At 42.4% G+C, this 64143-nt stretch overlaps 4 protein-coding genes and 1 long non-coding RNA gene across 14 annotated transcripts; 2 read left to right on the top strand and 3 right to left on the bottom strand.

The window, feature by feature from the left end:
* Window positions 1-17719: 17719 nt before the first annotated feature.
* On the bottom strand, window positions 17720-31245 carry tfap2c (transcription factor AP-2 gamma (activating enhancer binding protein 2 gamma)). Of its 5 annotated transcripts, none has more exons than XM_056436406.1 (8): window positions 28765-31245; window positions 24680-25135; window positions 24207-24258; window positions 22904-22975; window positions 22111-22333; window positions 20788-20906; window positions 19519-19660; window positions 17720-19324 (listed from the first exon to the last, which is right to left on the bottom strand). In XM_056436406.1, the coding sequence occupies exons 1-8, from the start codon at window positions 28792-28794 to the stop codon at window positions 19030-19032; spliced, it is 1389 nt and encodes a 462-aa protein (XP_056292381.1). In that variant the 5' UTR covers window positions 28795-31245; the 3' UTR covers window positions 17720-19029. The 5 variants fall into 5 exon arrangements, with proteins under 5 accessions (XP_056292381.1, XP_056292380.1, XP_056292379.1 ...); XM_056436405.1 differs by lacking the exon at window positions 28765-31245 and adding an exon at window positions 25846-26631 and having other exon boundaries at window positions 22904-22969; XM_056436404.1 differs by lacking the exon at window positions 28765-31245 and adding an exon at window positions 25846-26630.
* An 85-nt stretch (window positions 31246-31330) lies between these two features.
* On the bottom strand, window positions 31331-61883 carry rtf2 (replication termination factor 2). The gene is made up of 9 exons (XM_056436415.1): window positions 61748-61883; window positions 61162-61256; window positions 60886-60979; window positions 54169-54308; window positions 53787-53865; window positions 35599-35715; window positions 35273-35327; window positions 33242-33313; window positions 31331-32541 (listed from the first exon to the last, which is right to left on the bottom strand). Exons 1-9 carry the CDS (start codon window positions 61814-61816, stop codon window positions 32354-32356), a joined length of 909 nt encoding a protein of 302 aa, XP_056292390.1. The 5' UTR covers window positions 61817-61883; the 3' UTR covers window positions 31331-32353.
* Window positions 33258-34763, top strand: LOC130207736 (uncharacterized). The gene is made up of 2 exons (XR_008834328.1): window positions 33258-33345; window positions 34055-34763. It is a non-coding gene; the product is annotated as an uncharacterized LOC130207736 (long non-coding RNA).
* On the top strand, window positions 38538-46826 carry gcnt7 (glucosaminyl (N-acetyl) transferase family member 7). 6 transcript variants are annotated; one of them, XM_056436389.1, is made up of 5 exons: window positions 38538-39442; window positions 41567-41822; window positions 41927-42668; window positions 44540-44635; window positions 44885-46199. In XM_056436389.1, exons 2-5 carry the CDS (start codon window positions 41616-41618, stop codon window positions 45988-45990), a joined length of 2151 nt encoding a protein of 716 aa, XP_056292364.1. In that variant the 5' UTR covers window positions 38538-39442; window positions 41567-41615; the 3' UTR covers window positions 45991-46199. The 6 variants fall into 6 exon arrangements, with proteins under 6 accessions (XP_056292364.1, XP_056292366.1, XP_056292369.1 ...); XM_056436394.1 differs by having other exon boundaries at window positions 38547-39442; window positions 44540-44652; window positions 44885-45003; XM_056436393.1 differs by having other exon boundaries at window positions 38550-39442; window positions 44540-44652; window positions 46113-46363.
* Window positions 47282-49240, bottom strand: LOC130207733 (uncharacterized). Its single transcript, XM_056436417.1, has one exon. It carries the CDS (start codon window positions 48964-48966, stop codon window positions 48274-48276), a length of 693 nt encoding a protein of 230 aa, XP_056292392.1. The 5' UTR covers window positions 48967-49240; the 3' UTR covers window positions 47282-48273.
* Window positions 61884-64143: the final 2260 nt, after the last annotated feature.

Genomic DNA, 64143 nt, shown 5'->3' with positions numbered 1-64143 from the left:
ATTGTTAAAGAGTGATTCACCATAAAAGAACGTGAATGTGTTTATTTTACGGAGCTTTGGAGAGTCGCTGAGTTGGAATAACAATAGAACAAAGAAGACTTTTGTCCACCTCGTTTATTTTACATATATTTATTTTATAGTTTATTCCAATCTGCTTATTATGACTTTCGTTACGGACAAAAACAATTTTTTATGTTCCTATTTTATTAGATTTGGGCCGGCAGTTGCTTTTTTCATTACGAGGACCTCTGTATTTAATAAACAAACAGTTGACTTGTGAGAGTTACAAGATCTTGATTATGATTATTTTGTGAGCTGTACCACCTGGTGGTAATTCTTCTTAAACAACGCCTGCAGTTGATATTTGTGTTTGCTGATCAAACCGAAGAGAAATCATAAACATGCACAGAAAGGGAATGGAGGCCACTGCACACCTGAGCTCAGCTACACACATACACACACTGAGGGAAACCAGTGCTCTTCCCATCAGATTCAGTGAGGACAATTCAACCCACACACACAATCTTTGAATGGCTTACACACAAACACACACAGACACACACACACACACACACAACCAACAACTTCAGAACACAAGGGGATAAAGATACTGTTTCTTGGGGACAACAGTTACTCAAGCAGAGCTCACATTACTGTGCTGCTTCTTGTTTCAGTTGTAAAAATAAAACATAAGAAAACATTAGTTTGAGCTATTTTTAAACCAGTGTACAAGAAGTTGCCTCATCTCAAATTCAACTGTGTGTGTGTGTGTGTGTGTGTGCGTCTGCTTGTGTGAAAAGAGAGTGAGTGACTTGGGGCTCAACATAAAACCACTTAATTACCCATGAAAACGGCAACGTTCAAATGTGAAGTCATCACCTTCATCTTCCTGTTCCATCTCCATCCAGGTTGCAAAAGTGATGCAATAAGCCGCCTGCATGCCTCGGTACGCTCATCACTGATTCCCCAGAGATCAACCATCACTTAACTCCCTTGTGTGAAAGTGTTTTTAATTTCACACTCGGATGTAAAACTATTTACTCGTGGCTTCAGAACATCTTACTTTGGTTGTGCACTTTGTTTATTTTCTCAACTCAAAGTCAGGATAATAGTTGATATGAATATCTCGCTTACTTTACATTGAAGGAAATATTTCTGCATCTATTTAATAGTAGCTGTAGAAGTCTGGGTATTACAAATAATGTATTTCTTTCAGGATAAGATCCCTCTACCTTGTTTGTTTTTTCAATATCATGCTATATTTAATTTGATGTCACCAACTGCATTATGCTGCATCTTCCTTACTGTCCTTTAAACTTGTATGTTGTATGTAAAGCTTTCCTGTATATCGTGCATTGCACATTATGCAGTATTAGTTTCCTTGTGTGACACTTCTGCATCCCTGGGTAATGTTTGTTTTACGGGCTAAAGATATGTGTGAACAATTCATTACCTACGCATTGAAAATGCGGAAGGTAATGTTTTGATCGCCGTGTATTTTTTTTAATATTTTTATTTTATTTTATTTGTATGCGTGTTATTCGCAGAACTCAAAAAGTATTGAACCGAATCGCATGAAATTTGGTGGGATGATTGGTTATTATCCGGGGACCATTTGATTAGATTTTGGGATCAATCGGGTCAAAGGTCAAGGCCAAGGTCATGGAAAGGTCAAAATCTTTTTTTTACCATAGCACGATACATTTTTGTCCAATTGGCATGCAACTAATGCCAAAATGTTCATAATTCAATGCCCAATCTTGTGATATGCGAAGGTATGCGCTCTACCGAGTGCCCATTCTAGTTCATTCTGTTGTACATTAAAATGTAAAGAAGGGTCCCACGTAGCTGAGATCCAAAGAGTTCGTGGCGATGTACCAGAAAACATGGCCCGAGTCAAATCCAGTGCTTGTCTCGGACGAGTTCCCCCTGAGGCAAGGACGAGCGCAGCGCCGAGCAGACTGTATGTGACATGACGGTATCAAACATACCCAAATGGACACACACCGACTGCCCAGACAAATAGTTTGTATGAGTGTAACGTGGTTATGGGGGCAGGTAAAGGATGCACGTACGACACATGCACACGTATGCTGTGTGTAGACGATGAACATAGAAAGACGGGGTGCAGGGAAAGTATATTGTTCCTTCCGTGTGCACTCTGACAGTCCTTCTCCCTCTGGCCCTCTACTAGTTCAGGTCAGGGATGTTAAAGTAAAACACATGTAGGGTAGATAGATACACGTTAATGTAAGCAAACAACAGCCAAATGTCATGGTCCCACTTTGGGAGACGCTGCAGCGTCACTTTTTCCATTGAGTTTTTCCATCGGAAGACACTGGAGCCAACATGTGAAACATCTTGTCAAATGTTCCAGTGTGCATGTTTGTGCGCAAGGATCAGCTCATGTGTGTGTGCACAGGTTGATGTCGGTGTTCCACTTTTGGCATAGTGTGTATGTGTGTGTGTGTGTGTTTGTGTGTGTGTCGTCTTGTCATCTCAGACATCAAGGAATAAGGCGAGGTGTGTCAGAAGTCATTTGGCCCCGATGGAGCCACGCGGCACGCTGCCATTCACTTCGAATCAGCCGCACACTGAGAGACCCAGCTCAGCCTTGGGGGCATGGCCACTGACACAGACACACACACACACACACACACACACACACCTCCTTCACCCCACCTTATTCTGCCTCACAGACACACCAAACACGGGATCCCTACCACGCCTCATCGCCCAGCCCCTGGCCACCCCTCTTGACCTGACTGGACACACACCTGCACAAAAGAAAATGCGCATAAAACACAGACACCTATAATCTCTATGTACACACACGGACGCAGTGGGATGTCAAGGAACACACACATTGAATGCACACGCACATGCACCAGACAAGCCCCGTCTCTCCCACTTATGTTTTTTCCCCTGCCTCCTCTACCTTTGCAGAGATTTCTTTCCTTCCCCACTGACTTCGCTGTCTCCTTCCTTCCTTCCTCTTTCTCTCTCCTCGTCTCTCTACCCCCCCCCCCCCCCCTCCCTCCCGCAACCCTGTCGGAGATTTCAGAGAAAATAGCTGAGGGCCGGATTAGAGGTTGGCTGCCTCTTTGCGTTACCAGCAAAGATAAATATTCCCAGGATGACTCCCATTGCCCGGAGGATGTTTATGTGTGTACATGCTGCTCTACAACCCCCCCACCCCCCCCTTCGACCAACTCCACCAACTCCCCCCACCCCACCACCAACCCCGACATTGACACATGTATATGAGCACATGTGCAAGTTTAAAACGCGCATTTCCTCTGTGCTTAGTGTGACACAGTAGACTGAGCAGAGGGAAATCACCAACATCCACCTCCCGGTTACAGGCTTAACTCACTGTTATACCTGTTGTGTTACTGTGTGTGTGTGTGTGTGTGTGTGTCAGCCAGGTGATAAACGCCACTCTGTGATGTGAGAGTCACAGCGTGGCTGAAGAATGTTGTGAGTTTCTGTGTTTGTGGGAATGTTGATTAGGTTACTAATATTTAAAACACGTAATGTTAATGAGAAAACAATGTGTTTTCAATCTGTAATGTACGAGATTCAACTTTATGCAAGATCAGGTATTCTGAAATCAGGATAAATTGATGTCAGATCATTTATTTGAGATATAAAAAAACTTAAAGCATATAAGCAGAAAACTTAAAGCATATGAGCAGAAGACTTTAAAAAAACATATGATTCATGTTCTGTTTCTCATTTTATTCAAATTCTCCTGCATTTTTTAAAATGTAATAACCAGCTTTCACTCATTGAGATAAAGAGGGGTCATGCAGGTGGCCAACTAACTCAGTAAATCTGCTACTCAGCTATTTCTATCTGAAGCTTCTCATCAGCCAAGATGAGCTCCAGTACATATCGCAGAAAAATGCTTCATTTGTGGAAGTAATATTGTGTTATTCCTCCTGACAAATGTTACACGATTTTCATTAAAAACATGTGTAATCTGACACATACATCTTTTTTTCTCCATATAATTTAATGTCATTTGTCTGTGTTTTGACAAAACCATAATAACCTATTTATGCTTTTGTGTCGTTGTGTGCGTGCACATCAGGATTTATGGTTGACTTTATGACTTTATGTTTCGGAGGCCAGCATTTGTGTCAGAATTTGCATAACAGGAGTAACAATATGCCGTGTTGCTCCTTCATCGACACCACAGTGTGTTCACCAATAAAATGGGAATTCCTGTTTCGCTTGTTGTTGTTATTTTCCCAACGGTTGAGAACAGATAGAAGTTTGGATCTCCTCTGACCATTTAAACATCAGTAAATGTCAAGCTCACTCATGAGATTTTGCATTTTCTTATAATCTAAGAGGGCTAAATGAGAGTGATTTGGTGATAGCAGTAGTTATATGATTTCACAATAGCGGTATGTTGATCTTTTCAAGCGGGTGTTTTCCAGTTCCAGGAAATACTAATGTGCAATATAGTACCTGTCAATAAGGATAGCCAGGTGTTACTGCAATACAATGTGAAATGTACCACATTTCATTTGACAAATATGACATTTTTAGATATATGACTGATCGACGTCTCAATCCAAAGGGTGATTGATCTGCAGTGTGAGCAAAGGAAGAAACAGACAACATCGATATACAGGAAATAGATGACTCTGTAACCGCCATTGTGGATGTGCATCATATGATAAACCTACATTGTGGCTACGTACACAATACAAGACCGCAATAACTCTCCTTGTGCTGCTTTGTGTTTTCTCAGATAGTAAAAACAACTCATAAAAAGTCAAATGATTTCCTTTTCCGGAACTCGAGATGTTTAAATGTTGTGTGATAGACTTTTCCACCGCAAGTGCTTCCCCCTATTATAACTGAATTAAAGAGCGTTTATGATGTATGAGTAATGCACACAACTGATAACACATATCACAGCATTATACCAGTACCAGAACCAATTTATAGACTTAATAACTCAATTCTAGCAGGCCTCTATGGTGCCACCACACCAAAGCACCAGGATGTTGAAGCACAACTCATTCTTCGGGTTCCTTTGTGTATGTCTGTAGGGGATCCCTGTGAAGGAGTCACACTTACTACCCAGGCCGCCATGAGTCTCGCCCAGGGCGAACCGACATCTTTATCGTAGCATCTTCCCAGAACGATAATTACACAGAGGAGGAAGAGCTGGCAGGACTCAACCATGAGTCAGTGGGCGAAGCAAGGAAGTTCCTCACCCGAGTTGACTCTTGAAAGCACTGGTGGGATCCAATCTGATCTGGTCAGAGAGAACACGTGTGTGGCTGTAAGCAACGGAGCCAGAGTAAGGGGAAGTGTCTGAATAAGACTTTGAATTCCTATCGGCTGCTCACAATATTATCATCCGTACAACCATAATAGAACTTCAGATTTGACCTCTCACGTTTAAATCAAGCCTCAGAATAAACAGTTAGAGTATATGCACATGATTTCGTCGGGGGATGCAGATTAAGTTCTTGAAGAAAACTGCTTTAAGGGGACACTTAGAGGAAATTGGAATCAGATGGAGATTAGACAGTTAGGAAATATCTACCCCCCTTTGAGGATAAAGTAAGGAGAAAGGACAGTATATGGGGGGATGTGTTGTGTAGCTCGCGGCACTGGTAACCTGTGAACAGAAGAAATGGTCTTATGTTGTAAGCTCAACTTCTCTGGAGAGCTAATTTACCTATTTCCAAAGGGCATTTACCTTCATCTGCAATAAATCAGTAAATACGCTGGTTTTTCCAACTTTTTTTTCTTAATCTAATGACTTTATTTTGTCTCCAAAGGGACCTTCAAAACAGATAAACCAAAACTGTTAACAGATACTTTACAATACAGAGTCTCTTTCTTTCCCCTACTGCCTGGAGCTGGACGGTGTATGAGTTGTATTATCTGGTAATACTTCCACACATGCAGATACTTTTAGTGTCTTATTCTTTTGTCAGATTTAGAAATATTCAGTTCTTTCATTGCCAAATAAAGTCCCAGTACTATCTAAATGAAAATGATCATATTTATGGGATTAGATATTATGTATGAATTGATATGTGAAGAAAATGTTTTGATGTTTCAGGTTGATGAGCCGGTGCGGTGGGACTTTACTGCTACTGCCAAGCTGTTCAATGGACAGCTGTGCTTTAGATGAGGCGGTTGGTGTAGAGCAGAAAATGATGAGGCATGTCAGAACAAGACTGATATTTTCAAGCTGCATATTTCTTTCTCCCTGACTTCTGTCCGTCTGTTTGCACAAAGCACGAAACACACACCCACACACACATGCACGTATACATTCAGGCCTATACTCTTACTCACATGTGTAATCATACACTCGGGCTCTTATTCATACTCATTCATGCATGCACGGATGAACACACACACACACACACACATACACATACACAACACAGCCGCCATGGTCTTCTAGACCAGGGGTCAGGAACCTTTTTGAAGGGAGAGCCATAAAAGCCAAATATTTCTAAATATATTTCATTGAGAGCCATATAGTGTTTTTAACGTATAATGAATTAAATATGTCTTGCTTTTAATGCGACTTCTGGTGTTGCATGATGCTACGGGGGTGCAGGTGACTTTTTCTTTGCTCCGCCCCGATGCGCGCACACACGCCGGCATCGGCGCTCTGCGGCGCGCGAGTCCGCGAGCAGAGAAATGTTAACGCGAGACGTAGAGACAGAAATGACATGCTGTTGTGTAGAGACGATCAATAACAGACGTTTAGTTTAATAAAAGAACAAAGACGTCTTGAAGAAGAGGACCTTAAACAAGAGTTGGACTGCTGAAGCATTCCAACTAATTACTGCTGCTGTCATCTGGCGCGATAGATAAAATTACAGAGTGGCGGGCGGAGTTTTTTTTTTTTTTACTCAAACTCAAAAGAGCCATATGCCGTCACCGGAAGATCCATATATGGCTCGCGAGCCATAGGTTCCCGACCCCTGGTCTAGACTCATTATCAGAGTTTGTCTGTGTTACGTTACATTTGTACAGATTATTATTCTGTATGTTACTCTGCATATTCTTACACGTTGACGGATGGGAAAAGGCAAATATGTCCGTATTTGAGGCGTCATACCTCTACAGTCAACGCATACAATATACATATGGTATTATACCAAAGATTGTTATCTGTGATGGGAATTGTCAGATTGTTATGATACAATGTACGAAAGGCATGTTACCAGATATCTACTCTCACACACACGCAGAAACACAAATGCACACAAACCCAAAACAGGTGCTTCCACACCAGGACGTGTTTTATGAACTGATTTCCCAACTCTCTGACGGATCCTTGTCTAATATGTAGCCTATGATGAAATGTGTCACCTCACCAGCATCTTATTTTTCTTTCTCCGTGTTGGCAGATCCTTTAAAACAAGTTTTTTTTTTCCTGTATGAAACCGTAGGCTACAATGAATTTCGTCGGTGTTGTGGAAGAAAACCTGGATGACATTGTTGGTCCGAAGGGTGTTGAAAGGAAGCTTCGGTAGGCGTGACACCTTTGTTTCTCACCAAACAATCAGATACAGCGGCAGTTCTCTGAGTGTAAACATGCTGAGATATGAGCTGTATCGCCCTCATATCACAGACATCTGGGATCTCTCTCCTTCTCCCCGGTGCTCGTAAAGTTCCTTTTTTTGTTTTGTTCCTTTGACATGCAAGCTTCTCCAGCAGCGGTTGCATCAGCAGAAACGTTGTCACTGGCAGTCACGCTAATTTGGCCTCTTCTCTTTTTTGTATATCCTGGATAGGCAGGTGCATGCGAGTGTATACACACAACACAATGCTCTCACTCACTCCGGCCCTCAAACACACCCACACACACCTACACACACAAACTGACGCACATAACCGCAAAAATAGGCACAAATAAGCAGAATTTAAACTGAATTGTGGGTTTTTTTCTTCTTTTTTTATGAACTTTTTGCAGTGAATGGATTTCCCAATTTCGAACACTGTTCAAACACATAAAATAAGCACATCTCAGCCAATTCAAAACATTTTAGATTTTTTTTTCACTTTACACAAATAAAGTGACCAATATCAGAACATCATGTGATCTCCATTCCGTCTGACTAACCACAGCAGCAAATAGCTCCGTAGTTTCACTCTCCTCTCTCTCTCTCTGTCCCTCTCTCTGTCCCTCTCTCTGTCACTGTCTCTCTGTCTCTCTGCTGTTTAAAGAGGAGGTACGCCAATCTGACAGTGGACACTGACACCTTTCATCACCACCTTCCCTCTTTATGCAGAAACAGCACTGTGGCCGGATGCCATGGGTAGGTACTGTAAACATCACTCCCTTTCTCTCCCTGCCTCCAACACAATAGCGTCCAACATAATTGAGGCATGCGAGTCATGCGGCTGCAATATGCCAAACATGGGCTGGATGAATTGCTGGGGAAGGAAGGAATAAGCAGAGGGAGGAGGAGAGGAGAAAATGTCTTTATGTCTTTCATTAAATCATTCATGAAAGATTTCTTTAAATCCGGAACAATCGCAGTTGGTTATCAGTTTTAATTTTGGTTGCAAATGAAAATGCAATTTCGAAAAGAGATAAATCCTGGATTGAAAGTTGCTTGTTGACATACAGAAATGTGTAACCGGTAGCCATGAGGCTGTCACACCACTATTCCATAAGTGTTACTACAAGTTGCTTATGGCCATTCCCCCGTCTGCGATGAGCACATCTCCCCCTGTACACCATTCTGCACAACACACTGCAAACAAGTCTGGACAGCTTTGTATCTCATCCCTCTTTGGATAAACATAGGCAGGAAATGAATGTGGTTTTACAATGATTCACTCCATACTGGAAGCATTTGCTTTCAAAAAAATCCATTCAAAGCAGCTTTGGCTTCACATGTTTACTATTTTCTCTTGCTTCGGCAGATATGTATCTTTTCATTTGGCTATTTCCTACCTCTAGAACGCACCTTACCATGATTGGTTTCTGCTCTCCGACTTGGAAAGTTGCGTTTCTGTTTGATGAGTTTTTAGAGTTTTCTATCGTTTTCAGCGGAAAAAAATATGGATCTCTTCTCTTATCTTTGGTGACCGTTTTCTCATGTTCGTTTATAGCCACATTTTTACTTCACATATAAAATCCTCACGTGAACCAACAAAGTTGGTTGCCTTCTGCTCCAGTGACCTAAAACTCTCGAATGCTCTTTCTTAAAACACACTTTTAAAAAAGGAAAAGAATGCTTTTCACAACCCCCGTTGAAGTCTGCAACGGTCTGTTCCTGAAAAAAGTTATGTGCTTGTGCGCCTGATGGTTTGAAATTCATTGAGCACTTTCCAACTACAATTATCACCAATAGCATCTTTCATTCAGTCTATTTCTTGTTTTTAACTTCAGTTTATTTCTTGTTTTTGCTTTATCCTCGACTCCCATTTCTCAGCATAATCCCACATATCTGCATGGTTCTCTTCTGCCCTGCTATCTTTATTAGTGGAGAGTCAAATTGCCTGCGGCCGGAGCTTAAACCATGCAGTACAGCTGGTTAGGGACTGCCAGAGTAATGAGCTTTACCTTCAGCTGAACCATAGCGTCTGGTGCCTGCCTATGGGCATGCCTGCTCTGAAGTGTGGACAACACACAAACACATGAGCGTGTGCACTCGAAGCTCCATCTCTCTGCTTGTTCCCCCCTTTATCCTGTACAGCATAATCCCACATATCTGCATGGTTCTCTTCTGCCCTGCTATCTTTATTAGTGGAGAGTCAAATTGCCTGCGGCGGAGGTAATGAGCTTTACCTTCAGCTGAACCATAGCGTCTGGTGCCTGCCTATGGGCATGCCTGCTCTGAAGTGTGGACAACACACAAACACATGAGCGTGTGCACTCGAAGCTCCATCTCTCTGCTTGTTCCCCCCTTTATCCTGTACAGCTGAAGACTGGAGATACACGTTGCTGTTGGGGGGGGGGGGGGTTTAAATGTTGAGTGACCGTGACTGACTCTTGACTGTGTGCACTGTAAAGCCATTCCCTCTCCAGAGATGTGTAATATTTGAGATGTTATGTCTGTGAGGCCTCATGAGACGGTCCAGCCTGATGACACACCGTGGGAGATGATGCACCACGAGTGCAGGATGAACTTCGATTGGGGAATAGAGGTATGGCGACTTCAGCGGGCCGGGGATGTGTGACTGAAGAGGTGGTCCCTTAGACAGTAGCTTGGCTGATTTTCATATCATTACCAGTCAAGTGTGTGGTTGTTATTGCTCTTTCCCATCAATTGCATGTCATTTCTCTACCAGTGAAATAAAAGAGGCAAAATAGTGAACAATGTATGAACTGCTTGTTTGATTCAGTCGATCTGTTTTGTTATTTGACTCATTCCATGGTTTTGTGCCTTGTTTTTAGAGCAGAAGCGGGCTGCCTCGACGTAAACAAAGTCAACCTCTGCTAATGTCATCAACAGAGAAAAATCAATACATTTATCATCAGCAAAAAAAGCTTCAAGTGGAGGTGCTTTATTTTGAAAAGCAACGCACAGATCTTAACACTAAATCAGGCTGTTCTCACTTCTATACCTACTGAAAGAAATGCACTATAATTCATATACAACCCGCATCATGAAGTCCTATATAATCCATGTAACCACCGCGGGAGGAGGTCAGGGTGAATGGGCGGGTCTTAAATCACCAGACTTTTCACCCAGGAGACCTAGAAAGCAATGTTGACTTATTGTTTTGGAACTTCAAAGTAGTGCCACTTCCATGGTTGTGTTAACCCAAGCGTTTACTTATTTGTTACATACCTTTCGTGCTAAAGTGGAACCACTTTTGTAATTATCTTAACCACAACCACTATATTTTCCGAAACCCGACCAAGTCCTCGTGTTGCCTAAACACCGTAAAATGCAGTTTTGTAGGAAAACGCACACTCAAAATACTCTAGAACTATTCGTGTGATGATCATACAAACCATTGTCTGAGGATATTTACAAAATTAATTGATCAGGAGACAAGATGTGTTAGAATAGGTGATTTAACTCTGCTAAACAATGGATTGTATATAGCGTGTCCTCCACAGCGGAGTGATTGCAGACCAAAAGTTACCATTACAAGCAAGCAGAAGGTCTCGACGCTCACATCCGGCCTTTGGCAATTTGTAAAATCAACATTAAAAACTTGTGAGAACAGAACTGTGACGGCAGCAGGTGGCTTGGGAGAAACTCTCTTGAATGCTTCATCAATGCGACGTGGCATTAACCCCCGCTTTATCCAAACAGTCACAGCCACCGACCCCCGAGCTTGGGAATCGACCATGTGTGGCTCAATGATGAGACGAGGCACTGCCGAGCAGCGAGACACAGACGGATCGATAATCCCTGCTAATCCATAATCCCATTAACAGTAACAACAATGAGCAACAAATGTTACTCTTCAAGACGTATCCGTTTTTAATTGACCCACGAACGACAGTTATGTGTGCTCAACCTCCTGAGGAACGAACACACACCGATGACACCACGTATGTCATCTATTTGTTGTTTTGTCGACTTTATACTCATGATTTCTGATTCTGGTCAAGGAGTGAAAGAGTAGTGTGTGTAAAGCTCAGTACAGTGTTGACCAAACAGCTTGTTCCCATTACTGTGCTCAGACCTAGGTGAACAAGACTTGCTTGTATGTTGCTTAGCAGAGGGAGACGCCAGATGCTCTTCATTAGATCCACGGCGGCAACCATCCTGTGTCATTTATCTGTTTGAGTGTCAGGGCAAATAAGAAAGAGGAAGGGGCTCTACCCAGTGTTGGACTTTGTTTGTGTGCAGTGTGCAAATGTGCTCTTATGTGACAAAGAGTATTTTGGCCTCTTTGGAAGAGACGGGAAGGATTTTTTACATTTTGCGGCAGAGGCTGCAAGAGGCCGGCAAAGAGACGCACGTTCCCTGAGAAACTCGGACATCTGTTGTCTGTGAGAAGATAGCACGGGGAGGAAAACGGGGATTGGGAGGTCCCTGCAGTCCGGTCCACGCCGGCAGTGGCTTCGCTGCTGACTAATTGGTAAGAGGCATATGCGTGAGTGAGTGAAGGAGGGGCGTCTGGGTGGCAAGCCAAAGAGGAAGGAGGACAGGCCACCTCATTCCCACAGGATGAGGGAAAAAAGAAAAGAAAAAAAAGAAACAGCCACCAAAATTCGGGAAAGGACAGAAGTAATGGCTGTTTCCTCTCTTCCAGCCTCTCTCACCCGCCTCCCCTTCCCTCTGTAGCCCTTCCAGACCCAGACTCCAGACTAGCCTCATCCTTGTAATTTAGATTAATTTCTTCCACATTTTCCTCAGGGATTAGGCTGCAACCCACCAAGCCCCAACCCCCCAACCAACACACACACACGCACACACATACACACACTCAGCTCACCCCTACCATAGCTGCTTCATGCTCTCATTATTGGACAACGTTCCCCCACACAGTTACACCCCACCCCCTATACTTCACAACCACACACACGCACACACACACATAAATACTCTCAGTTCTGAGCGTCAATCTTCTAATGTCACCAGATGTAATATTTGACAACACATCCCCTCACCCCCCCACCCCATGCGTAAAAAAAGCTTATTCAGTTCTTCTAAGCTTCAAACTATATGGCGCTTTTCTCAGTTTTGGACTTATCACATAAGGCATGTTGATTTATGCTCAAGTTCCTGCAGGGTAATGTCTTTTCAAAATAAGGTTTCGCAATAATAACACTTAATTTGGTTGAGGAAATAAAAGCATGCTTTACGTTAACTTCACTGACTGTTCACTTATAGAGCAATCGGGAGGGTTTCTCGTGCACTCTTTTTGGTTCAACCTGATTTCCTACATCTTTTAGAAGGTTTTCTATTGAAATAAAGATGCTGGCCATCGCCGATTGGGAACGAGATAATGAAATCTGTGTCAGGATGTTGCAACAAACCACTTCACCGTGAGCTTATCTACGGCTAATCTGACTCGCCATGCTCTCTGACTGCTGTAAAGTGCAGCTCAGCGGGAAAATACCAGCGCAGTTCGCTCACTTTAACTCCAGGTGTGTTTCATGCCACACAGGAGCGAGTCACACGGGGAGGAGACGCGACTCGAGCGTTGCTCACAACAACAACACGTAAACACTGGAACGGATATAAATCCAAGACTTGTAGGAAATGAATATTTGTTTCTTAATTGCATGTTCCTCTTTCCACTAAATTTAAATTGAGTGGCTAATTCTCCTGCCTTGCATTCCTTCTTGTGTAGTGAACGCCAGCTGTTGCTCTTGAGAGGAAGTCTCAGAGAAGCAGATTTTCTGCCTCTTGAAACTCATTTGTTTTCTTTAGCTTTTTTTCTTTATTCGGTGAATTGCCCACCGGTTTCTGCATCTTTTATTTCTCAATTTACTCGAACAGAATAAACACAAGAATAATCTTCATGAACAGAAAGTGTTACAGGAGCATTGCTTGTATTAATTCTACATGAGTCAGGGACTTGAGTACGGCCGACTGGCACTGGAGGTGAGTCGAAAAGAAACAACGTCGAAACGAAGATATGAATCATTGTGAAAAAGAGTAAAATCGAGAGTTGATGGAACAATTTGAAAATACCTAAAGTTACACAGCCTCACAGCAGGCTGCCAACAACAACTCTCCAATAGCCAATCCCTAGTCGATGTGTTCTTGAGCAAGACACTTGACCCTGAATTGCTCCCTGTAGCTTAGTCTACGGGGTATAAATGTAAGTCGCTTTGGATAAAAGCGTCAGGTAAATGACATGTAATAATGTAATAATAATATAATAACATAACCTAATTGGACTGAACATGCACATGCATGATTAGGTAAAACAAACCCACCAATCCTAAAATAGCAGAAAAAGAAAAAAATGTATATATCTAAAGGCCAAGTAAGTATAGACTCTTTCTTTTAGGATGGATGATGGCCCCCCCCCCCCAGCCTTCATGGACCACACTAATGCCTGGAAGAAAAAGGGAAAATCCCAATGAGAAAACAAACCCCACATATACATTTTATTTTATGTAATGTCTTGTTGATCAGTTTAGGGATAAATCCACTAATTGATCCACTAGTATCCTGACTCTGGACATGTGAAAAGGTGAATTATTATTGTTAAATAGGAATGATGCTTTCTTTTTTCCACATGTGAGAGAGGAGCAGGCCACAACAAATAAAGGTGGTGATGAAGAAGAAGGTTTTGATGAGGTTGTGTGGGTTGCTTGCATGAATGGTGAAGATTAAGGCTAAATACTGAACTTTTTTACCGGTGACGTTGCACTTCTGAGGAGTTCATGTCAGTATGAGTAATATTTAGGTTTAGTAGTTGTTATTTTTTATGTACCACTGATGAGTTCACGTAAATCTGCGTATGAGGAGGTCGGGGTCAGCTGCTCACATAAACATAACGAAGTACTCTCGTTGGCTTAACCTTAAGCCGTTGTTTTGTAGCTTTTTTCTCTCTCCTTTTTTCAATTTAAAATGTTAACCACTTTTTTCCAACTGTTTTAAACTGCAACCATGGTTCAGGAGAAATGAATTAAGAGTTGCATGAGAACGTCATTTTGTGGGAGTCAGGGGGCGATCGGATTGATCCCCAAATGAGAGACACATATTTATAATTCAAATGATCATCTACTTCCTGTGCAGCCTGAGCAGCTGGGAATGACCCGTGATTTACACGAGAATCAACTGTTGTTTGTATGACTTGTCGCTTTCAACATAAGATGCTCAGACTAAGGTTTAACTCATAAAGTGGTTTCAGTGGTTGGGAACTGCAACCAAGCGATTAGTCTAACTCCAAATGAGTCCTAATCTAGAACACATTTTAAGGGAAGTTGAAGGGAAGTGGTTGGACTAAATGGAAGGGGTGAGGGTAAAGTTCTCAGTATCTGGGAACATGTTGGATACACTTAAGTCACATTTGTAACAATCAGGGAAGTATTGAAGTCAATATATTTTCTGATTTTATTAAGAAATTGATTAATATGTTTCTGTGTCGCTCCTTCTTGCTTTTTCAGTTTGTATTCTTGAGTCGTCAGGACGCCGTACGTCTGTATGTTCATTTGTCAATCTGGCTCAAATGTCCACCTGATCTCAAGGATGAGCTGATGAGATGTTGGAGGTCAAAGGTCAAGGTCTCTGTGACCTTACGTCAGTCCCATCCACTTAAACACAATATCTCCGGAACGCCTTGAGTGCATTTGGAGAGATTTTGGAGAGACATGGATGTACACAGCAAGGCAATATTTCTAGCTGATTATAGAAAAAGAAATATTTAAAAAATACAGTCACATTGAAATGAGAATTTTTAAAAACATTAATATAACATGCCATTTTTTTGCCGCCTTTTTCCTCTTTCCTGACAGATTTGGCATGTGACTTGAGGTGACCTACATAGAAAGGTCATTCAGTTAGAGCTGCCATGAAATATGACTACAGTTCAGTGAATCTGGAGTTGACGAGTAGCCCTGGGCATTCTAATGAGATCAAAGGAGTATATTAGCATGTCAGATATAATCTCTGGAAAATAAAAGAAGTATACGCATTTCGGTTTTTTTCATTAAAGAAGAAGAGGCGAAGGTAACGGGTAAGCTTAACAAGTCTGTGCTCGCCTCCTTTTCCCAGCTTTATTAGGTGTGTCAGAGCTGTATTACTCACACTGTCTCACAGTTAGAAGGGAAATGTTTGACCAGTTACCTTGTGTTTTGGAAAACATGTGAGATAGGCCATGACACATATAAAACAGGTGTTTGTGGTCTGATTAAAAACAACTGTCTGGTAGCTGTTCAAATGTCACAAGTATTCATGTTTTTTTCCATCTCATAAATAGTTTATTATACATGTATGCACGGTTTGTCTTGACTGATCCTTAATTTGGAAATGCTTGTAAAATGACGGTCAGCTGGTTCCAGCTCTATATTGGCTACTTAAAGGAATACCGTACTACAACCTTACTATGACCATTTGTATATCAGTTACTCACTGCTTGTTACCTTGTATTTTTGTAGAAAAGGTTTTCTCGCGTGTCTCCATGGTGAACAGAGGAGACACAAACTGAGTAAATCCTTGAGGAATGGAGGTCAAGGGTGGCCAGGTTTAATAACAGCCAATCTTTCACCAATAATACTGGATCAATGAGACTTGGATTACACTGTACAAGATGTGAGAGAGTTTTTAAATGAATATTTGATACACTTTTTGCTGTTGTGAAATCTGGCCTCCATTTACCTAAATTCATCAAGTATTTGCTCCCCTCTCAGCTTTTTCGCTCTGAGAAAAGCTTTTCTTGGTGAATTCAAGGTTGCACGCGGCAGACATTTGATACAAATGGTCATTTTGTGGTAGAAGTATTCCTTTGAGATACTCATCTGACAAGCTCTAACTCAGCACACTTGGCCAGAGGGGAACTCCTCAGCTGACGACAAAGGTAAATAAAGTGAGTGGGAGGCATGTGTTCAATAGCTCACGGCTGCCAAAACAAAGGCCCGTCATGTGACTGACAGAGTGACAACATGAAAGACAGTCGTGAGAGAAAAGACAGAGCAAATAACTTCCAATCAAAGCCTCAGACACAGGAAGGTTGATGCCTCAACCGTGTTCAACCGGTCATCAAAGACACCCGAAGTCCACCGCCTCTTTCTCCCACCGCCGCCGCCTCCTCCTCCTCCTTCTATTATACACTTTCTCAGGGCCAAGCGTACGAGCTAAGAGTAACTGAAGGCAGTTAAAGTCAACCGCTGAGAGGGCAGTGAGCCACCAGGTTGACAGGTCTGGTTTTACAGGTTCTGAGGGGAGAGGCTGATACTTGTTTAACTGATAGGTATGGCTCACTGCTGCTGCTGCCTCTTTTACATGCAGTCTGGCCTTTGCAAAACACACACGTTTCACCTACTGACCTCCAGTGCTGGATATATGGCCATCGGCTAATGCAGCACATATGAGGAGAAATGTCAGGGAGTATATAGCATGTATATCGTTGTGGATTATAAGATGCTACTCGTATATTCAGCGTTTCCAATGCTAAAAAGAGCACCAATGTGTTTCATTCAGCCCTGGTTTGGTGTTATTATGGGTAAGACACAAGCTCCTGAAACACATAAACACATGGACCACATGAATCAACAGGAACTGGCTCGGCAAGTGATTATCAAGCAACCTTCAGCCACATGCAAATATCCTCTGCAGTTTTGAAAACACAACACGCCTTTTTTTCTCACAGACATCAAAGGAATCCTCGGCGGCGTGACACTAGCAACAATGAATTTGAATAGAAGAAATATACACCGTGAAACCAGAAGCAGATCGACACAACGCGATGGGGCCCACCTGCTCAGCAAGGAGGAAAAGAAAAAGGTTGACAAAGAAGATGAGCGCTTGGAGAAATTTATTCTGTATATGTTAAAAGTGCTGTATGTTTAAGCATTGAAAGACGTTTGTTTGCACTCAGCTGTGCATCATCACATGGTGTGTGAGTTCTCACTGAGCCACACTGCCTACTTGTGAAGTGAGAGCAGATACTGATGGCCACTGTTCCCTTAAGTTGTTGTTTTTTCTTTGCTGTTTATTAATAGGAGCATCTTCCAACCCATGACTTAACCATCATCTGTGGAACACTGCAACATAAAAATAAAGCACACAAAAAAAGAGTGTGTGTGTTTTTAGTGTGGCCCGGGCAACATCACCGACTCACTGAATCAGCCTTGAGCCTTTCATTTTATTTTTTATTTTTTTCCTGAAACTTTAAAACAGTTTTGTTTTTTTACATATTTTCAAAAAAAAGTATATCATGCCCACTTCCTAACCTCTACTCGATAAAAAACTAACCCATTTATAAAAGTTAAACACATTATCATAAAAAGTGAAACCATACACCAGAATGATACCATTATTTACACAAGCCCATTAAATTACAACATAAATTAGAAAATATTTACATCCAGGACAAGACACTGGATTAAATTCTATGTTTGGAATTTCATGTCTAATTTAAAAAATTTAAAGAAAGAAATATATACATTTACACACATTCTCACAACAAACATACACTCTGGCAAGACTGAAGTGGTTGGTAGCTTGGTGGTAACTTGTTTTTTTTTAAATACTAAGAATGCTGAATGGTCACAACAAGAACGCTGCCAGGTTGAAAAGATAGAGTAACAATGGAAGCATTGCTGTCTGTAATCCACATGAACACTGAAGAGGCTGTGAAGTCTCTGGTTTGTGACCAAACACAGACTGAAAAACCCAAAATCGTCTCTTTCTCATTTCGGGCCTACATAAGATTCAAATCATCTTCCATGAATAAAGCACAATAACACTGTATCCATTTTGAAGTGGTTGTACAAATCAAGCAAAAAAAAGAAAGAAAACGAAGTGGATTTTCTTCTCTCTCTTTCTCATATAAAATTTTTCCTTTTGCAAGTCCATTGAGACACAGGAAATCAGAGGATTTGCCTGCAGACGGAGCAGGAGGGGGGTAAGGGGAAGAAGAGGGGTGGGGGGCGGGGTGAGAGGAATTCACAGCCACAGCGACTCATCTTGAAATGATGTCCTTTAGATGGGGAAAAAACACAGTATGCACTTTGTTCTTTTCCTCCTCTTGTCAACATGGGAGCCGGTCCGATAGTCGTAGCGTCGCGATATTTGGCAAACTATAAGGAGCCGCGTGGTGGTGAGTATGATATGGTGCGTTCAATGCCCGCACAATCTGGGCTCCCATTTGGACCAGTTCACAGAGGCGTTCGTCATCAGGGCTGATTTGTAGCCAACTGGATGAGTTCTTAGAAATCCTCCACTTCTCAAAATACAGGATGGAAATTCAACAGTGCAGGGACACACACACACACACAGACACACATACACGCATGCGCACAGCTCTCAAAATGACAATACTTATCAATCAATATTGATTTTTATATATTTTTTTATCCAAAAAGGGCAGACAGGGCGCCAAGATTAAGGGAATCGGGGGTTCTCAAGTTCATAAGGATTCTCCTCTGAGCTCTCATTTCCTGTGCTTGTCCATTTTGTCTGCAGATTTGCTTCCACTGTCTGAGGATCCCTGGGTGTCGCTGCCAGAGCTCAGGTACATCTTGTCCACTTGTTTGAGCGCCTCGTTCAGGTAGTTCTGAAGCGAGGTCATGGCGGCGCAGATGGCGGGAGAGCCAAAGCCATGAGTGATGAGGCTGAAGTGGGTCAGGCAGCCTTGGATTCCAGGCTCCATGATGGGGGCCGGCCGAGAGTTTCCCAGAGGCGAACGGTCCTGAGTCAGCAGGTCGGTGAACTCCTTGCAGATTTGCCTGTTGGTAGAAAACAAGAATAATTTAGGAAGTGGGAAAATACTTACACAACACGAGTCTGCAGGAAATCAAGTCGGCCCAATTCTCCAACAATCAATAAATGCTCCGGCAGCAACATAAGAATTCAGGTAAATCCTACCCTGCTAGTGTATTTCCATTCAAATTAAATACGAGCGTAAAGACAGGACGCTTACTTGGCAGCGAGGAGCATGTTCTTGCGAGAGTTGACCTCGTTGCGTTCCACGTGCGGCCTGCCGAGGTATTCAGCGATTGCCTTTGCAGGAAACTCCGTCTCACACACGTAACCGAAGTCTCTCGCTAAATGAACCGCTTCACCTATCAGGGAAAAAGAAAGAGAAAAAACTTGTCAGAGAATAAACGAAAGGAGTAAAGTTAACACTTGGCTCTTGGTCTCAAACCAAGACTGTATAATCATGAAAGAATAATGATTATTATTATTATTTACACAGTCGTTATCACTGCGTGTCCTCCGGCACTCTGGGCAAAGATCAAATGGCGAGCTGGCCGGCATCAGCAATTTATCAATTTGTGGAATTATACGAGCGGCTCCATTTTGGACCTGATGCACACAGAGCATCAAGGCGCATGAAGCGAAGCAGTTGAACAACAGAATAATCAGCTGTGCTCAGTCCTCTAGCCAGAGGGGAAGACGAGCCAGTGAGATGAATATATTTCCGTCTCGAGGGTAGTTAGACATGGTCATAATGGGCTTATGTGGATAAATGCTAGCAGAGAGTGCCCACGGCTCTACAGCACCGCTTATTGATAGACACGCACGTCACTTGAGGATGCGGGCAGCTATTCAGAAGCACAATCTTTAAGGTCAGCAGGCCCTCCTGGCGAGTCAAACACAAGATAACAAGGCCTAATTCAGCTTTGAAGGTCTCTAAATAACACACGCCTCCAGTCATTCTGCTGCACAGAATCATCGGCCCATTTATAAGAATTGGGCATGTAGGGAGCAACAAAATAAATATTCCACCTCAGCCCCGCGGCAGGTAGATGTGATTAGAGTGATAACGTTTTTACGATGAGGCGTCACAGGCATTGACGAGGAAGGGTGAAGGTGTGCCGTTGATCTTTATAGCAGCATAACTCCTTGATGTTAAATGTGTGGCCTATAGTGCCGTGTAATACGTAATAACACTGTCGTAACAGTGGTAGAGTTGGTGCCGGAAAAAAAGTTTTTCCAGACACTAAGCTAAAAAAAGATCAAAATAATCAATTTGATCTAAGATAGTTCAAGGAGTTACTCGGCACAAAGTTACTTTCGTTCAAGTATTTGAACAATGAAAGATGTCGGGCGACATCTTGATATATTGAACACGCATAACTGCGTGAATGAGATTGACGTTCTCGCTCTCAGGCAGCGACATTCCTGCCGCTGCAAACAGCAATTACACCTGTGCAGGCGCACTGCACCACTGAGTGACATGTCCTACCTTCCACGAGTGAGGTAAGTAGTGTGACATTGGCGGCCTTCCTTCTTCCCGCAGGCAGGTTGAGCCCGATCTTATCCAGCTTTTCTCTCAGAGAGCGACCTCCATTTTTCGACTTGGCTCTGCAGAAGAAGAACACAAAAAATACGCGTTATATATCTAACAAAAGTGTTAAACCCGTTCATGGGGTTATTACAAAATGAACATGGCGTTCGCCGATCTCCTCGCACACAATATTTGGTTGATTTGCGTTTGCTTGAGAGCAACACATTGGGAGGAATCGATGTGTGTGAGTATTGTGCCGTCAGCTAAGATCTAGAGATTGCACACACAACCTGTCAGAGGAGGTCTTGCACTCACTCCTGCAGAAGTTCTCATTGTGCACTCTCGATAACAAATAAATCGCACAGAGAGGCTCTCCTGACCCTCTCAAAGAGTAGCGGAGAACACCACTCGCACACGCAGGAACATTTACACTCCCCACTTGCGGTGGCCGATTCGGTTTTACGCATGACTGCAGGGCGAGCTCTCCCTCCCCGTGGCGGGTGAGAGAGGGAGCATCTTTAGGGAAGCATGTGTGTATGGGTGCCCCCACCCCACCCCACCCCCCCTCCGCTAACGATCCCCCCCCTAGTGCGATATGACCTACTTCAAAATGTCTGCGATCGTGCGTGTGTGTGTGTGTGTCTGTGTGTGTCAGCGTTAACACAGGCACATGGGAAGTGGCAAACGTGCACTCCAAGCACAAAGTGCTCCGGTCAGGGGTGTTGTGTACGTACAGTAACCACACAGTCCCTCAACAGACACACTAACATATGTGCCATAAGGTCAACTGCTCTGCCACAGATATAAACCGACCCGCGCTGCAACCCCTCACAAACACACACACACACACACACACAGACACACCCACGGAGTCTTCCGATTGGTACTGACTCTGTCGATGATCCCCAGAGGAAGCACGGAACCAAAATGTGCAGACCACAGAAAGAATGTCGTGAACCGTACGCCGAAAAGAAAATGATGAGCCTGAGCGACTGAGACGAGCTGTGCTTTCAGAAAAGCTTTCCCCATGTGCTGCCGAGCTCCAGTCTACAGATCTCGCCGCTACTCCACAGTTTGGACATTCTTACCAAGCATGCAGATAATAGAGATATAGATTTATTTATTTTTTACTCAAATGAAATATGTTTAAATTAGATTCCCGTATTTGTGGGTGACTCAGTGCTGCTGTATCCCTGGTGTTATATCGAAGACTTTCACAAACAGAAACAAGGAAATTATGATCAAATCCAACTGTCATGTTGAGTGAGTCTGAGCTCTGACCTGCGTAAAACGCCTCCCAGTAGCGATGCATTGAGGCACTCGGGGGGTGACAGGCGTCTCTGGACCTCGGCCACGGTAACCTTGTACTTGGAAGTGGAGCTCAGCAAGGACAGGCGGCCCGGCACGGAGCAGAACACCTCTGTGGGGTTTGACACCATGCCCAGCAGGGACTCTTTCTGGAAAGGAAGACCCAGCACGTTGCCTTTGGGGAGAGTGATAGGCCCTGGAGGGTGAAGGGAAAAAAATATTGTGTAAGCGGAAGAGTGTATAGAACAACAAAAGGAAAAGCAAAAAAATCATTTTGTTTATATATTCACTTTTTCCTGTGTATGTACATTTACTCTCATCTTCCTTATTATTTCTGTGCTTTCTTGTACGCAATCACAAGGCAGAGTGTGTGTGTGTGAGTGTGTAGCTCTGCACGACTGACAAAAAACAGTGTCTGCTGTAGGAAAGACTTTGGAAATATGGTGTGGTTTTCCCAACATCGAATGCCTGATGGTTAAACATCTAGAATGCCCTCATGCCAAACACTATCCACAAACAGATACACACACACACACACACACACAGCCTCTCTTCTAAGTCACAGATACACCTCACTGCTGTGTATTACTGGGTCTCAAAGATTCTAGACAGACAATGTGTGCGTGTCTGTTTTTTTGTGCTGCTGGTTCTAAAGTTTGACGAAAGCCCCCCCCCCCCCCTCCCTCCCCTCCCCACGGACAAAATCAGTGACAGTCATCGGACAGACAAAACAGTACAGCACAACTACAGAACATAGCTATCTCACCCGCAAGAATTCCCCCCTGATAATAAGTCCTCTGTAAGCGATCAAGGTTCCTGCCACCTCGTAGTCCTAATACTGAGACAAAAATCACAGTCACACAAGTGCTTTACGGCTCCTCCGGGGCACACGGCTGGGAGTGACATGCCATTGTTTACCAGTGGAAAACCTAGATTGCCCATAGCGTTGGGGCATGGGAACATAATAATGAGCCGTCACATGTCTGTGCAAAATCGCTTTGTAGTTGCTTTCTTCCTGTGCGTCATAATATTGCAAAAATATATGCTATAATGCTCTCGAGAAAAACAACAACACAATATTCACTGTCTAGTATCACGTGCATGTCATCATATTAACCTCACTGTCGTGGCGTAATAATGAGAAAACTAAAGTATGAGGTTTACATTTTAATAGTAAGTAGTAAAACCTGTATTTATGTTTACATTTTATATATGTTTACATTTTTTTAATGTTTTTTTGTTCTTGTTTTTTTTTCAAAATCTATCTATCTATATATCTCTCTATCTCTCTATCTATATATCTGTGTATGGTTTAAACAACTAAAAAGAAAGTTAGAGGCAGCAGAATAATGTTGCTCAAGCTGATGACTCAAAGTCGGTTTAATAAAGCCCTTGTGACAAAACAGCGGGAATAAGTTCTCCCTCAAAACAGTTCATGTCCCAACAAATAACTAAACTGTCCTTCACATGCGAGCCTCATGCCACACCCCGGCTAAAAGCTGGTTCTGCAGAGCCAAACACTGCTTCAAGATCGACTCATAATTTCCTGTTAATGTCAACTGAAAAGAGCTGCGATGGCAAGCTTAACCAGCCTAAAGATGATCCAAAGCTGTCCTCTTCTCTCACAGTCAACAGCGAGGTTGTGAGATTGCTCAATTTTCATGTCTTGTCAGCTAGAGTCTGTCGTTTTTGAAAGGGATCAGTTCTTTCCCACTGGGCATCCATTCAAGCACCTTCACCAACAGAATAGGCTAAGGATCACAGCCGGCTTAGATAAGTGCATCTCATGGCAATGAGGATTATCAGTGTATATGCAGTGCAAGTACAAATACAACACTCCTCTTTCTCTGAACTGAGTGCCCTGACATGCCACTATAGTAATTGTTATGACAATTGTAAATATGTAGAGAGTGAAAAAAAACATTGTGCACACAGTACATTTCTAGCCCTTGCCAGTAATTACTGCATATTTATTTGGTTATACAAAGACAGCATATCACAAAATGTGTTTTTTTCTTTTCTTTTCAAAGTAGGAGAACTGCGGGGACAAAAACATGCAATGGACTCACCTTTTTTGATGACTGTCTGGTCTGCCATAATATCACTGTGGTCATCTACATGCTGATAATAAAAAACAAAAAAAAAAAAAACAGAAGCAGCATTAATTAATTGTGTGTATTGTTAAGCAACATAAATAAATAAACTAATCATAGATACATAGCAAGTGGAAATTAATGTGTGTACAATAATGCAAATGTGTCTTTTTTTCTCTCTTTTAAGCAAAGAAAATAATATGGGGAACTGTTATTGTATTTCTATCCTCTTATGTGATATTGTCACTGTTTTATAAACTATAGCCTAAGTGATTTATAAATATTAATTGTAGCATTATTGTATGCTTGCATGGTATCTTTAAAAAAAAGTATTATGAAATTTGGCTACCTGTTTCAGCAAGTAAATCACGCACGTGCACCAGCGACCTCCACACACCTCAACGCCTATAGCGCCATTGAAAGTATGCGCATCAATTAGAGCCACTCACTTGAACTTCCTCCAGTCCGTGCCCCATGTCGTGCATCCCCATGCTGTCACCGATAACCGACGACTCTATGCTGTGCACGTGCGGAGACAGCAGCTCTGGCCGGCGGAAGCCTTCCCTCCTCACCCCGGACGAGCCGTCCAGGCCCAGGATCTGACTCGCCAGTCCGCTCCTCCCGTGCCCTCCGAGCCCCTCCTGGGCCTGCCGCCCCGGCCAGTGCTGCTGGTTCGACGACTGCGACTGGTGTATGGAGTTGATGTTGAAAGGGTCCCCGAGGTGGGAGTAGGGGTCACCGGACTGCGGGTAGGAGATGGGCTGGTAGGGAGGCGGGAAGTACGGGGGCTGGAAGTCCGAACTGGCCGAGTGTGAGAGGGAGGGAGACGGGCTGTAGAGGTGCTGACTGACCGCTGGCAGGTGGGGCAGCCGGGGGTTGCCATTGCTGTTGCCGTCGTGCCTTTCCTGAGGGACCGAATATATATACATATATATATATACAGGTCAACTGATACAAACACAAAATGGCAGGTAGTGGTGACATGTATCCCTCCAGGGAGTTATGTGTCTGTTACCCACTGGCATGATATCTACAAAAGATAGCCTAATGGTTTAGAGAGGATTGCGTGAAATATTATGAAGACTTTGCATTAAAAAATGTAAACAAATTAACGTAGTAGTATTTGTCATATTATTAGCGTGGGAAAGGATATTTTGTTATTTAAATTGAATTGGTTATTGAATTATTAGATTTAATTATGTTCTCGTGTGTTAGTATTTACCCAAAGTATTTGCCTGATAAACTTTTAGAAAAAATAAGTGTTATATTGATTACAATTATTACAATAATAATAACAAGTAGTAGTTGTAGTAGTAATAGTAGTAGTAGTTGTAGTAGTATCAGGTATTTCACGGTTGTTGCTGTCCTCGAAATAATTATCGTTCATTTCTTCTGAAAAGTGTTTGTTGTTGTGTTTTGCTTTTTCCAGCTTGCGTCTCAGCTTCTTTCTTTTTTTTTGCTAAATTGATTGATAATTTCCATTTTATCTGCATGTATTTGATCATTTACATTAGCATAACAATCTACCTCATCCTAGTCGTTGAATGGAACACGTGTGTAACATGCCAATAGAAAGGCACGCATATCCCCCGTTTTCACAACTATCGAAACTTACCTCGCAGTCATCCTCGTACTTCACGTTGTCGGCTAATTTCCACAACATTCTGGCAGAGAAAAAGGCTCTCTGTTACCAAAAAAAACCCAGTAAATAAAAAATTACAAAATCTTGTCGCCTGCGAGTTAATCCAGGTATGAACAAGTCAAAAGCTTCCTGGTGATCATGAACCACCGCCGTGTTTCTTCAGCTGCTGCGAAGAGACCAAGTCGTGAGTGAAGGCTAAAAACTCGACCGACCTGACTATCCAACCACATATGTGAGTTTTCCCAAAAGCCACTATGGGAGAAAATAATCGTTGTCAAGCAATATTTCCCCCCCACACACACACACACCCCTGTCCGGTCTCCTGTAGTTATGTTGTGCAAGTGGGCGAAAAACGGTGCATATAAGAAACTTGACTCCCTCTTATGGAGAAAAAAGCGATGTTCAGTCTTATTGGTGCACACGTTACAGCACTGAAGGCTGCACAGCCGCTGCGAGGGGGCGTAACCCTGCGCGATGACGTCAGCGAAGGAGGTGGAAAAGGAACACGTCGCTGATTGGCGGGACATCGGAGCCAATCAGAATTCTGTCCGTCTGTAAAGCGTCAGGACAGGTAAACGGTAAACCCATTGACTTTACTGGAGGAAACTTCTCGGTGGTTCACGATTTCTCACCGCCTACCAGTGGGCTTTTAGCGTGTTTGTTTTCATCAGGGACATGAAGCCAGGGCTTTTGGACGTGTAGGAGGACACCTGAAGGCTCAGTGTAGGATTATATTCCTTACAGGCATTATTATATGCACGCTAATGACGAGGATATTGAACATGATAGTTCTAAAAATCATAAAATAAAGAACTATTTTGCACGGTTTGCTGAGTAAAACAAAATAAATTAATAAAAAGCTTTAATTGTGAGTGACATATGATTTATTTTTAGAAGTTTTACAACTCGGATTAAGAAGTGTTGCAGTTTAGGGTTGCTGTAGGTTACAGAGGACCTCATGGTGACGTTATGACGCTCAGGAATGCCTCTCGGCCAATCACAGTGCTCGGTTTGATGATGGTGTTCTTAATTAACAAATGAAGAGAAGCGGTATGTTCTGACGATGACAAAGAAGTTTCAAAGTAGGTTAACAAAACATATTGATTATATTATTGTTGTTTAAATATGGAAGCATCAATATAATTAACTGCAATTATTTAATAAGGCCTAAAATAAAATAAATAACATTTTAATTAATAATATGATCATTAGTAGTAGTATAGCAGTAGTGGTAGTAGTAGCATACAACAAGCTAATGTATAATAATGTACAATAATAGTACCTTATATCACTTTACTAAATCCTTGTGCTCGTTTACCCAATAGAAATAACTTGTATTATTGTTTTAGTTGCAAATCAGCAAGATATTAAGTTGAGGCAACCCTGTGATTTAAATGCATGATTAGAATAAAAGTCATTGAAATAGACCCATGACATTGTGATGTCGGTGTTTCACAGTGGTGGCTAAGTGCTTGTTTCAAACCGCAATAAGCCCGAGGGTTCAGCAGCATCTTTCGCTCAACAACCAAAAAAACAAAACAAAAAAAGCTCAAAGGATCTCAACAAACAACTCTTTCTTCACTTCATTTACATTTTTGGTGGAGCTTTGCAATGTCTAAAACAAGCTTGCTTTGAAGCTTTGATTTGCATCAAAACCCAGAAGTGAGAACAAAAGATGTTTGTTTTCCTCTTCTTTTTTTATTCATAACGACCAAACAATCCATTCTTCATCTGACGGTTTATTCCATTTTATTTTACTCGTTATAACTTTTAAAATTCATTATGAAATATCTCCTTTCTCCGGAGTGTGGGCAACTGAGTAGGCTAGTTGTGCACTATTTTGACTAATTTAATGAATTAGTTCTGTATCAATTTGACAAGTTCTAAATGTCACATTATAATATGTGAGATTAATAGACGGGCCTTTGTCCCGAGCTGTGCCTGCATGGGAACAACAGGACGTGCCTGCTGAGGATTATCTGTGTGCTGCGTGTTGAACCTTGGCTTGTTGTGATGTGAAGCAGAAGGGAAAAGCCGCTGATTAAATGTTATTTTACGTCGGCAGAGACACACATCAGATCTAATGAGAGTTAGTCACGCTTGGCCTGACGCTGATGTTTCCACCAAATCTGATGATGCTCAGCTTGTCTTTTTAATAACAGTAGACTGCAGTGATGTCAGGTGTAAAACAATAAATGGATCCAGGCCGGGACGCATTTAAAATGTCACGAAAATATATAAATTCTGCTTCAGGATTTTTTTTTCAATTGGTTTGCTATAGGGGGGTCTATACAATATGGTGTAATACCTTATGTTTCAAGGCTGATTTATGATGTGTCTCTCCACAATAAAATCAAATTGAAATGTAAAAAATGGCCCGGAAAACCAGCAGCACATAGCAACATAATAAAGGGCACTATGATATGGTTATATTAATATACTGTAAATTATCGACATTATTGTATATGACCTATTGAGTATATTGAAGTACTTTTAAATTACTCAGTGGTATACTGGCTGCACGTGAATGTTTTATGATATCCATCTGTTCCTGCAGAACTCGTATATACTTTTATAATTCAATAAAATTCAATAAAATAGGCTGTGGTTAGATGGTTAAAATCATCAAAGATAAAATATGGCAAACTATATATTTGTATTTATGTTTCAAAAAGCAGTATTTAGCAATCCAGCTGCCTGAAAGCGAATCACTTGCAGTTCTTGAGAGAATAAAGCCTCAGTCCTCATGACATCACGGGTTGTTCTAAAGCTCACACTCCCTTTGCGCCGCGCCATAACAAACAGCTGATTACGGTGGAAAGTAGTAAAACAACCTGAACGTGATGCAGGTTGGAGTTTAAACGAAGTCATCTGGAAGAGAAAAGAACTCACCCTCCAGTCTATCCTCTCCAGCACCGACATCTGCAAGGCTCGAGTCACAGCAATCCCACTGAGAGGCAGCGAATGAGTGAAACCGTGAGAGGTTCACGGCGCCGACTTCACCTGACAGTCGTGCAGTGCGCATGCGCGGCGCCAGTGTAATACACCTGAGTGGGATAAATCAAAACAATCCGTCGATAGTCCCTCAATGAAACACGCATTTAAATGATGTTTTGTAGAAAACTGCGTGCGCATTCATATTAACGAATATGAGAAAAGGGGTGCACAAATGTATTCAACTTTTATTTTATTTTATTTATTTTTTATTTTTTATCAAATAGGCACGTCCTACCATGATTAGACCTATTTATAACCAATATGCACGTATTGGTAATGTAATAATCATCTGCTATAGTTGAGTAAAAATATAAACAATGTCATAGAAGGTAAAGTGTAAGAAAGGGTGAAAATAAGACTAAACTTAGATGAGGTAATTCCACCCCCAAAGCCACATGGCCTCGGGCTGACCAAAAGAATCTGCTTTCAAAAAGCCACTGAAGCTTTTTAAGGCCTAAAATGTCTGTTGTTATCTGATCTCCCAAATACTTTAGCTAAACCCAATGACGAGATCAAAGTGTCTTGAGTATAGCTTACATATCTTGTTTTAAGAAAATCATCTCACCTGTCCGATCTGCAGCCCGGACACCTGTCATAAAATAAAGTATTTTCAAACAATATAGTTTTAAGTAAGGACATATAACAAAGGGGACCATGCCTGTATTCAGATTCTCCACACACAAAATGTAATTCCTATTTCCAATGTTTATGGATATTAATTGCAAACGGACAGTTTTCCCGATTTTTTGTTTCTTGAGCGACACATCATCGGACAATTCAACTGCATATAACTAGAGGCCGGACTATGATTTCCAATTAAATTTTAAATAAAAATATTAATGATACCCATATGGTCTTAATGAATAAAAATGTACCATGGAAGTTAAATAAACGTCATCAGAAGTCTGCAGTCCAACTGAGCGACGCAGGGTTTGGCCAATCATCTTCAGAATCATCCATTCACAGAACAAAATAATCTGGGAGCTCCCAGAATTATGAGGCCACAAGCAGCCAATTATGTGCTATAAATAAAATGCTTAAATATATCAAATAAACGAAAAGGCTGTTAGAAAATGCGGTGACCGTCTTTGCTCCTGCGCAGATAACGAACTTTCTCTGGTGACATTACAAGAGGTCAATACGAAAAAAATAGAAAAAATTACATGAGTTTATGTGGTTCTTATTATTATTATTATTATTGATGCATTATTTTTCAGGAAACCATATATTCAATGATCTAATGTGCGCAAAACAATAGAAATCAACAACAGAACTACATAAAAAACTGCTGCTGGACGAAGACAAGAGGACGCATTGTTTATTTAAATTTGTAGCCACAATGATTGGAATATTTATGGTGTAATTTACATGTAATGAGAAGCAGGCAGACCCCTCTTTGTATGTTCTTGTTTTACCCTGGGACCACAGTTTAAGTCTGTCGAGTCACACAGCGTGACAAGCACTCTGCCGCCGCCTGGTGGCCGCATCGTCACATTACCACAGAGCTCCACGTCAACCAATGAGCTCAGTATACGTGTTAAATATTATATAATTCATTTTTTCCCCAATTCAGATTATATTCTATTGCCCAAAATTACAAATTTGCCTCGGACGGCTTTACAATCTGTGCACATACGACATCCCTGTCCCAGGACCTCACATGTGATCACGAAAAACTCCCCAAAAAAGGGAAGAAACCTTCAGGAGAGCAACAGAGGACGATCCCTCTCCCCAGATGGACAGATGGATGTATGTCATGTGTACAGATGATGTGTGTATAGATGTCTGGACTACGGTTGGGTTCTAAACGCGTCGCTGTGTCACCACTTGCTGCTCATAGATGCTCCTTTTAAAAACAGAGAAACGTTCCTTCAAGCTGAAAACAGCCTTCTGGTTTCAACTCTACACTTAAATCATTCTGCACGGCAAACGTTAAACGGTCCAAGTGAACAAGCAGAACAATGTATTTTGACTAAAGTAAACCCTACAGTTACATTTTGAATGCATTATTTTTATTTGAGGTTTACAGTTTTGTCACCTTTACAGCTGTAATATATCTGAATGGGCTACTTTCTGCACCACTGGGCTAACCAATCAGAAACAGTTGTTTTGATCTCCTGTGCCATTCGAGGATAACTATGTGCAATACCACACAGTGTGTGTGTCACTGCAACCAAGCAACACGTCTGTTTTTGTAATATGAATTTGGAGTAAGATGCTGCCAACACCATAAACACTGAACTTCACACCAGTTGCCATTTTCACACCTCCGGCATGTAAACACATGTAAGCTGCTGTAATTAATACAAGCTTTTTAGAACTTGTGTTGGGTGTGAATCTTCCCTTGAAGGGCACATGAGGGAATTGTTGCATCGGTCATGAACAGTAGTTATTGCTCTTCGTTGCACGGAGAACACACAGAACAAATACACAGCAAAAGACAAAAAGAGAGGACAAAAAGGACTGAATATAAATTTATTTTTTGACATTTTGCTTGTTACATGCAAAAAGAAAAAAAGTAACGTAAGAAACGTACCTGTCTGAAGAAGAGTGTGTGGCCCATGTGACCATTCACTATATTTTGATAATAAACTGGAAGCCAACATAACATATTTGTTCTTCCTTATGAAAAAACTTAGTTGGAAGCACCTCGTTTGGAAAAAGATTGTTAAATAATGAAGCTTGTGACGTTCAAGAATAACGATCACTGTTTGACAACAGCTATAGGTACGTGTGTCGATTTTCTGCCACGTGCACTATGTTGTTGATTCCTGAGCATCAGAAGCTTCAATAAACAAACAAGATGCGAAAAACTGTTTTCATGTTGTTAACCTAATTGAACCAACTTCAAGAAAACAAAAACAATGCCATCAATATATATTACTTGAACGCCCTGTGCTATGTGTTGAATGTTAAACAAAGTGTGGCCGAGCTCACGCTGACAGCTCATAAAATGGTAAACAATTAAAAAATAACGAAAGTAAATAATATCACCGTATGACCTGCTTTAAAGATGTAGATATTTAACTTCCTTATATTTGTTTGCCTTAAATTAAGCCTGACATTAAAATCTTGACATGGGCTTAATTTGATCTCTGATGAAATCACTACAAAAGAGAACCTGCACACTGTCCACTAGGGGGCAGCAGAGGTGCAGAGATAATAAGAGTCGCCATAGCATCAATTCCCAGAGCGCTGGGTGACTGGGAACACGGAGATCCTGGAGAGAATACATCGGGGAGGAAGGCTACAAAACAAAGCGGCTGAACAGCTCGGGGAGCCATTAACAAAATGTTGACAACACCTAAACACTGAGCTGCGGGGGACTGATGAGACACACTGGGAATGAGGACACACGTTGGTGACATTATTAGAGGTCATGTGGGTAATGTGTAGAACTAGCTTCATCAGTAATGGGCCATTAATGGGTCACGGTTTCTGGAACACTCTAAAAATGGGCGATCGTTGCTCCGAGGGATGGATACTAGAAGTGATACGGGGTGTGGGTGACCCAGTTGGACATCTGGTCCTTCGTGCGCTTGGCAGAGCTGTGGGTGGTGAACAGGGACTTGAAGACCTCAGACTTCTCCGTCATCTCCTGATAGGACCTTTTGTCGTTGGAAGAAGTCGAAGACTTGGGGTCCTTCGAAGAGTCGGAGGGTCCGGCCACAGCTGGGTGGTTAAAACGTCAAATGACAAGAGCAAACGAAACAGCGGGATGAAGATAAGAACAAAGAAGGACACGATGCTTCAAAGAGAAATGGAATGCGACCGCTGATAATATTTTCAACCAGTTTTTTTATAATTCACGTTGACTTTGTTCTATAATAATAAACTAATTATATGAGTGGAGTGGTATAGACTCACTGAACACATGACTGCAACACCTGTTCTTTCTAACCAGTGCCATACTGTTTGACTCTGGGTGAGACTCTTACAGTAATCATGGCAGACAAGCGCAGCACTAATGACGTTTTCAAATTCAGAGCAGTGAAAGGTGCCAAATGTTAATATTAAATCTGGGTCATTAAAATATCAGCAGGCATGTATTTGCCTTGTAAAGATATACGACTACACTCTACAGTCACGCCATCCTGAGCAGAGGACGGATGCGTCTGCTCCAATCAAAGCTTCTCTGAAGCTTCGCCCGCGTAGCGGGGCGAGGCGCGTTCGTGTCGGCACACGTCGGCCCCCGTGTGCGCGCTCCGCCGGCTCGCTAATCGACGCCACTCTGCGCTCGTCCTCTGGGACGCCAGCCACCGTCATCGTCACTCACTCAAAAGACGTGATCTGGACTCGGTAGTGTGCACCTAGAAGTCTACGCCAGAGCTTCGTTTGTCTGCCTGCGTCGCGGCGGCGTGCGGTCGGCTACCTGACTGGCTGCTCTCTCCACCCTCGGGTTGTGCGCTCTCCGTTGGATCCACTTGTGGAGCGGGTGCGTCTTCTGCGGGAAGAAACCAGAGTCAGACAGTTCAAGTAAGACGGGACTTCATTCAACCGTTTGTTCACGTATAAACCAGCGACTGCTTCCGAAAATGTAAATAAGTTTGCATTTCTCATTCAAGTTGAATTCATGATCCACTTTGTTTGTTGTGAACACCCTAAAAAAAAAAAACATGTTCTCAACAACTAGGGCAACTAGTCCTCGTAAACCTTTACAATCTGAAATAGGTTTTACACAAGCAGGAAGAGAAAAGCGGCACTTTGGCTTTCTTAATTGTTCCATCGAAACCTTTTGATTTGAGGAACGCACATAAACACAGACACAGAGTGTTATTCAGCCAACATCCTGTTCAGGTCGGAGCCCTCTGCTGGTCTGGAGAACGAAACAGGAAACACAACCAGCGCACTGCGAGGGAACGGACCACTGGAGGGCTTTGATCTCATGAGGAATATAACATGATATGATATATTCCTTTATTTGTCCCACAATGGGGACATTTAAAAAATCACAGCATAAACACAATAATAATCACAGCATAAACATCTGTAAAACCACTGTACCTGCTCCAAAATCACTATGATAGGATTTGCAATTCTTTGATTTTCATGAGACTCAGGGATGAAAATAAATTTGGGATGGAAGTAGAACACACACACACACACACACACACACACAGAGAGACAGAGCTTGAACTCTGTGAACAATCCAACGTGATTCCATAATTGCGTTTCTATTTGCCAGGTGCCATCTATCAGAGGTGACCGCTGTCAATCAAACCCTCGTGCGGACCAAGCAATAGAATGGAGGCGGTGCAAAGCTGATGGGGAAGTTCAGGAAGCAATCATTTATAATTGTCTGTTTATTAAGACCATTAAAAAGTGCTTAACAGCGAACAGTTGGTAATCAGCCCAGAATCATTACCGCTTAAGACGCCTGCTTTGTGCCCCGTCTCTACCTGAGAGTCATTATTCATCGCACGCGGTCGATTTGCAGACGACTAATAATAGCCCCCTGATAATGCCTATAATCAGTTATTACTCTGTGAACTCTTTGTGACACCAAAGAACATAAACATCAGACCCCTCAGACGCATAGAGGCTCTGCACAAACTCAGGAAAATGTAATTATGGTGACATAATTTGATTTTCTTTTTCAATGATGCAGGATGACAATTGCCAAAACTGTCCAAGAGTTATCTGTCAATCTGCATAACTTTATGTTTACTCCCCATGGTCCGTTTGTTAAATAAACAAAACAAAAAAACAGGAACCTGACCAGAAACAGGTGTGGAAGCACCCCAAACCCTAAATATCAATACATGATATTGTTGATGACCAATACAGTGTAAAATATGCGCAAATTACAAATTAGACACAGTGAGTCTGGTAAATATCCCTCAACCAGTTACGAAAACCATCACAGCAACATCCCAATAAACTGCAAAAAGTGATGTCATGGCTTTTCTGTTGCCGACACAAGTGAAACAAAGACATCTAATAACAACAACGTTGTGAAAAAAGGAGAAAAAAAAGCTTTAACCGTCAGAGGAAGAGAGCAGGTGAGAGATTTCCCAAAGCATATCTGAAATATTTGAAGAGTGTGACTATTAGACTCTAATCTACTGGCTCAGTGAGAGTCATCTACATCACCCACGTCTCCCAGCGGAGTCTAAAGATAGCTGCAATATCTACAGACTCAAGGAGTTTAAGGTTTTGTAGAGCAGATAATGGCGTCACGTTCTGCAGTGTTATTCCAACAGTGTCATATTCCTCCATGTATGGATTAAAAACATGGGTAATTACCGCCAGTTAAATGTTTGAATAACCCAGCTAACTCAAAATAGCAAATTCAAAACAATTATTCAAATGAAGTAAAGGCTTTTTTAGCTGCCTGGTTTTGTTTATGGAAAAATAGATTTGTCTGCACATGTATGATGCGTCACCGAGAATTTACACAAACCTTTTGATCCCGACGCTGTCGCCACGGTTTCAGCTGCTTTGCTCTTCTTGGATTTCTAAAAATAAAAAGGGAAATGCTTTTATTGAAAAACTTTAAAAAATATATATATATATATATTATTATTATTATTATTAATACACGAAATGTATTTATGATTGGTTAAATCAGTTTTCAGAAAAATAATAAAAAATGTCTTAGTGAAGAAAATGTTTATATTATCCAAAAGCTAACAGATAACTTCTTATAGTTTATTTAAACCCGACAACAACCACTCTCTGACATCATCATCTTATATTAGCTGTAAGTCTGGTTAAATAAAAACCCACCTTAGATTTAGTTTTGGCTTGGGCCCGCCTCTCTTCCATCCTCTCCCTCAGCTTCCCCACCTCCTCCTTAGTGCCGTTGAGCACAATGACGTCCTCAGCATTAAACCCTTCGCCACACTAAAACAAAAACATGGAAGCTCAGTTAAATCATACGGACTGAAAAACATACGGACTGAAAAACATTCAAACAAATCTGAAAGCAAGGGTTAAAGATTAATTATTGAGGCGGATCGTGATGAACATCATTTTGACCATGTTATAAATGTTCATGAGTGTTTTTGTGATATCATGATGTTCACGGATAGAAGAGAATATCATGGGCTCAGAGTTGTTGCTATATCTTAGTTTCAAATAATCCAGATAAACGCATCAGAACACATTAATATCTCAAAAGGTTGTCATCTCGTGTCTAGTGAGTGGAAACATTTTTCAAAACGGCTTTTGTATTTTTGTGAGTCCGATAAAAAATGTTTGGTGATTTACGAAGTGAAAAAGTGAGGTAGGAAACAGCCCTGCGTGTGGTGAAGAGATGTGAACTTGAATACATTAGACTTGGAATCATTATCCATTTTGGTCATTATAACATATTTACCACCCATATTTGTTATTCTTTTACATCATTATTCAATTAATATTTATTATTTTTGTACTTAGACTTAGTTATTTGGGAACATGTTCCTTTAAAATATTGTACATTTTAAAGGGTGGGGAACCCTTAATGTACCGTACGTGACGAAAACCTTGAATGTGTTCACGGGGTTTTCACCAGCACACGTGGAATTTAACTAATGTATACTTAGGTGTTAGGCCGGCTTAAAGATGGATTTCTCTGAGGTTAACCTGATTTGTAAAACACATCACGACATTCAAATGTGCAAACCACTGTAAAAACACATAATGATTAGGTGAAAAGTCCACAAACTCCATAAACAAGGTTCAGGTGCGCAGCAGATAAGGAGATGTGGTCCTACTTTGACTTGCAAAGCAATGCTTTGTTTATCCAGCTTGACGAAAATCACAACAATTGTTCATGAGGTACCTGTGGAAAATATCTATAATAATAATATATAAATATATAGACTAAACTGGCAGTTAGTAAAAAAATTATTTTTAAATCAAGCTATTTCTATAATGCAACATTGGTCTGAAGACCGTTATGAACTCGATTATAAAAGAACAACATAAGGACCCCCTCTCTGCCGCATATCTCTCTTTTTAAATGTATTTGCATGCAGGCTGTGTTTGTTTTACTCCGAGAGGAAAACCATACTCAGAACACAGCGAAGCGCATGGAAAGAGGGAAGACCCAAATAAAGATGAACGGCGACGGGATGCAGTAACTCCTCTCACACCTGTTGACCAGTCAGATCATCCAGTCAGGATCACACTGCTGTCGATTCTACTGCAATTGTGTTTTGTTAAATCCACTTTAATGGACCCGTAGATGTTTGGGTCATATCTCGGTTAACCTAGACGTTCTAACAATGTGCAAAACTCTTGAAAGACTTGCTGTCCGAGACCCGTCCGAACCTGAACCATTCGAGGTCAATGTCTTACCTGAACCATCTCGCTGGCAGTGACACACATCTAGACCGGAGTTATTTAATAACGTTCAACAGTTAGAGACAATTTCCTGACACAAAAGGTCCGGATCATCACAATAACGTCTGTGATGATTTAGTGACATCGCTACTGAAGTAGCCTAGCCGCTGTATGTATAACTATTGGTACGTCAACAACTGACAACTTTCAAATCCAATAAAAGGAAGTTAAATTAAATAATATCTAAACAGTTATTTTCAGTTTTAAAATGTAACTGGATTAATTATAAATAATAAATATGTTCTTCTTTCATTTCAATTACAAAAACAACAAAAATACAGAACAGAAAGCTTTTGAAAAATATTCATCTTAAAATAAAATACTTGTAAATGGTTTCAGCTCTATTCTCCTCTCTGTTCACATCATTGTCGGGCAGTGAATTAATGCTGATTAATTTCTGATCATATATTTATTTTTTAAATATAGTTTGTTTGTGCCTTCATTTCAGAGGGCGTGAAATGTGCGCGTGAAAGAGTTGTAATTTGCCTCGTACCGGCACTTCACATAATTGCCACGGTCTCTGAACATCTGAGATTCACTGGTGCTGAACTGGCCGTAGGAAGAATGAACATTTCAGAGTCGGTCCATCCTTGAAGGCTCTGGTCTCGCTGACCACATTCCTCTTATTGGACCACGCCATGTGAAACAACTTCTGACTCGTGCGCTCTTCAGACTGCTCGGCCTCTCGTCCAGTACTCGCTTTATATCGCACTCAGGTCGCGACGCTTATCGGAATATACATATTTGAGCAGCATCTATCGGTTATAGGTCCAGGTCCGGATACAAAAGGCGTCTGGGTCCGGACCTGGCCCGCCAATTAGGAACCACCTGAACTAAACAACACACAGCACTTCAATCTACAAACTTGTAAAGAGGAGAACAAGTTTCTAAAAATCCAGGCATGTTATTCTTATCGTCGAAATAAAAATGTGAGTGACCTTGAAGAACTCTCGAGCAAATCCCCAAAATATATAAAGTCTGGAACCGCTCCATAGGCAGCTAGATGGCGAAGACATGGAGAACCCAGAGTACCCAGGGGAATAAGTATTTGGGGATATTTTAGGTTTCAGAACTGTAACAGATCGGAGAATCCAAAAAAGGAAACAAACATTCATGGGTCCACAAAATCTCTAATTCATCACTGTGTGTATTACACAAAGCTCCGAAGAGAAAGGAAAAACACACCCATATACAAACACAAATATCAAACCCCCCGTGTAACCACCAGGGGACCCATTGTGTTGCCGTAATGCAGGCTGGGGGGGGGGGGGGGGGCTCCGGCCATGTGCTCTGTTCAACAGGAGAGGGATCATCTCAGAAGCTGACCAGGCAGCAAACAGACTCTGTGGCTGCTGCTCTGAAGTCACTCTGCTGTTGCCATTACCACAAATGACACAGGCCGCCGGTCGGCTGAGAACCGTATCATCAAGTCGGGGAACAAGACGTCAACGGCAATCTTTGCCACGGCAGTGAACCAGCTGTTTGAAAGGCGACAAACAAAAAAGGTGAACAAGGCAGAGAGGCAGCGCCCAGCTGGAGGGACGCTGCGGATAATTCGATGCTTTTGACCTCTAGCTGGGTAGAGGAACTGGGATTTTTTTTTTTAAACACTTGAGGGACAAAGATGATGCAAAGCAAGAGGACAAAAAAAGAAAGATGAAACACACCGGTGAGCAGAACACTGTAAGGGGGAGGAGAGTGGAAAAACATCAGAGAGAGAGAAAGAGAGTGTGTGTACGTGTGTGTGTGTGTGTGTGTGTGTGTGTGTATGTGTGTGTGTTGCATCAGGCGTGTGCACTACTGCCGGTAACCAGGCAGGGACAGACCTCGTCTCATGGGGATGTGGGGGGAGCGACTTAATCAGCAATGAATACAACAGGAGAGAGAGAGAGAGAGAGAGAGAGAGAGAGAAACAGAGAACAAAAACCCAAAGCACTCTGTCTCACTCCGTCAGAGTCCCAAGCTCAGCGAGCACAATCTCCGACACTGCGTACAAAACACAATCCTGTGTCAACTGAGTTTAGGTCAAACGTAGGACAGAACTACCGCGACCGCCACTCCGCCGCCGCTCTGCTGACGACGATGGTGCGAGTGGAAACGGCTTCTGTTCTCCGCCGGACTCCGGGTGGATTATAGTAGCACGCTCGGGGTCGCTGTTCAGGGAACAATGATCAGTGGAGGCGCCGATGTCTGATGTTCGACTTCTTCCCCCATTTGGACGACAGACCCAACGACCTGGAAGGTAAACGGCTCTTTCCATAGTGCGTCTGCCCGTTTGTGTGTGTGCGCTTATATGCGTGTTGCGTTGGAATACGCTTTAGAGGTTTGATCGAGACAAACTAAAACAACACAAAAGATAAAGTTAAATCCTTATTATCTAAAAACAGATTTTAAGATTTTTGACTGAGCAAGAAAATAAATACAAATAAACCCTATGTAGAAACATTGAGAGCAAGCAAGCTACATGTTTGATCTCATTTACACGCATTACTTCTTTCTTCCCGTCAGTCAAAAGTGAAGTGAGGTTTGAATGAGGGCGGGGGTGGCATCTCCACAGAAGATTAGAAACGTGCATATTTCCATGCCCCCCCCCCCCCCCCCATGGAGATCTGTATCTTTGGTGTTGTTTTCAAGAACAGCATGACATAAGATCAGGAATAGTCCTCGGAGACATGCTCTGCTCTGATAGAACCTCCAATGCTTCATTTGAAGGTTTGAATAGAGCCTCTCTTTAACCCTTGTGTTGCCTTCGGGTCAATTTGACCCGATTCAATGTTTCACCCTCCTGTCGCCTTCGGGTCAATATGACCCGATTCAATGTTTAACCCTCCTGTTACCTTTATATTTACTAACATATTTTACCCTTGAGGTCAATATGACCCCAGCTATTAAAATCTCCAGAAAATTATTAGAATTAATATTGTTTTCCAAGTTTAAGTGTGAGGTACTTTATGTTTGTTTGTTGACTCCCGAAAGAACACCGACATTAAACATTGAATCGGGTCAAATTGACCCGAAGGCGACAGGAGGGTTAAATATTGAATCGGGTCAAAATGACCCGAAGGCAACACAAGGGTTAATAAGGTCTCCCGTCTGCTCAACACAGAACATTATGCGTTGACAGCTCACCGGTTCTACCGGCGGCAACTTCTGAGTCATTGTGTCCGGCATTGGGCTCCACTTAACTATTCAAAAAGTGCAGCACAGTCAATCAAATTAGAAATATATTGCTAGAAAGACAGCTGAAAGAGTAACTCGAGGCTAACTTTTCTCATGAAAGCAAGATGCAAGTCTTGAGGGGTGGGGGGGTTTGAGAGTCTGGCCAAACAATTTAAATTGCCGCCCCCCCCCCCCTCTATTAGGATTTTAGTCAAAAATAGAACTGTGACGTATAATAATAATAAGAATTCATAATAATAGTAATTAAAGACTTATTCGAAAGTGGCCGGCTCTTTGTGCCTCGATATCAAATGCTACCCGTGAGCTGGGGGGTTCAGAGAGTCCTTGTGAAGGTTTTGCTTTACATGATGATGTCCGGTCACTTTGAAGCTTCTCCTCATATCTCACAGAAATGTTGTTGGTTTACTCGTTGCTATCTGTTGTACCTTGCACGTCGCTCCTGCGGTATTCCTGTGACTACAGTTTTCAAATGATCCGCCAAAACTGCTTCACAGAGTCTCGATATCAAAGCTGTAATATCTTCAAAGGCATGAAAGAAAAGAAAATGTTATCAAGTGGTTGAATATATAAAATAACTCAACATAGCCTAAATTACTCACACTTGTATCTCAAGATGTTTACACAATGCTAAATTCATAATATAAAACAAAAGAAAGGACCCTAAAAGCAGATATTGTCTGTTATTTTTGACATGGGATTTTTCTATATTTTGTAGTCTAATTGTAGTAATATTTAATTTATGCTTTTTCAAATTAGAAGTTAATATTAGAGATGTCATATGATAATACTTGTGGTAATTGTGATCATAAACTTAAAAGATAACAATATTATTATTAATATATATATATATATTTGTCTTTTCTTTATATAAAGATGAAAGGAAAGAGTAGACCGAAGGGGCAAAAAGACAAAAAAAAGAGCTGAAAGAGATAATAATAAAATTAAAAATTAAAATTAAATTAAAATCTTCAACTGGTGTAATCTATTACTGTCATGTGTTGCCAGTTATGCGTCACATTTCAAATACCAGTTAGTAATAGACAGAATTCTGTACGCTAAACTACATTTCTTGATCTACAACCCGGCTCCATCAATTAGCGTTAGCCTACATATTTAACCCTATTCCACATCCCTCAGGGGTCCGAGACCCGACTGCAAATCAGCGATGTGGACGTCTCTCTTGCAGGAGTTTTATCCGCGGTGGTGCTTCTTGGATACGGTGAAGCGGGGCTATTATGCGCCAGCTTGAGGGGGCAAAATGCAGCTTCCTGTTGTGCACGGGGATGAGTATCATCATCTGTTTAGTTATTTACATGAGGGCCAGGATGCCAACAGAGCCCAAGCTGCTAGAGCCTCCAAGTTGCAGGCCCTTCGCCACCGAATGTAGCGCGTTACTGCCCGGCATGGAGGACGGAGTGGGGCGGTATCGCCGCGACTGCCAGGTGAGTCACCATAGAAGTTAAACTGAAGATGCAGCAACAACAAAAAACAAGGGTAACTATATTTTGATGACGTGGTGCTAATACATACGTGTTTCTGTCTATAGGTGGAAAGCTATATTCTCAACAGTCGCATGCAGTGTTCCAAATTGATCAGAGACCTCCACTTCATCACGAGGCCTCTGAGTCGGGAGGAGGAGGACTACCCTTTAGCTTTCATTGTGACTGTTCACAAGGAGCTGGAGCTTTTTGTGCGCCTGCTGCGGGCCGTATACATGCCGCACAACGTCTACTGCATCCACGTGGACAACAAGGCGTCGTCGGAGTACAAGGCGGCTGTGCTGAAGCTGGTCGGCTGCTTTGAAAACACCTTCCTATCCAGCCGCAGCGAGACGGTGACGTACGGTGGCTTCTCCCGCCTGCAGGCGGACTTCAACTGCATGAGGGATCTAGCAGAGTCCCGGGTGGGCTGGAGGAAGGTGGTGAATCTGTGCGGACAGGATTTCCCCGTCAAGAGCAACCTGGAACTGGTGCGCTACATGCGGAGCAAAGTGTGGCGGGACCGAAACATGACGCCCGGGGTCAAGCAGCCGGCGTCTATGAGGCACCGGACACAGCTCCAGCACAGGGAGATAATGGGCTCACATGTGGCTCTGACGGGGTCGGGACTGAAGAAAGGCCCGCCTCCGCACAATCTGCAGGTTTATTTTGGAACGGCGTACTACGCTCTCACGAGGGATTTTGTAGACTTTGTTCTGAGGAGCCCAATCGCCCGGGACCTCCTGGAGTGGTCCAAAGACACGTTCAGCCCAGACGAGCACTACTGGGTGACACTCAGTCACATCAAAGGTAAACTGCCCGTTTCAAATGGGTACACAGGGGCTCGTGTTCTGCAGCGCGAATTCGAGAAAATAACTTAATTATTAACTCGCGTGATGAGGATGTTTAAACAAAATGAGCTACGAGGTCAAACGGCACATTTGGCCCTGAAACGTTTTACACAGGCTCATTGACTATGCTTTTATGGCACGATTTTAAATTTCCATGAGCCGTGTGATCTATTGCAATATGACAGGAAGTGGTGGGGAGACGGGTCATAAAAAAAACTCACGGTTCGGATCGCATCACAAATCAGAGTCTCGGATCGGATCAGCACAAAAGGGGGAAAGAAGGCGAACCGAAACATTCTCGCCGATCGCGGTTTCTTCTGCCGCCGATACTAATGACCTTTATTGTTTGATTATAGCAGCCGGTCTACGAGGCTCCAAACAAAAGGAATTGCCACCGTCCCCCAAAAATATTGAAACCACTCTAAAGCCTGTTAACCATCAAAAACTCTAAATGTTATCCTTTTACTTTACTTCGGGTTTTTCTTTCCCTCATAAAAACACACGATTTAAATGAAAAAATAAATAAATAAAAGAGTGTACGTTTGTATTATATGCTGTGGGAGAAGTAACTGGTCTTTTGATCTAATCTTTTATAAATAGGAAAAACCACACGGTTTTGTATCTACGTCTGCGAATGAAACACTTCAAAAATGTAAAGTATTTTCTCATTTAATTAAGAATTTTGGTGCAAAATAATTCGATTTTGAGGTTGAAATATACAGTTTTTGTCAATTTAAAAATAATTTTGTTTCACAGTATCTCAATATATGCTTTCCTTAGACATTATTCCATTAAAAGGCAATACATTATCATAATAAATTAATGCTCAGCCCTAACTGGCACATGCCAAAGGAAATGTGACATTTAAAAAGATGCCGGAACGTGTTCTTTGCAGACAATGTAAAATTAGAAAAACTAAAAAAGAGAAAATGATGTGTTTTCGAAGTACCGCATATCCTTTATTTTCATCTCACACATACGGCAACAAGTAAAAACTACAGCGTATGATCTTGTTTTATCATCTATATTGTTTAAAATTAATTGTATGAACATGAATACTCTATATTTATCATCAAGAAACTTGTATGACCTTCTGATTCCCTACATATATGCACCCTTGGTAACTGCAAATTTTCACACTTGAGTAAATGCTCGAGTAATAAACTGTATAATTTTGGCAGCATATCTGTCCTAAGGTGATTCTACCTGAGGAAAAAGCACTTGCTGTCTTGAGGTCTAAACTTTGGCTATTGCACTAAACCTTCACAGACGTTAACTGATGTCAATATTGATATTGATCATTTTATGAGGACATTAGCAATACATTAACTTCATTGTAAGTGTTCTGTTTCTTCAGGATTGCTAGTGAGAAAATAAGGCTAAGTAAACATTCTTTAGGAAATAGTTGTGCTAGTTCTTGTTCGTGTGATCTTTGTGGGGCTGTGTTCATAAGTGATGAGTGCATACTCGGCCTGTCTGGATGAGAGGAGCTTGGGGAAGTGGTTGTGCACCACTACGGTGCACTGAGGTAGGAGCGTTAACGAGACACGTGAATGAGGTGTAGAGGAAGTACTGAAGAGCATATTTGGACAAGCTTCACAAAGATGACATTTCGTGTTTTAAAACCGCTTATTTAAGTTACACAAAAGAAAAAGGACGAGACTTTACCGAAAGGCAAATTCGCTTCCCCACAACGCTTTTTCGAAGGAAAGCATCAGGAACAAACTCCCACGCAGCAGATGTGGCCGTTCGAAAGGGGTAAGTAAATGAAGTAAACCCACATTTCAGTCAAATAACTACAATTACGTGTGTCTGGTTATGTGTTTGAAGAAGCTCCAGGCAGCCATCTAGCTGGAGGTTGGGAAGGAGACGTCCGGTCAATCAAGTGGAGGGATCAAGAGGGAATGACACACAAAGGCTGCAAAGGTGTGTGTAACAACAAGGTACTACTTTATTGATTAACCACTGGAGCACAGGGCTTATCTGTGGTCCAGCTTACATTCCACTCGTCTTGTGTGCATTGTAGAATTCTTGATACTACTGTATGTAAATGCCATTGCAAAAGAATTTGTAATGTAATTTAGAAGAAAATCATTACATTCCTCTTTTTCCTGCCAAACCCACGACTACACACATATAAACGTGTACTAATTATTAACTTGTTCCTCTCATTAGCCTACCTCATCCTCGTCCTCTCTCCGATGACAAAAAGACATCGTGTGCCTCTTCCTCTTTGTTTTATCTTTGACTTTGGCTCCAGACAGGATTACAGAACTACTCACTTGCAAAGGAAGCACAAGATTCACTCAGCAAAAGATGATAAAGGGACAGATATGAAGGGCGTATCTCCTCTGACGTATTCTTCAGTGTCTCGTGTCCCGTGTCGCATGTCCCGTGTCTCGTGTCCCGTGTGTCCCATGTGTCCCGTGTCCCATGTCCTGTGTCCCATGTGTCCGGTGTCCTGTGTCTCGTGTGTCCCGTGTCTCGTGTGTCGTGTCCCGTGTCTCGTGTCTCATGTCCCCCGTGTCTCGTGTCCCCCGTGTCTCGTGTCCCGTGTCCCGTGTCTCGTGTGTCCCGTGTGTCCCGTGTGTCCGGTGTCTCGTGTCCCCCGTGTCTCGTGTCCCGTGTCCCGTGTCTCGTGTGTCCCGTGTCCTGTGTCTCGTGTGTCCCGTGTCTCGTGTGTCCCGTGTCTCGTGTGTCCCGTGTGTCCCATGTCCTGTGTCTCGTGTGTCCCGTGTGTCCCTTGTCTCGTGTGTCCCGTGTCTCGTGTGTCTCGTGTCTCCCGTGTCTCGTGTCCCATGTCCTGTGTCTCGTGTCCCGTGTCTCGTGTGTCCCGTGTGTCCCGTGTCTCGTGTGTCCCGTGTGTCCGGTGTCCTGTGTGTCTCGTGTCCCGTGTCTCTCGTGTGTCCCGTGTCTCGTGTCTCGTGTGTCCCGTGTCTCGTGTGTCCCGTGTGTCCCGTGTCTCGTGTGTCCCGTGTGTCCGGTGTCCTGTGTCTCGTGTACCCCGTGTCCCGTGTCCCATGTCCTGTGTCTCGTGTGTCCCGTGTCTCGTGTGTCCCGTGTCTCGTGTGTCCCTTGTCTCGTGTGTCCCTTGTCTCGTGTGTCTCGTGTCTCCCGTGTCTCGTGTCCTGTGTCTCGTGTGTCCCGTGTCTCGTGTGTCTCGTGTCCCGTGTGTCTCGTGTCCCGTGTGTCTCGTGTCCCATGTCTCCCGTGTGTCTCGTGTCCCCCGTGTCCCGTGTCTCGTGCCCCGTGTCTCGTGTCCCGTGTCCGTTTTAAAATGACCTTTTACAGGTTAAAGATAACAAATAGAAGTGTTATCTAACAATGTGAGGCGAAAAAACCCTGCAGACTTGATATATAATATACAAGTAAAGACTAATATTGTCGTCGTCATGTGTTCCAGGGCATTATGTACGAGACATCTGCATCTATGGCGTGGAAGACCTGCCGTGGATCATCGACAGGAACAGCATGTTCGCCAATAAGTTTGAGAGCGACACCTTTCCCGAGGCCCTGGACTGCCTGGAGCAGTGGCACAGGACCAAGGTGTTGAACCAGGCAACTGTTTCCATAGAGCCGTCGTGGCTGCTGGCCACACAGAGCAACTCAAGCCGCGGCTACTTCAACGACACTGCCGGAGCATGAAATCGCTGCTGGCTGTGAATGTAAAAAATGTGGGCCGGGAAAAAACTGAACCGAGCACGTCAGGAGGACAAACGGTCCACTTCCTGTGTGGCGAGGCTACCGTTCAAGGACATATTGGTCTCTGTATGAAACTGTAATGGTTGTTTTGATAATCAGATGAGAGTGGGACTAAACTTATTTTACAGTAAAGCAATGCAGTTCATTAAAAAAAGGAAAAAAGTACAATGAATTCAATTTTAAATATACACGGATATATAACAGATACTATTTAAGACAACTGCACTACACAAGAAAGGTATTTAACAACTGAATAGGAATTGTATATTGTTTAATTTAATTAAATAGTATTTAATATTGTGTGTGTTCAACGTAAAAAAACACTGGTGAATTTTTTTCCTTCTTTTTTTCTATTTAATTGAAGAGTAGCAAACAAATAAAGACGATGTCAAAACTGTCCCATCTTTACTTTAAACACGACTACGTGCCTTATTTCACACCATGAAGCGACACAGGATGGAATGGCAGTGAGCGGAGGAAGAGGGTTCACCGACCAACGACCACATACCTGCTCCTTCCCCCCCTTCACAAGACGCCACAGCATCATTTCAGCACCACGCATTAATGGAAAGTGTCAAATAGTAAACAAAGTGCACGACTCACGTGTAAACAGTATGAAACGTATTCATATAAAGACAATTCTAGGGGTTCACCAAACAGTTGAAAGCTTCATCATAATGTTGAAATAATAAAAATATACCAGTATCATTCGTATCATACTATTGTTAAAATAGATTCCAGTGGTGGTTGAGTAGAACTGCGCAGAAATTCCTGATTTTTCAAATTTATTTCAGAATTCTGCTTCTACCCATGTTCGTTGGCCTTTCAAGAAATATATATTTTCACTCCAGAAAACCACCGACTTCTCCATTTTTAAGAATTTGCCAATTAAATAGCAACGACCCAGGTGCAGGTGCCATTTACCATTCAAAAGTGGAGTTGGACATGTGGAGTTGGCTTTTTAGACCATGAGTCCTGAGCGTCCACAGCTATGAAAGACACTCTGTGAGGATGTGCTTTAAACTAAATGTTAACGTTGGCATGCCAGCATGCTCATCACACTCAGCAGGTTTCCTGGTCACCATCTGCGTTTAGCGTGTTAGACAACGGACATTTTCTAATGAGCACACAAGACAGCTTACAGCTCGGGCTCGGGACACTGAAATGTTTTCCTGATGCTAATATCAAGAAAGTCAATGCAACTGTGGTTCTTGCCTTCGGCAGGCAGCCTCAAGGCTTTTAATCTAGAGCACTTAAAGAGAAGTACTAAGTCATCGCTTCAGAAGTGAGGTGAGCTAAGGTGAGTGAGAACAGTGGTTATTCAATATTTGATATTAGTTTTAAAAAGGTGAATTGCACCTATAAAGAGTTGCAGGCTTTGATCAGTTTAGGTGAACTTTAAACCTTGATCACACATAATTAAGATAACACACACAGCCGTAGGGTGTCATCAGACCGCTAAAACAATGGGGACTGCAAAGTGTAGGCATACTAAGGTCCCGAGGTCAGGTCTCAATGCCCATAGTCCATCCTATATCGGCTCTGAACCGGTCCAGTGGTGTTATGTAATGTTACAGAGTATCAGGACAGATGCAAACGTGGCCCTCTATATGAAAGGGAAACCTGCAGTGAATATCACTTTTCATTACATTACATGTCATTTAGCAGACACTTTTATCCAAAGCGACTTACAATAAGTGCATTCAACCTAGAGTACAAACCAAGAACAACAAGAACACAGGAAGCAGCACTTCCTCAACTCAGTCAAACCACAAAAGCACCACAATAAGTGCCATCCCAGTGCCACTGAAATGCAACTCTGTGTTTTAATCCAGATAGTCGAAAAAGATGTGTTTTCAGTCTCAGGCGGAAGATGTAGAGACTTTCTGCTGTCCTGATGTCAGTGGGGAGCTCATTCCACCACTGAGGAGCCAGGACAGCAAACAGTCTGGATGTAGAGTGATGAGCTCGAAATGCAGGAGTCGGTTGGCTGTTGCCGAGCGGAGCGAACGTGCCGGGGTGTGAGGTGTGACCACATCCCGGATGTAGACGGGGCCCGATCCGTTTAGAGCACGGTACGCCAGAACCAGTGTTTTGAAGCGGATGCGGGCAGCCACCGGTAACCAGTGGAGAGATCGAAGGAGCGGAGTGGTGTGGGTGAATTTCGGGAGACTGAAGACCAGTCGAGCTGCTGCATTCTGGATGAGCTGCAGAGGTCGGATGGCCTTAGCAGGTAGACCAGCCAGGAGGGAGTTGCAGTAGTCAAGGCGTGAAATGACCAGAGCCTGGACCAGAACCTGTGCCGCCTTCTGAGTAAGAAGAGGCCGTATTCTCCTGATGTGCAGCATGTACCTACAGGAACGCGTCGTCGCAGCGATGTTGGCCGTCAGGGAGAGTTGACTGTCTAGTGTCACCCCGAGGTTCCTGGCAGTCAGGGTAGGGGCCAATACAGAGCTGTTGAAGGTGGTAGTCAGGTCATGGGTGGGGGAGCCTTTCCCTGGAAGGAATAGTAGCTCAGTCTTGTCAGGGTTGATCTTCAGGTGGTGAGCAGACATCCACTGAGAGATGTCGGTCAGAGAGGCAGAGATTCGCGCCGCCACCCGTGTTTCGGCCGGTGGAAATGAGAAGATCAGTTGGGTGTCATCGGCATAGCTATGGTAGGAGAAGCCATGCGAACGAATGACAGAGCCGAGAGAATTTGTGTACAGAGAGAAGAGCAGGGGACCCAGGACGGAGCCTTGAGGAACCCCAGTAGTGAGAGGTCAAGGATCAGACACAGATCCTCTCCAAGTTACCCGGTAAGTGTGGTCGTTAAGGTAGGAAGAGAAAAGCGCGAGTGCAGTGCCTGAGATCCCCAGTTCCTGAAGAGAACAGATAAGGATCTGGTGGTTCACGGTGTCAAATGCTGCAGAAAGGTCGAGAAGGATAAGGACAGAGGAGAGAGAGGCTGCTCTAGCAGTGTGAAGCTGCTCAGAGACAGCAAGGAGGGCAGTCTCTGTTGAGTGGCCGGCCTTAAATCCAGACTGGTGAGGGTCAAGAAGGTTGTTACTGTGGAGATAACAACACTGGTCCAGAAAATGTGACAATGTGTTAATTGGATCAACTAAACATGATCATGGTGGGTTTCTAATTTATAATTTTTGTGTGTGTTTTTACTTAAGGCCCAACTAATAACTACATTCTCCCATAAATGACTGTCCACGAGCCAAATGTGAGATTAAACAAGAAAAAGGCAAAGTCTGCCTACGAGTCATTGGCTATAAATACAAGAAACTGTGTGCTGCCTAATAAGTCTATGTAAGCAAACATCTCTGCAGAGAGAGTCAGTTTCCCACAAGAGGCACTGTAGCTTTTCGAGTGGTTTCAGGCCCTATTTGTGGCAAAGTAACAACAGCTAATCGGGGCCGAGATGCTTTTACCTTCACAGAAACAACAACCGCGACTGGACAGGATCTGCTGTCTGCTACCACATGAAGGCCTGTGCATGAGCAATTACAACCGTAGCTTTTCATAGGTCGAGTTCCCAAATTGTTCGTAGGCATGCATTTTATTTCCATGTGGCTCTATTTCAGTTGTTATCAGGAACGGCTGAAAAAGATGAAAAGTAAACCCCAAAGATGCCTAGACTTGGATGAAAAAAAAAAAATAATAATAATAATAATATATGTCCGAAAGGATTTCTGGAAAATAGTTTAACTTTCTAATAATGAAAATGACAAACAAATTAATCAATTATGGTAGCGGAACGGAGAGCAAGCTGTATCCAGTGTCCCGTCCAGAAGTGTGACAGTCAATAGGCGTCCACTCGTAATACACTACACAGTATGTACATAACGCACAAATATAAATACGTCCTTTCGAGCTCAAGAGATCGCACTCAACACCCCCCTCCTCGGGTCTTCATCAATACATCCCCTTAGTGTGAAGTCAATCGGGTGAATGATTGTTAAGAAAATCAAAAAGGAGCTTAATATAGACATTCGTACAGAGACTCCTCCCATTTTAGTTCGACAACCAAACGTTTGCTAAAGACAATCACACATCAGAATGTGGTCAAACTGGAGGAGGCTACCTACAAAGGGGACAGTGTGTGTGCAGACACCAGCGGCTTAAGCTACTTACAGTAACTGTCTTTCAGGGCCAGATAAGTTTAGAAATTGTACTACTATTATTTATGTTAATGCTGCTGATAAGATTATCTATGCATCTATTAGTATCATAAACATGTAAGATATTTTCAAGATAGAAAAATGTGAGATTCCAAAATGAGAGGCCAATCACACCATCAGTCCGTGGCAAACAAGGAGACATTTTAGTCAGTGGTCAGACTGTTTATGGCAGTGGTCACCAACCTTTTTGAGGCCAAGATCCCTGACCTCTGCCTTCATGACCGGCAAGATCTCCCTATTGAGGCGTTGAGAGAAAACGACGGTCCAGACTGGACTTATGACTTTTTATTTGGCCTAATTGTCATTTGGGTCCAGCGTTCAAATTGATGTGACCAGGAACACAGAATTTAAGTGTAACATAACAAGTAAGATTTTTGTTAACCGCACACAATATGAACAAGAAAAAACACATTTGCAATGAGCAGCTGGATGAACTACCAATATAAATGTTGTATTTATTTACATTTCGTTGCCTCTGTACCTGGACTCTAGCAATGACAATAAATTGAATCCAATCCAATTACAGCATGACACTGACAACATGATCAGTCAGTGCAACTCATGTAAGTTCAGCTCTCATCACAAGGCCATCAAGCCATGTGACTCCAGTCAGTGTGATGGGAGTGACTGAACTCTGTCTGTGAGCTTGTAGCTAGTTCATAAGCACAGACAGACAGTCTGAGGCCTTCTGTGAGCTGTCTGTCAGTAATCCAGCTCCTGGTCTTTGATTTGGTGATTTTCTCAACTCCACTGACGAGTTTTTCGGGGCAAAATTGGTATTCATGAATGTTTTCTCATCTGGGACTGGTTCTGAACTCAGACCGTTGGTGAATACATTCACATCAGCTCTACAGACGTCCTCAGATTTAAATCATTTTCATAATAATAAATATGAGAATCACCATTTGTGACTCCTGCATCTGTCCCTTTTCAAATAATAGAATGAATGCAATTGCAATCACTTTCAAGTAAACCAGATTGCTCTATCAGACAAGAAAAAAAAGCTCAATGTTGAGCTTTTGTTTTGAAGGACAACAGCAGAAAAGCCCAACTCACGGAAGACCTGGCAAGTCGCCAAGAATCTCGGCTGTCGCGCATGCGCGGGCGTAACGTAAACATGTACACGAAGGTACAGGCATTTCAACATGTATTTATTGATGACTTAGTTTTATGTCGGTGTACTTTGAGCTTGTGTAATATGTGAAGTTATCAATATAGGCAGGCATGTGCACAGACATTTTGGGGGGCAGGTGCTCAAACCAAAAAAAGGGCACCCAATGCCAAAAAAAAATTCTGCCAGAGTTGAAGCATAAGCATCAATACACTGATGATGCTGTCCTCAACCTGCGTTTCCTCTGGGCAGCATCAGACAGCTCGCTTACATTTTCTTTATGAATAAAGATGAATTATTATATAGCAACAACAGTTCAAGCGTTCTGATTGGCTAATGGGTCGTCATGCCAGCCACGTATTGCCCTCCTCGCTGGTCAGATACGGATCCGTATTGCCCTCTTTCGTCATTTTCAAAATGAGCGATATTGATAGACATCAACAGCCAAGAGCAGTGGTCCTCAAACTCAGGCCTGCGGGCCGGATACGGGCCGCCTCCACATTTGGCCCGGCCCTCTGAACAAGAGAGGCCTTATGATTTGTTTTCAGTCTGGCCACGCAAATCCTAGACGAGCCCCTGTTAAATAGAACGAAATAAGAATTCTCTTTCTCCCTCTCCTCTCTCTCTTTTCTCTCTCTTCTCTCTCTCTTTTCTCTTGAATTCTCTCTCTCCCTCTCTCTATTTTCTAAACATAACTAACGTCAGTAAACAGCTGGACGAGGCTTTGAAATCACGGAGTTGTTTGTTTATTTTTTTAGGAAACGTCGGACCAGTAGTGACGTCATGTTTTCAGCAGCGTAATGTTGTGGTTGATTTATCACAAAACAACGCCAGGGGACAAACACCGTCAGGACCTGTGTGTCTGATGCTGCGGGTCAGAGGAGAAGGAGGTGCAGCCGTTCGGTGGCGCGAGGAGCACTGCGCTGAGGAGGAAGTGGAGGGAGGGGCCGCGGGGCGGGTCTAGGCGAAATTCTCACAAGAACTCAAATAAATGCCCCGTCGGAGATTAAAACACATTTGGGGGGACTTGATGACAGAGAGAGTAACGTTTATTCTTAAATACGGATGAATAAAAAAAATGTGTCTCCAGCAAAAAGGGCACTTTTCTCATCCAGGGCAAAGGGGCTGGTGCTTGAGCACCACTAGGGCTCTATCTGTGCACGTGTCTGAATATAGGTGTTTCTCCATTTCCCCTGCGCCTCACCTGTAGTGGTACGTTCCCCTCTTTCGGGGCGCACAGCTGACGGCTGTGTAAGCGAACCCGTTTTCAGGCGTTCATGAATCAGGCGGAGATCTTTTCTGACCTCAATCTTCCAGTCAGAAAGAAAACATTTCAGAAGACACCTCAGAAAATGTTCGAAAACAAGGAACAATGGCTGTGTCTACTACCGCACACTTGAGCACTTCGAGCACTGACTTTCAGTGCTTGAAGTGCGCCACACTGACAAAACCAGCAGAATTCAGTGGACTGAAAGTACCCGGATGGTGCACTGCAAACGGGCACAAAATGTAGTGTAAAACGATTTCTGAATTTATTTTCATTTTATTTTGGAGATCGACAGGGAACGTCTCCGAGATCGACCGGTCGATCGCGATCGACGGGTTGGCGACCACTGGTTTATGGTATACGTTTTCTCTCTTCTTGAATTTTTTGTCATTTCGCATTTCTAGTCGTCTGTGTTTTTTCATGTTACACATGATAGCCGACAATTTATTCCACCCGTGTGCAGGGTTTGGAGATTTCCAAACCTCCCATGGGAGCTTTAAATTATACACTTCCAATTTTGAACACACATTCTAATTTATCGAAGCAACAGATTGTCCATCTGGAACCACGTCAATGTCAGACTGCAAATGTTTTTCTCTACATCGATAACAATGCTGCTTATTTACCAAGCATGAGCAGGGAGAGAACTGCAGAGGCAGAATCACTACCAAACAACGAGGTCACCGAGGGAGAGGTTTAGTGGAAGGAAAGATTACAAATCTATTAGAAGAGTCAAAGAAATAAAATGAACAGTTTGCAGACCATTGAGTCGCTGAAAAAAGTTTGAATAGACAGACTTCGGGCAAAAAAAGATGAAATATTGCTCACCTTGTGGCAGATTTCTGTCTTGACCTCCTTCAGCGCCCTGTCAGAAAAGACACAGCCACAGGTCCGCAGGTAACAGAACCTGGAAATGGAAACATCGGAGGATGTAATATGTGACATTTCCTGCACAAAGTCATTTGTCAGTACAAGTATGTGCGGTGCATTCTTCTAACATTGTTTGATCTAAACCTTTGATTGAATGTTAATTCTGGTGATGAAAACAGCCGTATCCTGTATTACCAAAATGAATTGACATTTATAGCACAATGTGATCAACACAAAACTAGAATATTTTTGATTAAACCAGGTGCAATATACATGGAGCAGTAGAGCACCAGTCTTTTTAATTATTCTTAGGTGTTGGATCGTTTAATTGTTGGGTTACCTGTGCTTTCCATTCATCTCCAACCCAACAACGGGGCAAATGAAAATGCCGCACTGGATATCTTCATATACGTCTCCTTTGGTATTTCTTCTCTCTCCTTTCCACTCAGGGTTATCAGTCAAGTTCAGTTCCTTTATATCCTGTAAGGAGTGGATGGATAAACATGCAACATATTTTAAATATGAAATGAATCCAAATGCATAGGACTGAGCAATAAAGAGCATAAAGACTGGACTAAAAAGATCAGGCAAAAGAGCACATAGCTTATATAATAAAAAAAAAAAGTAGATTTTGCTTTTGGGTATTGTGATTCAATAACCAAAAGCTCATATGCAATGTTTGAACTGGCGGAAACTGTTAAATTGTTCCTCATCTGATCGGCTCAGGAAGCACCAGTGGAATAATCAGTTCCTCGTTTTCCAATAAAGAGTTTATCCCGCTGGAGTCAAAGTGTGGGCGAGTTAAACTGTAATAAAGAATGATATCATTGAGCAACTAACTGAGTGTGAAGATGAGATGGAGGAGGGAATGGCACAACTGCACAATAAAAAGAGAAGAAAATGTTAACAAAAAAATCCTGTGCTTGTGTTACGTCCTTCTCAACTGTGACAAAAAAGCTTTGAACAAAGTTAATGTAAAAACGTGCGTTTGATCTTCGATAGTCACGTGGGTTTCTTAACCCTACATTAAATGGATTAATGTTATAATAAGAGAGAAAGTTGCTCACATATATGTTTACATTTATATAAATGCTTGCACAATATTTTTACACTTGAATAAATAATGAATCCAATGCAAAGACAGTTATTTAACAATGTGTTTGGGAGTTGTTACATTTCTAGTGTTACAACCGGCCCTTTCAAGGCAACCATGATGCTGACGCCGGGGTGCAAATGAGTTTGCTACCCCTGGCTGAGGACATAGCTGAGGGCATCGCCCAGCACAAACATTGCAGGACTCGGTCTCTGCTCATGGCTCAGAGGATACCGATTGTGGGCAGGAATTGGCTGACGGAGGTTCTCATATCCCCCACCCCCCCCTTGCCGAAATCATAACGTTTGGAAGGATTGTTTTCTGTGACTTTGTACCGAGTCTTGAGGATCACAGACGGTACTTCTATTGTTGGCAGGAGGAGTCGGGTGTCCCGCCAAGACCGGTCGAGTCAGTCCCCCATTCCTCCCCCGCAACTACCAACAAAAGGACTTTTCCACCTAGTCTCGGCTTAGTAGGAAATGAATGTTATGGTCAATCTGTAATGTAATCAAATGTAGTAAACAATTAAACTGTTGCTATGCCCCTGCAAATATTCCTGCAATAAATATCTAATCTGCATTTAAAGCAAGTGGTGCTGAGTGTTTATCATGGGAAAGTAGTGAAATGTATACTATTCACGACTGTAAAAAGCCAAGTACTATTGTGTGCATAACAATAATATAGTTCTGATCGAATATTGTAGTTCCTAGTCCACTAAACAGACCCTAAGAGCTTAAATCCGAGCTATTAGTACCTATCCTGGCACCTTACCAAGAGCCTCGGTCCATTAGAGGAAAGCCGCCATTAACTGACGCAACTGATAGACGGTCGAGTGCAGTTGTGAGTGGAAGCGGGGCAGACGTCAGGAGGGACGTCAGTGAGCAAAGCCAGGCGTGTTTCCTCGACCAAACAGATCTCAAACATCGAAGGAGATCCGGAACCATTGAACGGAGAGACAGTTAATTAGAGTAGAGACTGTGTCTGTCCCACGGCCACTTCAATTAAATAAATCAAAAGTAAGCAGAAGAGGAGTCGTACACAATAACCTTATACAAGTTAACACCATTATTTCAGCAGTGCAACAAAATAGGTCTATTAAATGTGGTCTCCTAAATATTAGATCTCTGTCATCTAAAGCTGTGTTACTAAATGATTTAATATCAGATAATCACATTGATTTATGTTGCCTAACTGAAACCTGGCTGAGCCATGAAGAATATGTCTGCCTGAATGAATCGACTCCTCCAAGTCATATTAATACTCACATTCCTCGAGGCACCGGTCGAGGAGGTGGAGTAGCAGCCATCTTTGAATCGAGCCTATTAATTAATCCTCAACCAAAATTACACTACACCTCATTTGAAAGCCTTGTTCTTAGTCTTTCACATCCAACCTGGAAAACACTACAGCCAATTCTATTTGTGATTCTGTACCGGCCACCAGGTCCATATTCAGAGTTTTATCTGAATTCTCAGAATTTATATCAAGTTTGGTTCTTAAAACTGATAAAGTTATTATTGTAGGAGATTTTAATATCCATGTGGATGTTGATAATGATTGCCTTAGTGCTGCATTCATCTCCTTGTTGGACTCGATTGGCTTCTGTCAGAGAGTACAGAAACCCACTCACAGCTTTGGCCACACGCTTGATCTTGTTCTTACTTATGGCGTTGACATTGAGCATTTGAAGGTCTTCCCACAGAATCCTCTTCTGTCAGACCACAACCTCATAACTTTTGAATTTATACTACCGGAGTGTACTCCGTTAGTCAAAAGTTTCTACACCAGATGTCTAACTGACAGTGCTGTAGCTAAATTTAAAGAAGCGATTCCTTCTGTATTTGATTCGATACCACGTCTCAATATAACAGAGGACTCCTGGTCTAACTTTAGTCCGTCCCAGATTGATCATCTTGTCGATAGTGCCACAGGCTCTTTGAGAATGACACTGGACTCGATAGCCCCTCTGAAGAAGAAGACAGTGAGGAAGAGGAGGTTTGCTCCCTGGTATGACCCTCAGACCCGCAAACTAAAGCAAACGTCACGAAAGCTTGAACGCATATGGCGTTCAACTAATCTCGAAGAATCCCGCTTAGTTTGGCGAGATAGTCTTAAAACATATAAGAAGGCCCTCCGTAATGCCAGAGCAGCCTATTACTCATCAGTAATAGAAAAATAAAAACAACCCCAGGTTTCTCTTCAGCACTGTAGCCAGGCTGACAGAGAGTCACAGCTCTGTGGGCCGAGCATTCCTATAAACCTTAGTGGTAATGACTTTATGAACTTCTTTAATGAAAAGATTTTAACTATTAGGGACAAGATTAATATTCTCTTGCCCATAACCAGTGCCAATCTGTCCTCAAGTGGAATGGCCTTGGAAACCGCTGTATGCCCTGGTGTATATTTGGAGGCTTTTCTCCCATCAACCGTGACCAATTATCTTCAACGGTTTCTACTTCTAACACATCTACCTGTCTCTTGGACCCCATCCCGACGAGGCTGCTTAAAGACGTTTTGCCTTTAATTGGCGGCTCTCTATTAGATATTATCAATGTGTCTCTGCTAACAGGCCACGTACCACACTCCTTCAAGGTGGCTGTTATTAAACCTCTCCTGAAGAAGCCCACTCTGGATCCAGAGGTGTTGGCTAACTACAGACCGATCTCTAACCTCCCCTTCCTCTCCAAGATCCTTGAGAAAGTGGTGGCAAATCAGTTGTGCGACTTTCTACATCATAATAGTTTATTTGAGAAATTTCAATCAGGATTTAGAAAACACCACAGCACCGAGACGGCACTGGTGAAAATTACAAATGACCTCTTAATGGCAGCAGATAAAGGACTCCTCTCTGTGCTGGTCTTGTTAGACCTTAGTGCTGCATTCGACACCATTGACCATGACATCCTGTTACAGAGACTGGAGCAGTCGATTGGCATTTCAGGCACGGCACTAATTTGGTTTAAATCCTATTTATCAGATCGATCTCAATTTGTATTTGTAAGCGATGGCGCCTCGATAACCACCAACGTTAATCACGGAGTTCCACAAGGTTCTGTGCTTGGACCAATTTTATTTACCTTATACATGCTTCCTTTGGGCAATATTATCAGGAAACACTCCATAAACTTTCATTGTTATGCAGATGATACTCAACTATATTTATCGATAAAACCAGAGGAGAGCAACCAACTCTGTAAAATTCAAGCATGTCTTAAAGACATAAAAACATGGATGACCTGCAACTTCTTGATGTTAAACTCAGACAAAACCGAAGTAATTTTAATCGGCCCTGAGCACCTCAGAGATCAATTATCTGGTGATGTGGATTCTGTAGATGGCATTGCTCTAGCATCCAACACCACTGTAAAGAATCTTGGCGTTATCTTTGATCGGGACTTGTCCTTTAACTCCCACGTAAAGCAAATCTCAAGGACTGCATTCTTTCATCTACGTAATATTTCAAAATCAGGCACATCTTGTCTCAAAAGATGCAGAAAAATTGGTTCACGTTCGTTACTTGAGACTGGATTACTGCAACTCCTTATTATCAGGCTGCTCTAATAAATCTCTTAGGTCCCTCAATTGATCCAGAATGCTGCAGCTCGTGTTCTCACTAAAACTAAGAAAGAGATCACATCACTCCTGCACTAGCTGCTCTGCACTGGCTCCCAGTAAAATCAAGAATCACTTTTAAAATTCTTCTCTTAACCTACAAAGCCTTGATTGGTGATGCTCCATCATATCTTAAGGAGCTTGTAGTACCATATTGCCCCACTAGAGAGCTCGCTCACTAAATGCGGGACTACTTGTAGTTCCTAGAGTCTTAAAAAGTAGAATGGGAGCCAGAGCCTTTGGTTATCAAGCTCCTCTTTTATGGAACCAGCTTCCAATTTCAGTCCGGGAGGCAGACACAGTCACCTCGTTTAGAGTAGACTTAAGACCTTCCTCTTTGACAGAGCTTATAGTTAGGGCTGAATCAGGTTTGCCCTGGTCCAGCCCTTGATATGCTGCTATAGGCTTATAGCTGCGGGGGCGTTTAGGATGCACTGAGTACCTATCTCCTCTTTTTCTCTCCTTAAGGATGAATTTTCATCTCTCAATCACACGTTACTAACTCTGCTTTCTCCCGGAGTCCTTTTGACTTCACGTCTCATGGGGTCATCGGACCCTATGAGACGGCATAGATCTATCTGCCTGATGGATCGTTTGGGTCGTGGAATTCCTGCTCCTGACTACGCCACTGTCCTGTTGAGACTCCCCCCACTGTTGAGACTCCGCCCACTCCTCCTCCCCACCGCCATCTGCCTGATGGATCGTGGAGGTCTCCATCGTGGAATATGCCTACTATGAACTATTCATACACTCTGTCATATTCATTGAATGTATTTTAACTCTAAATCTGTCCTTCTGTACACATTACATCTATTGCATCTGTCCATCCTGGAGAGGGATCCTCCTCTGTTGCTCTCCTCCAGGTTTCTTCCCTTTTTTTTCCCCTGAAGGGTTATTTGGGAGTTTTTCCTGGTCCGATGTGAGGTTTTGGGGCAGGGATGTCTATGTGTACAGATTGTAAAGCACTCCGAGACAAATTTGTAATTTGTGAAATTGGGCTATACAAATAAACTGAATTGAATTGAATTGAATTAGACAGTCCTGTGAAAGGGGCTTATTTAAGTTTTTTTTCTATTTTTGGGGAATTTTTCCTGATCCGATGTGAGGTCCTGGGACAGGGGTGTCGTTTGTGTTCAGATTGTAAAGCCCTCTGAGGAACATTTGTAATTTGTGATATTGGGCTATACAAAATAAACTGAATTTAAGTGAATTTAATTATTTCTCAGTTCTTAGAAAATATATGGTGAAAGCACCGATGTCCTACAATTAGAGATGCACCGATCAGGTTTTTGGTGCCGATCACCGATCACTGAAATCAGTATCTGCCGATCCGATAATACCGATCACGGTGTCGATTGAAGCATTCTATTTATTGTGTAGCATTATTGCCTAGGACTATGAGGAAATACATATATAAAGCACCTCAAACATTAAAGAAATTACCGATTTCTTTAAACATTTAGGACTTTTACTTTGAAAAATGTCCTAATTGATACATTAAAATTGTTTGATTGCTATTGTAGGGGATTTCAGATATGTATGGAACACATCTGCATTATTCATTTCCTGGAACTCTTGGGGAAACCTATTTACAGGACTTTTTTTAACATACAAAAGTCTGACCTATTTTTATAAATTCTTCCTTGGTGCAGTAAAAATGTTTTAATGTGAGCATAATTTAAGCTAAATCTCAGAAACGATCTATAAAGATACAAAATCAGTTCATTGTTTACTTGTATATGCTAGTGTATGATTTGTCGACATCATATTTTGATAAACGGATGTTGTTTCACGTGGTTCTTTCCGCTAACTTTGCAAAACCGGATGTTGTCACTTAAATCCTTCCGCTAACTATCAAAACCCTCGCGCGCTCCTGATCGAATGCGTTTACCGTCAACATCAGTCTATAGGGGATCAGATATGTAAGAGTCGGCTGAGTTGACCCAGAGATTCAACTCGGGGGACGGGGACGCCGCTCGGTGCGTGAGGATCCCCTCGTGGACCTCTCACTCTGCGGCCCTCGCCGGGCGCATCGTCTCCGTTGCGGTGCGCGGCGATTGAAACGTCTGATAGTTCTCGCAGATGTTACGTCATCTGATCGGCCGTTTTGATCGGCCGTTTTGAGAATGCCGATCAAAACCGATAATGGGAATATCGGCCGATATGGATCGGCGCCGATCAGATCGGTGCATCCCTACCTACAATATCGAGAGAGGTATTCAGTCAAAAATATCCTTTTGTTTCATTAAAGTGTCAACACCAACGAAACACACACCCCCACACATAATGTTGGAAAAACATTGTACAGCATAGCTTTGACTTTGAGAGTAGAAAACGTCTGCAACAACATACCTTGATCCCACGGATGTGAGTTACAGTGTCAGTATTGGGTCTCTCTGCAGTCTTATCCAGAAGATATTCAATAACAGCATCTTTGTTGAACAGCCTGAAACAGAACATGGACCACACTTTCAGGACACAGTGTGCTAGTAAAACGCAGACATGGGTAGATAAATGGGCAACCCTGGTCACGTCATTAGTTTGTGACACAAACCCAATCTGGGTTGTTGTGTTTGTCATCACACATGCTTGAAGACGAACAAACAAAGAAAAAAGGCCAACTCTCACCTTCCCAGATCACAAGCAATGATGGGGCGTCTGAGTATTTCCTGGCTCAAGGCACAGTGTTTCCATTTGGCAGCCGACTCGGCATGTTTATCAATCTGGAGACACAAACATACATGTAAGAGCACGACATACAAATACAGCGTTTATAGTAGTCAACTGTCTTCCTCTTTAGCCTGTGACAATATATATATAAAATATATGTATATATATATACGTGTGTGTGTATATATACACACACACATATATATATATACATATATATACATATATTTTATATATACAAATATGAATATATATACAAATAAACGTATAGACATTAGTAGTGTAACTCCTGTTTAAAAAACAAATTTTAGCCAACCTCAGTGTGAGTTAACGCGGCAAAGCTGGCTAATATATAATTTAAGTAAATAACATACCTAAAACAACTGAATCTATCAATTCATAATCTCGTCTTAATTATCGATGCAAATACCCATAATATAATAAAAAGGCCTACGTTACTGTTAGCCACCTAAGCTAACTACTGGCAGCTAAAGAAAACATTGCTATCCGTTGTGAATTTCAAAAGGAAGAATAAATAACACACCATCACCACTTTTTTGGGGCCTTTCACCAACTCGTGTCTTTTAGGAATCGTTCCGCCATCACATCCCATCTTGGAGACTAACTTCCAGAGTTTAGTTTGAATAACCCAAATAACTTCGGTTAGCTTACTATGTACAGAAGCTACGGACAGACAGGAAGTGATCGGGTTGTAAACAAACAACGAGAGATCTGCAACGCTCGCGGGATGTGCGGCTAATATGACGTCGCCCTCTAGCGGCTGAATGAACTCCTCAGGTGTATTTTGTAGCTTCAGCCACAGTGTGGAAGCATCAGCCTACATTTCTGTTTATTAGTTTCTGTTCAGCAAGCAGCTCAAATGGGAGCTGCCGGAGGAATGCGAATTTAAATAAAGAAATAAAGAAATGAATTAACAGAAGGATGAGGACATATTTGCATAATAGCCTACTTACTAAGTAATTGATTGATGACTGATTACACATAAGAACCTTTGGTAATGCTTCAAGTCATCCTTTTCTCCAGTGATTGTCTTAGTTGTTCTATACTATTAAAACATTTAAATATATTTAAAAAACAATTTCACCCAGATTACTTAACCTGTTTACTGCCCATCCAGCTATTAAACCCAGGACTAGTAAGTGACATTAGTCTGGCTTTCAGGCCTGTTGTCAGAGTGGTCTAAAGATGAAAGTTTCCTTGGAAGATAGTTCAATGAGTGCTAATTAGATCTGCTTCCTGTGCCTTGTAGGCTGCAGATTAGTTTACTATCGATGGCGTTGTCCAAGAGCGACCATTAGTTTGGGGAATACCTCAGTGGAGACATCTCTGGCGGCATGACTGATTATCTGTGTGGAATAGAAAACTGAATAAAAACACAGCATTGGACGTCATTTTGGCTGAGAAAATAGATTTCAATGTTCTTCCACTCACCACACAGCTGCTACTGTGGCTGCCAAAATGTAGCAAAATTAACAAATATAAACATAAAAACATTTCTCCATTTTGCCTGTTGGTTCGATTGGTTCTTCCTGTAATCTATAAATTGTGTTATGTGTCTTATTGAATTTCCCCCCTTTCTCACACAGAGCTAAATGTTTAGTATGGATTTTCATTAGAGGCAATGGAGTAAAAGCTCTGTTAGCAAACTATCTGTTGAGAGAGTGGAGAGCCCCAGGCTGATAGTGCAAGCCAACACCTCAGGAACACACAATGCACAATGGCCACTGGACAAAAGGAGACTAGAACAATGGTCCTTTATCCTTGTTCTGCGAATTCCGTGATGTATTATAGTTGTGTGTATTCATGCTGGCTTGTACCTGATGCACCTCATAAAGCATATTACAAAGATCTCTTCGGAAGAAAGTTATTTGAGTCTTTGTAAAAAAAAGTGACACATTGTTGTATTTGGTGGCTGTGCTTCACATGTCCAAGTTCTAAATCCACTGTGAACACCACTAAAAATCTTGTTTCAATGAAAAAGTGCACCGACAACCAAAGATAGCTCTAAAATCATCTTACCCTGTTGTTAACGACTTGTCATTTACTCGATCGTGTCGTCCAGATATCACAGCTTCCATGTAAAATATTTGTTTTATTTATTGGTTTAAAAAAATAGAGTTCATTTCATATTGTACAGTGCATGTCAATTTCGAAATGAATATGAACCTGATGTGTTGAAATACAGTTCTGAGCGCATTCATTTATCCGACAATTTTTAGTCGGCAGATACCAAATATCTAGCAAAGTAACCGGTGTCAGAATCATTTCACAGTTGAAGTGACTGCAATCCAAAGCTAGAACGTGTCACTGCCAGAGCCAAGTAGAGGTCAACTGTTCTGACCTCCATCCTCTCCAGTTTTACAGTTAAATCTGAGTTTGCACAGCTGAAATGCAGCTTCCTCCTCCCTTTGATTGACCTCCCTACCACACATATCTTCCTGGTCTGCAGTGGTGCTACCCAGCACGGCTGACCCAAAGAAAACCCCAACCACCAAGCGCCCATCCAACCTCATGTTTATACTTCTATGATGAGTCCAACCTGCCCAATCAGACTTCCACTGACTGGCCTTGAACTGAAACTGTATACATCTTAACCATCCCAGCCATCCGAGGCAGCCGGTGGAAACCAAGGCTTCATACATTGCAACGACCACCACTGGTTGTGCACCGAGTCCAATGCATTGAGCGTTTCTAATTGGGAAGGAATTGCTTTGTTTACATTGGCACTAGTTGATAGAGCTGGACCCTTAAGTCCCTCCAGCCAACCGGGCTAAAGTCCTCTGAAGGAGAATAACTAAACTCCGAAGCACAACTGGAAGGAAATTATTTGGAACAGAGTAAAGGGATATTTACTCAATTATATTTGATCAACTAAGTTAATGCCTTCTCTGTGAGGCAATCGAAGGCTTTGTCTTTTTT

This window comes from Pseudoliparis swirei, chromosome 18, assembly GCF_029220125.1.
Source record: "Pseudoliparis swirei isolate HS2019 ecotype Mariana Trench chromosome 18, NWPU_hadal_v1, whole genome shotgun sequence".
Lineage (NCBI taxonomy): Eukaryota > Metazoa > Chordata > Actinopteri > Perciformes > Liparidae > Pseudoliparis > Pseudoliparis swirei.
This window is presented reverse-complemented; position numbering and strand designations above follow the sequence as displayed.

Coding starts and splice junctions, on each gene's coding strand:
- rtf2 (XM_056436415.1), bottom strand. CDS start 61,816: ATGGGATGTGATGGCGGAACGATTCCTAAAAGACACGAGTTGGTGAAA. Junction 60,980..61,161: donor ATTGCTTGTGATCTGGGAAG/GTGAGAGTTGGC, acceptor GTTCTGTTTCAG/GCTGTTCAACAAAGATGCTG. Junction 32,542..33,241: donor TGGAGAGAGCAGCCAGTCAG/GTAGCCGACCGC, acceptor TTAACCACCCAG/CTGTGGCCGGACCCTCCGAC.
- gcnt7 (XM_056436389.1), top strand. CDS start 41,616: ATGCGCCAGCTTGAGGGGGCAAAATGCAGCTTCCTGTTGTGCACGGGG. Junction 41,823..41,926: donor GGTATCGCCGCGACTGCCAG/GTGAGTCACCAT, acceptor TTCTGTCTATAG/GTGGAAAGCTATATTCTCAA. Junction 42,669..44,539: donor GACACTCAGTCACATCAAAG/GTAAACTGCCCG, acceptor ATGTGTTTGAAG/AAGCTCCAGGCAGCCATCTA.
- tfap2c (XM_056436404.1), bottom strand. CDS start 25,893: ATGTTGTGGAAATTAGCCGACAACGTGAAGTACGAGGATGACTGCGAG. Junction 25,136..25,845: donor AGTACGAGGATGACTGCGAG/GTAAGTTTCGAT, acceptor TCGGTCCCTCAG/GAAAGGCACGACGGCAACAG. Junction 19,661..20,787: donor ACTTACCTCACTCGTGGAAG/GTAGGACATGTC, acceptor TTTCCCTGATAG/GTGAAGCGGTTCATTTAGCG.
- LOC130207733 (XM_056436417.1), bottom strand. CDS start 48,966: ATGTCTGCTCACCACCTGAAGATCAACCCTGACAAGACTGAGCTACTA.